Raw genomic sequence first — 60,831 nt, 5'->3', positions numbered from 1 at the left:
GGATTGACCATCATCCTAAGAATCACAAAAATATTTGGTTAAGACCAACTCCTTAAAAATCCCCATGAATTTTGTATGCCACGTATACAAATTCAAAGAGGAAATTTTATCATTTAATTTTATTATCTCGTCAACCTTACTTTATGACGAATAAAATTAATAGTTGGTCTATCTTTAATCAAATATTTGGTCAAGACTCTAAATTTAAAATAATATTGATTCCTCTAACAATACTATTTAAATTTACCAACACCTCAAAACACCGTGAATTTTGCATGCCACGTTAGTGTGGACGTATACAAAATCAACATTTGTAAGAGGAGGGTTTTACCCATTGACTATCTTGTCAACGTAACTTTATGACAAATAAAATTATCTCAAACACCGTTAATTTTGTATGCCACGTTAGTGTGGACGTATACAAAATCAATCATTTGTAAGAGGGGTTTTAACCCTTTAATTTTATTATCTTGTCAACCTAGTTTTATGACAAATTAATAGTTGGTTTCATTTGGTCACACAAATAATAGCAGTGACTCCGATGGGGAGGATACTATTAGATGTGTCTAAGTGTATACCATTACTTGACACTAAGTCCATTAATAAGATTATGCCCCTTCCGTTGGGGAAGATCACACGCTCTTAATCAACTTTCTATAGTCATCCAAAAATGGAAGTCTGTTCTAGTGATCTGCAAACTAGCTCATCCGTTATGGAGGAAGGCACTCAGAGCCGCGCAAGCTTGTTTGCATCACTTACAAACCAGTAATGGAGACCATGGGATTTACTTAAAATCCCTCTCCCACTTAGTTATTTATTAATGAGGAATTTTAACTATGCTAGCCTACTAAACTTGTAAACTAACATGCACAATATAAAAGCAATAAATAGAAAATCTAATTTTCAACTATTATGGCTTTTATCTCTAGTTATCCTCCATGTGTTGTCATCCCAAGCTGCTGCCATATTTGGCCACCGCCACCGGTGTCGCATTCATCTTGCTCCTTGTTCCGCTGCACCTCTGGTCCTTAGAAGGTTCCACGCTTTGCAAGATTCGATCCGTGACATAAATAGAATTTTACAATTTTGATCCTATATTCCATAAAAGGAATGTACATGTATCTAGATCAAAATAAAATCCTAATAAAACTAAATACAGCTCCTGCTGTATTTTATAATACAATCATGCACACACATATAAATGCCCTTGACATGTCCAAGGGTCCAATCACACACATAAAACTATAAGCCATAATAGTTGGATCCTGCATCCACAAAGTTAGCACATCCTACTATTATCCTGCCTAAATTATGTATGACATGTGCATAATTAAACTAATACCAAATACACAGAGGCAAAACCCTAGCTCTGATACCAATTGTTGGTTGCTACTCGGAAAGCCTAGAGGTTCCACTGTACAAAAATTTTGTACAAAGGTCTGAACCTTTTCCTAGCTACCATGTGTTCTTTTAAATTAAATTTTGGATCGCCTGCGGAACTTAACACGTTTGATCCAAAACTTAATCTAGTTGTTCTTTTAGGTTTTGACTTGAATCTCCTGCGGAACTTAACACGTTCGACCCAAGTCACCTTAAGTTATTAATTCCATTAAATATTAATTTCCATAATCGGTTCGACGTGGCGAGGCACATGGCCTTCTTGGATATGGGAGCAACCACCACCGACTAGACAAAACCTTTTATAGAAAGCTAATATTTAATTTCCTAAAATAACTTTAGGTTAACCGAAAAGAACAATCAAATCACAAGGAAAAGAAAAACAAAAGAACACTATATCGAAAACAAATTCGAAACTCTAGAATCGTATGCCTCTTGTATTTAGTATTATTTCCAAAAATAACTAGTATGATGCGGAAAGAAAAATTACTAGTTATACCTTTTAGAAAAAAAAACCTCTTGATCTTCTACCGTATTCCTCTTCTAACCTCGGACGTTGTGTGGGCAACGATCTTCCGAGATGAGAAACCACCAACCACCTTCTACTCCTCCTAGCTAGGTTCGGCCACAAAAAAATAAAGCTTCACCAAGGAAGAAGAAAAACACCAACCAAGCTCCAAGAGATGCAAGCTTTCTCTCCTTCTTCTTCTTCTTCTTCTCCAAGTAGTATCCGGCCTCCACAAGAGCTCCAAGCAATAGAGAATTTCGGCCACCACAAAGAGGAAGAAAGGGAGAAGATGTTGGCCGGCCACACCAAAGAATAGGAGAGGGAGAATAATAGAGGTTGTATCTTGTGAAGGCACCCTCACCCCTTCTTTTATATTCCTTGGCCTAGGCAAATTAGGAAATTTAATTACAATAAAATTTCCTTAATTCCCTTGACATGATTTAATTGAGAAAAATAAAATAATATTTCCCCAATTAATCTCTAATGGCCGGCCACATCAAGAGGAAATAAATTAGACAAGTTTTAATCAACAAATTAAAACTTCCTAATTTGTTTCCGGAAATTTTAAAAAATAAAATTTCTCTTTAAAATCTCTTCATGGTTGATAAAAGGAAATTTCTATAATTTTAATTTTATCAACATGTGGATAATTTAAAGAGAAAATAAAATATCTCACCAATCTACAAATAAGGAAAGAGATTTAATCTCTTTCTTTAATCTTTGTAGATCTTTTACAAGAGAGATATTTTTATTTTAATTCTCTTTAATAAATTATTTCTTCCACATAATAAAAATTAAAATTAAAATCCCTTTTTAATTTAATTTGGCCGGCCCCCACTAGCTTGGGTTCAAGCTAGGGCCGGCCACCCAATTTTATACCTAGGCCGGCCCTAGCTTGGTTCCCAAGCTAGCTTGGTCGGCCCCTTATTGGTGGGTATAGAAGGTGGGTATAGGTGGGTATAGAACTCTATAAATAAGAGGCTACGATAGGGACCGAGAGGAGGAATTGGTTTTGGTCTCCCGATAAAATTAAGCATCCCGTGTTCGCCCTGAACACACAACTTAATTTTATCAATAATAATTCATTCCACTAGAGAACTATTATTGAACTACCGCACCAATCCCAAATTACATTTTTGGGCTCCTTCTTATTATGAGCATGTTAGTCTCCCTGTGTTTAAGATATCGAATGTCCACTAATTAAGTGAGTTACTGACAACTCATTTAATTAATATCTTAGTCCAAGAGTAGTACCACTCAACCTTATTATCATGTCGGACTAAGTCCACCTGCAGGGTTTAACATGACAATATAATCCTTATGAGCTCCTCTTGAGGACATTATCAACCTAGTATCTCTAGGACACAGTTTCCTTCTATAATCAACAACACACACTATAAGTGATACCATTTCCCAACTTATCGGGCTTATTGATTTATCGAACTAAATCTCACCCATTGATAAATTAAAGAAATAAATATCAAATATATGTGCTTGTTATTATATTAGGATTAAGAGCACACACTTCCATAATAACCGAGGTCTTTGTTTCTTTATAAAATCAGTATAAAAGAAACGACCTCAAATGGTCCTACTCAATACACTCTGAGTGTACTAGTGTAATTATACAGTAAAGATAAACTGATACCTAATTACACTACGACCTTCCAATGGTTTGTTCCTTTCCATTATGGTCGTGAGCTACTGTTTATAATTTATAAGATACTGATAACATGATCCTCTGTGTGTGACACCACACACCATGTTATCTACAATATAAATTAATTGAACAACTACATTTATCATAAATGTAGATATTTGACCAATGTGATTTTTATTTCTAGATAAATGTTTATACCAAAAGCTAGGCTTTTAGTATACACTCTAACACTTAGATGTAAGGGAGCCTTGTGATAGGTTCTTAAATATCCTTTTGGAAAAATTCCTAGCTCAATGGGGAGCTTAGGTGTAGGGGAAGCCTTGTGATAGGTTCCAATGCATATTACATATTTTCTTGGTGGTGTAAGTCTAAATGTGTAGCCTTGGAAATGTAAATTCAAGTGTGACTTGGCATAGTTGATTGCTATTATGTTTTTCCTAATTTAAACGTATTATCAAATATAAAAAAGGAGGAGATTGTTGTAACTAATCTTGAGGGTCCGGTGTGACCATGAGTTTTGATGTTTGGACAAAAGGGTTTAAGTTAGGTTTAACCTTGTATTTGATATATATTTGAGTTGTGCAGGTTTGCTAAATACACATATGACTTAACTTGATGACTTCAGGTTTGGTAAAAGATAGAGCATCTGAGGGATCATGGACAATACAACAAAGACAAGCCAAGTGAATCACACTTCGGGGCGTACGCTAAGGATAACATTGGGACAAGATGCAAGCTTGAATGCATCTGAGGGACAAGAGCCAGAGAAAGGAAGCTTGAAGGCAAGAGGTCAAGGCTGTAAAGAAGAGTCAAGTGAGTCGTGAGGATCCAAGTGCGAGAGAAATGTACTTGAGAAGGAAACCCCTAGGTTTAGGGTTTTACCAGTCGACTAACGTCTGGACTAGTCAACTAGGGCAGGGCACAGAATGCTTCTGTGCCCAATGGTTGAAGGGATCAGTTACTAGTAAAGAGCCGTTGGCAGAATCACGGGTTCTGCAGAGGACCGTTGGCCAGTACCAATCGACTAGTGAAAGTATCAGTCAACTGGTAACAGTAAAATCAACTTGCTAATTTTCTTAAGCTCTATATAATGGATCTTGGGGTGGTTTGTCTTGGTTGGCGAAATTAGTAGTGGTTAACCTTAATTAGTAGTCATCAAAGTCTTCAAGTACTCTTTGTAATCCAAGAGATCTCGGTTGGTGTTATGATGAGGTTTCTCCACCTACAAGGAGACTTGAGGTAACCGGAGTTTACAAGGGGCTAATCCACTAACGGATAAGGATCGTCCATCTTACGAACAGTTGTGAAGTAGAAGTAAGTTATCTCTGAACCACATAAATTGACATGTAATGGTTTGCTTTCTTGTCTTTGTAGTTTATCTTTCATATTCGTATATGTATTATTTGTATTTCGCTGTGCAAACGAATACGTAGGAAAGCGATTTGGGGTGGGGTGATCGGCTATTCAACTCTCCTTCTAGCCGGTCCAAAGATTGCCAACAAATACAACAAGAAAATAAGAACACGAATATAAAATACAATCGAGAACGACTTTTAGAATTTACAATCAAGAACCTTGCATTGCTTGCTCTTTTCTTGCTTTGGATTGTCTCTTGGTGGTGGAAAATGTAATATCACTTCTTCTCCAAACACTCAAGAACTAGTTGAAGCAAGTGTTCTTAAAATCATACAAAACCCCTTTTCTAAGATTACTTTGACATCTCCTAATCAATTAGGCTTACCCCTAATAGATTACCATGTCAAACGACCATTCGAAAACTTACAGCACAGTTCTTTTTCGAGCATTTAATCAATTTGTGAGTCATACTAATTGATTAGAAGCCTCTAATCGACTGTCCTAATTGATTCCAAGGCTTTTTGTGCTATCACGAAAAGACCTCAATCGATTGGTTTGGTTTTAATTGATTGTCTAATTGATTCCAACACTTCCATGTTGTCGCAACAAAGCTCCCAATCGATTACCCTAATCGATTGGGTCATGCTGAATTGATTCGCCTAATCGATTCAACACCTTTTCGTGCTTCACAAAAACATCCCCCAATCGATTAGAACAATTTCCAATCGATTAGACAATCTACCTAATCGATTCAACACCTTCTATTCGAATCACATCTCCTGCCAATCGATCACCCTAATCGATTGACACTGCTCAATTGATTCGAGTACTAAAATCCTAAGATTCGAGTTTAGAGTTTGTCAATCGATTCCACTCTTTGACAATCGATTACTGACACTAATTTCAGCCTTTCTGAAGTTGAAATCACATCTTGCTCGGTATCTAGTTGACCTCAATCTACCAAGACTTTCATTGTTCAACATCTAGTCATTCGTGACATATTGGGACTTTCCATTGTCTATCATTCGGTTAATCTTGATCTGCCAGGGCTTATTCACCAAGTGTCTGATCAACCTTTGACCTATTTAAACTTTTCATCTTGTGCCAACTCTTGTTGGACTTCCGATCATCAAGCATCCAGTCAACCTTTGACCCATTTGGACTTTTTCCTTGCTTAGCCTGCTAGGATTTCCATTGCCTTTCTTCACTCATTAAGATTTTTTCATCGTCTAACCTCCAATTAGGACTTCCCGTTATCTAATCTACATGTCTTTTCTTAACCTATTTAATTTCTTTCTTACATATTGTTAAATATTAAAATTCAAATTTGAGTCAATTTAAATTTAGCTAAACTATTGAAATTCAAGTTTGAGTCAATTTAAATTTAGCTAAACTAGTCAACCTGAATCTAAAATGATTGCACAAACATATTCTTCCGTTCATGAATTATGCTTAGAGAAAGTTTCAGTTAACTGGACAACTTAAATGGAGGAATCTGAAACTTACAGGTGCTTTAATCTTGTTTCTGAACAACCAGCAAGTTTCTCAGCGTGGCAAAAAAGACTGCTTGTTTCGATCAGATTTGTCCACCACTTGTTCAGAAACACTGCTTGTTTATATTTCAACCTGCTGCTTACTACTACACATCAACTAGTTACACTGAAACAAGATTTAATACAGGAGGATTCTTTACCATTTTTTTTTATTATTTTTAGTAAATTATTTATTTTTTTGTATTTTAAATATTTTTAATAATTTCTATTTTTTTTTAGATATTTAGAGTTTTTAATCCGTTTAGAATTTTTATCGATAGGATTTTTTTCTCTTTTATTAGGAATTTTCCTTTCAATGATTTTTTATTTCTTTCGTGTTTTAGAGTTTTTATCTATATAAAGTCTGTTTAGTTGACATTTAATAAAAATTAATTAATTTAATAATATTTTTATAATGCTGTTATTTTTGTATTTCTTAATATTTCTCTTTAATTGATTTTAAAAACTTATTTTCAATATTTATACGTGAATCAATAAATTCAATAGTCCATAGTCCATTGGATAATTACTATCTCATCCGATCCGATCTAAATATCAATTCATCTAAGGAAAACTCAGATGAGTTCTCTCATTGAGATTGGCTCAGTGTTCGGCCTGTGGACAGAGTCACATAACTGCAGTCCAACATAAATTGAGCACGAAGGGGAGCTCAGCAGGGTGGATGGGCGTATGGGAGAGATGGTTTGGACAGTTATGAGGACCTGAGCTGACGTGTACAGTTCATACTCTGCCACTTGTTCTCAAGTTCATGTAAAAAATGCTCTCAAGTACTGTTTTAGACTAGCTAGCTACTTCGTTTTCCCAAAGTTCATCTTTGTGAGTAAATCCTCTTAACACCATATTTAGTATAATATTGTTTATACTATTAATAATTATTTGTGTATAAAATTTAATAATTATAATTTCTCTACATCCAATAGCTCAGTTGCCGATTACCTATTCACTGCTAGCGGCTTTCGATCATCTATCCCGACTTAAATTACAATCTAAATGACAATATGTACCCCAAAAAAAATCATAATTAATTACGAACGAATTTCAACTAAAACCCCACTGTAATTGTAGAACATTTTTATAGTTATGGACCATATGAAAAATTTATAAATGAGAAACTGCTAAATATAAAAAAAAAAAATAATTATTAAATTTAATACAGTTAACAAGTAATTTTATATATTATAAAGAATTTGTTGCCTTCTCTGCGCCTGACTTGAGCATCATCCGCATAATACTAGCTTTCGGTTGACAACAGTTACTCTCTAATTCTCGTTGCTTAAGCCAAGGGCGGCCCGATCATTTGTCGACGTGGTAAAGAAGCGTCATGATCAGACTGACTTGCGGCGACTAGCTAAATTAAAGGTCTTTTAATTTATCTGTAAATTTAAAACATAATTTATATACATTCAAAGTTAAAAGCGTTTTAAAATATTTTTCATTTATCCCTTCCCATGGATGAAATTAATTCTCTAGTGCTCCATCTTAGAGATGCAAATGAACAATCATTCGTGAGCCGTTTCCGAATGGCTCCGTCAAAACTCGACTCGAACTCAAATTTAACCGAGCTCGAGCCGGCTCATTTAACATTCGAGTCAAGCTCGAGTTCATTTAACACTAGCTCGAGGGTGTCACGTTAATTTAATATTTTAATAATTAAAATTATTATTATTTTTAAAATAAAAAGTAAATTAAGGAGGAATTTATGGTTAAAACATGTTATTTAATGTATTTAAGGTCTATGGTTTAAATCTCTACTCAAACAGACTTTCTCAAACTTGACTCGTAGTTTTCTCGAGCTCAAACTCCTGTCTTTGTCGACTTTCTCTTGCTTATCATCCTATTCTTCTCCTTCATCATTTTATCATTGTGAAAAATATACATATAAAAACAATACCTTTTATATTTATTATTATTAAAAAATTCATTTAAAAATACCAATAAATACTTTATTATATTTTTACAACGTATAGCAATTATAATATATTATAATAAATTGGTTAACTTTAATTAAAATTAATATATTAAAATATTTTTTATAATCAATTAAAAATTCCTATAATTTAATCAAAATAGTTAATGGCGACAACTATGATGATAGCTGGTAAACTTACTTTATGTTATATAACACATGTTTTTAGCAATTTTTAATATTTTCTATTCTTCTATTGGAATTTGGAAGGTAGATTTATAAATTATTTTTTGATATTTTTTAGTTGGTCCAAATTGAATAGAAAATAATTTCCTTCCTCTCTGTGTAGCCGAATTTTCTGATGTGATCATGAACGACGATCTTGAATAATCACATAGCCATGCAGGGGAGTTGTATTTTTTTTTTCTTTTTCTTGTTTGAGAATTTTTTTTCTTTTCTCTCTTTATTTTTTTTTTCATTTTGAGATATTTTCCAACTCCATTCCATCCTTCAAAGATAAGTTTACAGCGAAAAAGACTAGAATTAGGGTATTTTAAAAATAAATTCGATATTTTTTTCAGAGTAACTTTTAATTTTTGTCCAATTAAATTTATTTTAACTTATATCAGACCACCCTATCTGATACTAAGAATGGCAGTTGGAACAGAGTCGTGCTGTGTTTACTAGCGGTTAATAAAGTCAAAATGGAATTTAATAGTCCATCTATTACCGAAATTAACATTACCGGAATAAAATATTCCTGTGGAGAAGAAACTCGCGATCCTTCTTCAACCGCGACTCCCCTCAAAAACACCACACTCCTCTGCGTCCGTGACCAAAATCCGTCCAACCCTAGCCGATCCTCCCCCTCTTCCGCCATTTTTCCTGCCGCCGAAGGTCTTTTCCCTAAGTTCTTCCGCCGCTCGCCTGCGTCCGCCAGCCGATCTCTTCCGCCAATCTTTCTGACGCCGCGATCTGGTATTTGTCTTGGTTGGATTTCTTCTCCTTCTTCACGGCATACTCCTTTTGCTGATGGTGTGATTTTAGCTGATTCTTTTCTTCGCTGCATATGCGCTTTAAAGTCCAAGTCATTTTTGTTAAGTAGCAAGTTCGTCCATGTACCAAGTTTGGCTTGCAGTAGATTCAAAGATTAGGATGATTTGACTCGGATTGTGAAGTCATGGTCTTCTAAGGTTCAAGAGTGGATCCTGCCCTTTGATGCATTATTCCTGTGAATGGACGAATTTGAGGATCTCAACTTTTAGTACTCCCTTTAGAGGGAAAATAACTATGTGCACGGGGTGGCATGGCTAGTATTTCTAGTGTTTACTCCAGCAAATCTAGTGATGGAAGGGCACCACAACTGACTTTTTGGAAGCTGAAAACATCCAAAACATGTTTGCCCAAGATCAGACAAGTGCAGGGAGAGAGGGGAGGGAGGTGAAATGATGAAGAAACCCCTTCTGAGGCGATCAAGACAAGCTACATCTAAGTGTAGGTTTTTGAGGTCGGGTAGACAAGGTTTGAGTAGACACAACTGGCGAAGATGAGGTATTGAGGTATGACTTGGTAATGGCCGAGGCTCAATAGGAGTGGTGACAATGAGTCTTGGTGGGATTTGGCGATGGGAAAAAATGCCCTGTAGAGGCCTAAGATAGTGGAGGTTCAATAAAGGTCGAAACTCAGCAAGTGTGGATGGAGGCACACACGATCTGCGGAGAGGGTAACACTGATGTGGTTAAAATTGTCTTTTGGTACTCAATCCTTCTTCCACTCCATCAAACAAGTAGACCACAATGGATACTCTACTTTCACTTCTCCACTCGTCCTTTCCATCCATTCCCTGCTATTGGAGTAAACAGAGCTGTAAATGGAAAATCCTTGGTGGATTTGGGTCAATGCAGTACTTATGGCCATTGGTTTTTGAATAACTTCTTCTGTTGATTGACGTCATATAAGGATCTAGGCATTACTCTTTTAAATTTATTGAGAAGTCTATATCATTTTACTTTACTGTCGTATATTTGCAATGAATATCTTTCATGGTTTGAATTAATAAAAAATGCTACAATTGGAATTTGGAAGTTATACAAGAAAATTCATTTGAAATACCACCTTCACCATGCATTCGTGTCTACCAATATGCAAGCCTCTTTGCTTGTCTTGATGATACTTGACATTTATGAAGCAGATTGTTTAAGCGGATAAAAGAAACTGATTACTGCTGGCACAGAATTTTGTGCAATCATGGAGCAAGGTAGCATCTTCCTTCAGTCTTATTTCTGAATATTTTCCTCAAAATTAACTGTCTTGTTGTCTAGTACAAATAAGTGGACACCGCAATATATGTAATGTCACTTTTTTTTTCTTAATAGAATCAAACTTTCATCATCATCATTATGAGCAAACCACGTTTATCCTGATTATTTTGGCTTGGCCTATATGGATCCAAACTTTATGCAAGATTGTCACCAAATATTATTGCTGGTATATGTGACAGCTGATTGGATCATAAGGTGTACTTTACTTGTTTTTAAGGGTCTGTGCGGTTACTATCAGATAAATGTATTGGATGTTTTGGTCAGAGTAGCAAATATTAGCCTAACATATTAAAGTATGCTCTTACCACATGTGATTGTGAGCATACACATGCACATATTTGATACGAGGATGAAATTCACATCTGATGTTGAGTGTATGCTACCAATTGTAAACGTGCTAAGTCTTTTTTTGTTAGAAAGTTATATATAGAAGTCCTTGGGCTTCCATCCCCAAATCTTTCGACGAAGGCAGGTCCCAATCCCAAGACTTTGGCAAGTGGCAACCACATCCCAGCTCTTTTCCAGCTTTCCTAGCTGGCATCTTCTACTATGTTGAATGTCACAACCATACCCACACATATTTGTTGTAAGGTTGAACTTACATCTGATGTTGAGTGTAGACTAATGACAGTTGATGTGCTAAATTAAGCAAAGTGTTCTTATATCTTATACACTTAGCTAGGCTCTTGCTGTTCTAACGACTGCATCATCACTAGATCAGTTTGTTTGGAAACTTATTCTAAATGGTTAGTTGAAGAATGTCTTGCGACTTGAATCCTTTTATTTGTTTCCCAAAATAAAAACCTTAGTGCATGGGAAATAAGCATTCTATAATCTATTATATTAGAACTTGTAAACGGATTGCTATTTTTTTAGTTGTCTGTGAACATTTTAAGATGGAGCTATTTGTGTTATTGTTTTAAGGATTCATAAGCAGTCAATGGTGAAAGATATTTTTAATTGCCAAAATCTAAATCTTTTGGATCAATTTATCATAATTAATATAAAGCTCATGTCTGATTACAGGGAAATCTCATGATTATACGGACCGTGGTGGAGACTACAATTTGTTAGGAGATGAAAATCCTCAACTGACAAAATTTGACAAGCGTCTTCCATGCTTTGGCTGTGGAATAGGGTGGTCATGGTTAATATCCCTCTTCCTATTTCTCTTATTGTCCGTCGTCTTCATATTTTGTGCGCATCTTCTGCAGTTTGCTATTGGGATGTTTGTGCCCATTGATATGGTACTGTGCTGCAATTCTCTACTTGTGCAAATACTACGACAAGGATCCCCGTGAGCGAAGTGGGCTTGCTGCTTGTGCAATAGCGGTCTGTCTCCTCTCCCTTTTTTTTTTCGTTAGTAGAATCCTTTTTGCTTGAAACACAATTTAATCACTTGCTGCAGTCTTTATAAAGAAATCACTTAAACCTGCCTTAAATTGAATTAGAGAACACTCTAGAATCATATTCAATGGACAGATTTCTATACCATAACTCTTGAAGATTCATGTGAAGATGCTGAAATTTTTAGAGTTTCTCATTTTATAAGTTGATAACAGTGGCCTATCCCCATTAATTCGAACTACATCACTTTCAGGACTGATTTCACCCAAATTTTCATGTGATAATTGCCAATGAAAGGTAATGGCAACTTTTTTGTTTTCTGCAGGCATTGGTCTGTACAATTCTAGCCTCCATTGTGGTGGCTATCATTTTTCTCTAGTTGTCATCCAATCATCGATCAGACTTGGGCAACACTTCTGATGGAAGACATGAAGGAGAGTGGAGATTGATAAAACGATATGTATAAATGATGGAACTTTATGTGAGTCTTCCTTACATTTCCCATCAAAGTAGTCGAAGATTATTTTGATTTAGAAAAATGAGAGATTTAATTGTCATTTTGAAACATAGAGGTCTGATTTGGATTTGAAACATAGAGGCCTCATCATATTGCAGCGGGTACATTGGGTATATTAGCGGGTTTATTTCATCTTAGTGTCCGTCCGCCTCAACGTCTATACAAAGGATTGCGTATGGGCAATATTGAAACTGCACTTTCCAGTAGTATCGCTGCTATTTTTTTTGCAGCTTTCGTTGTTGTTGGAACTATGTGGTATGGTTCAGCAACAACTCCAATCGAATTATTTGGTCCCACTCGTTATCAGTGGGATCAAGGATACTTTCAGCAAGAAATATATCGAAGAGTTAGCGCCGGACTAGACGAAAATCTAAGTTTATCGGAAGCTTGGTCTAAAATTCTCGAAAAATTAGTTTTTTATGATTACATTGGTAATAATCCGGCAAAAGGGGGATTATTCAGAGCAGGGTCAATGGATAACGGGAGAGTATCCACATCAGATATCCTATTCAAAAATTTTATCTTAAATTTTGGATAGGATAGTTAGAAAATCTTTACATCAGCTATCCGATTCCCTAAATTATGCAGTATTTCTTTAAATTTAAATAATGGATTTCATTCCCTAAACATTATAAAGGAGAGAGAAGAAATAGGAAAGTTGATATATGATGTATTGAAAAATGGATATCCAAATTTAATAAAGTAATTTTTTTACCCTAAATTATGTATTTTGGATAGGGAAGTTGGTGTGGATGATCTTAGTAGGTTGGCTATGCAAGTTAATAAAATATTCTTCAATATTTTAAATTATTTTTGAAATATTTTATTATTTTAAAATTTTCATTTCATTCACACGGCAAAAAGTTAAAGTGTTCGTCCTAGCATTCTAATTAATTCGTTTCAGAATCAACACGGAAAAGATAAATCGTAGTAATCGAGAAATGGATGAGAAATAAATCGTAGTGATCGAGAAGTGGATAAGGAGGTGAGTTATATGCTACTTAGGGATTTATGCCTGTCCGCTAAATATTTTTCCACTAACCATCTCAGTTAGGTTGATGGTACAATTTTCATTTCATCCATGCCAATAATGCCATCGAGCTAAATTGTCATAATTTAAAAGTTTTTTATATTTCTTCTACCGAAACCCGAATCCGGCCCATTATGGGCTCCTTTTCTTCGGCCCAATGAAATTCTACTCCTGTCAACCCTAAATGCACTTTATAAAAACCCTCCGCTGGCGGTGGGCTTCCTTTTCGTGGGATCAGAGTTGCGGCGACGATTAGCGAGAGTCAATTTGCGGCGGCGCCGGCGGTGAGGCTGAGAAGAAGTCGAATATGGTGAAGTTTCTGAAGCCCAACAAGGCTGTCATCATCCTGCAGGGACGCTTCGCCGGGCGGAAGGCCGTGATCGTTCGGGCCTTCGACGACGGCACTCGGGAGCGAGCCTACGGCCACTGCCTGGTGGCCGGCATCGCCAAGTACCCCAAAAAGGTCATCCGCAAGGACTCCGCGAAGAAGACGGCCAAGAAGTCGCGGGTGAAGCCGTTCCTGAAGCTGGTGAACTACAACCACATCATGCCCACACGCTACACCCTCGACGTGGATCTGAAGGACATTGTCACCCTCGACGCGCTCCAGACCCGGGACAAGAAGGTCGCTGCTTCCAAGGAGGCCAAGGCCCGCTTCGAGGAGCGATTCAAGACCGGAAAGAACAGATGGTTCTTCACCAAGCTCAGGTTTTAATCTAAACAGCGCCTTTTGCTCCTATTTGTGTCTCCGATTTGGACCTTGTCTATTGATATTAGCGTGTTATTATGGCCTGTTAGTTTATCATTTGATCATACGATTGCTGAATCGTTTCTATTCATAAATAGAATCGACATTTAATTTGGTTTGTTGCTTAAATTATCACTGTCCGTCGATCATTTTTGATTTAGTTGCGTTTGCATTCTCGCTCACCTTGCCGATTATTTACAGTACTAAATTCCTTAGCATTTCTAGTTAAATCCATTTATGTTCGATACGTTTGATTTTTGTTTTAAAGATTACGGATACTATGGCCTTCCTATTAATCTTTATCAATCGTTGCATCTGGAGATTGAATGATCCGCCATTTAAATTAGGATTGCTTCTAATCTTAGTCTCTTGCATGTCTCTTCTTCATCATCTAACCATCTTTTATATATATATATATATATATATATATAGTCTTCCATCATTTTTAACTTCATTCACTAGATTTACTTTTTGCCCGAGATTACATGAATTCAACTTCATATCTAAATCAGATTAATTTTATTATATATATAATGGTATAACTTAATAATTAATCAATAAGATAATCATGCTTATCTATTGTATACATAAGTGATCTCTTTGTGGTGAAAAAAAAAATAGTATAAAGTGAATGTTTGGTGGATTAAAAAAAATAAAAATGATAAATCCTGATAGATCCGGTCCTATGGAATTTTTCCACTGGAAGTACTCGTAGTAATGGGTGGTGTTGTTGTCCACTTTATTTGGATTTTTTTTTTATAAATTTATTATAGAGCTAAATGACTATAAACCTCCAAAATCAATCCATTTGCTTTTGATTTAAATAAAACACATTTATTTATTTGTCTTACTATAACAAATTTCATCAAAAGATACAAAGGCAACGACTTACTTAATGTCGCTGCCATCGAGCAGGCCGAAGGTCCATATACTGATAAATTGGATAAAAGGAATTGGTTGTTGGTTGGTGAGTCAATGGATAAAAGAATTTAATTTTTTAAAAAAGATTATTTTCTTTTTCCAAAATGCCCTTTAGGATTTTAAAATACATTTTCTTTTATGCTTCACATATGTAGTGCATTAGTTCCATATAAACTCGAAATACTCGATAAAAAGTGTTGCTGAAATCAATGCAAGCATTCTGTTGCTTTTGAGCTCTTTGATACTAAGGACATTTAATTCTAAATGAATTTTTTTTTTGAGATTTTAATATATCACATCAATAATATAAAAATTCATTAAAATATGGACAATGACATGTCATAGTATGAGTTGTATGATTTCATACATATTGTATCAAATCTAATAAAAAAAATAGATTTATATTTTTACTATTACTTTTAAATTATAAACTTCAAATCTCATCTTTATAGGTTCAAAATTTTTTATTCAATTTTTTTTAATTTTACAAAACTCTCGTAAACTTTACATATTGGAGATGCCCCCTAAGTTACCTATTGTACATGGAGACCAGCCAACAAACACTACCTACACTAAAGTCACTCCAAAGCTTATATTTGCTCAAAGCCCTCTCGCCCTTTCTCTTTCCATTTGCTTCTCGAGCTTTCCCTTCTCTAGATTAATCGATACTACAATCAAAGATTCCATCTTTCACATTTTCTTGTCAGCTAAACGGAAAAGTAACACGCCATTAATTTCCAATATATATATTTCAAACTAATTTGTATTCGTTTGTTTATTTCTATGCGAGTGGCTGACGGGGCACGCAGCTCCTGCGCGTCAAATGCCCACTCTACCTTATCCACGTGTCCACATCAGCTTTTCCACCAACCGCCGATGATAATCCAAGCGCCGTCCGTTTCCCACCCGCTATTTTAATTCCAAATTGAATCGCCCAAAAACATATTTACTCACCACAATAAATTACCAATAAACGCATGGACCCCACCGTCCTCGTCCGGGCCCCGCCCCATCTTTCCTCGCCTGCCTTTATAATGCGCTCCGCTTTCGAGTTACCTACCACGGCCGAAAACCGCCTCCGATCGCTTCCCATGGCTTCCAGCGAACCAATGCGCCTCCGACCCAGCGTCCGCATTCCTCTTCTTTGGTCCTACTCCGACGACGTCGTGTCGCTCCAGAGGTTCCTGCCCTGCAACGGCAGCGGCTGTGCAGATTCGTGCGGCGCCGACCAGTTTCGGATGTACGAGTTCAAGGTGCGGCGGTGCGGCCGAGGGCGGGCGCACGACTGGACGGAGTGTCCGTTCGCGCACCCGGGAGAGAAGGCGCGGCGGCGCGACCCGCGGCGGTACCACTACTCCGGCGCGCCCTGCCCCGACTTCCGCCGCGGCGGCGGGTGCCGCCGCGGCGACGCCTGCGACCTCGCCCACGGGGTGTTCGAGACGTGGCTCCACCCGGCGCGCTACCGGACGCAAGCGTGCAAGGACGGCGCCGCCTGCCGTCGGCGGGTGTGCTTCTTCGCTCATTCCCCTGACCAGCTGCGCATCGTTCTCACGCCGGGAAAGGGGAGCGCGTCCCCGAAGTCGACGCTGGTGTCCCCTCTGTCGGAGCTGGCGTCGGGGATGAGCAAGCTGAAGCTGAGCAAGGCGAAGTCGTTGCCGCCGTCGAGAGGGAGAGGAGACGCCACGTTTGCGGCGGCGCAGCAGTGGGAAGCTCCAGCAGGGCGGTGGCGGCAGAGCTTTAATATTCTCGACGAATGGAAGCAGCAGGAGGATGAAGCGTCGGCGTCGGCCGCGTCGCTGCCGGACTTGGGGTGGGTGTCAGAGTTGGTGAAGGATTAAAAATCCACAACCTTCGACATTTTTTAAAAAATCTTGTCATTAAATAAATCTATTTTTCCCCGTCACTACATTTCGAAGATTTTTTTCCCCCAAGTATTTTTAATTATCCCTTTATTCCCCCATTAATGTATAATCAGTTATGTATCTGAATTTAAGAGTAATCATTCACATTTGAGAAACATTGTTCATATATATATATATATATATAAGATAATAATAAGAATTTAGATAAATTAAATAAATAATTTTATTGATCGTTGATTAAGTTCAATGAAAATTAATTCATAAATATGTCACCTTCCAATTAATTAATTAGGCACGGCAGATAATAATGTTATTGATAAATCTATGGAAAAGCGTCATTAAAAGAATTACGTGCAAGGACTGGAGTCCTACTTTTACGTACGCCCACTTCATTGCATGGGGTCTCACTCTCTTTCGCTTTTGCTTAAATTATTGCCACCTTAAAGGAAACCCAACACTCAGAATCACACAAGCTGCCGTGGCCTTCCAAAACGGATGTAGCAATCTGTCTCTGCGTAAATGCTTGCACCGCACTGCACTCCCAGACCCTCCTTTGTGCTCACCACCACCCATCCAAAACCTAGTCCTTGTCGTCTTCCGCTTCGTCGTTCTCTTCTCCTTCGACTAAATTCACAATAAGAGCTCATTGATTCAACATTGATTAAGAAAAGATGCTCCCAATCAATCTAGAGTTATGATGTAATAGTACAAGTAGGAATGAAATTGGCTAAGATTTGCTGGTAACAGCTTCATGTCAGTTGTCATTTGATGATGCACACGAAATAGCCTACGGCGGCAACTCAGTTTCATTTATATTGCACCGAGTTTTCGGAAAACCACAAGTAATGGGGTATTATTATTACAGCAAGCATGAATCAAGAAGCTTTTTCCATGAGTTGAATTGGTGCCAAGATGTTCGACTTGCTGGTCTCCACGATGCACCCATTCATCACCATCTCTTCCAGCATGAAATGCGCCTTCTCGAGATGGAACATGATGTCGAGCTCACACTGCCGAGAGGTGAAAACGATCAACACGAATCTCAGTGGTTATGTTGGGCAATGCGGAAATTAATGGTAACTTACCACATTACCAAAATGGCGGTCCATTGTCTCAACAAACAGATGTATGAATTCCAAGATTGCTAGTTCGTTCTAAAAAAGACAGTTGATATTAGTTAACCGGAGTTCAAAGAGATCATTGAGTATAATTTAACATTCTCTGCACAAATGAACACAACATATGCAATAACGTCTACAACGGCGCCCATTGCAACATATGCAATAACTGAGCTGAATTGTTTGCTCCTTCCATGTGTGCTCCACCAGAAGCACACACAATAATGCCAGCAGAGATTGACCAGCAACACTTTCAATCAAACGAGTTATTTTCACCAGTTGCTTTTACAGAGGCGAGAACAAGCAGTATCACACCAGAGCCATGAAGACGAAACCAAACAAAGTAGAATAAGCCTTATGTAACATACAGAAATAGTATAAGCAGGTCGGCAGTTTATTTGTTCTCAACCTCTTGTGGTTGCTTTTCTAACAAAGTAGACTAGAAATGCAATGCCATAGGCAGGATAGCCTACAACTCCCATTAGCTAGTCAGGTTTGTCGCAGCTCTAAGTTGACAGTTAATTGCAACTCTCTGACTTATTCAAAACAAAGGGAAGACCCATTTTCTAATCAAAGATACAACCATGCATTCAAGGCGATCCTTCAAGATTCCAATGTACTGCTCCAAATTCAGAATGAGCTTGGTGGCAGACCACTGGCATCCCATTCTCTAGTGAGCTCGAATGCAGTCATCTTATCCATTGAACTAGTATTAAGCTATTGCTTCTGGTTGAAGCACTAACAGCTTCTCTATTTCTGTGGAACGACTTCATATTTGCCAGTGAGGAAATGGGAAGCAGCCTTATTTTGTGCCCCTCATCTATCTAGTTCGGGCACGAAACAGGATTTGGACGAAATTTCCACCAAAAACAGGATGGAAGGGGGCAGAATGAGGGGTTCTTTGGAAATGCCCATGCTATCATCAACACTTGAAAAAACTTATCAAAACTTATCCACTAAACCCATGGTCATTGGGAATTGATTTTGCCACTAATGAATTATTGTGGTCATCACTAGGGGAAACAAATGATTTTGCAACCAAAGGATCACTATGGCTGCCACTGAGAAGGGGGTCATTGTAGTTGTTGCCAAAGGGATCACTATAACCACTGCTGAGAGATCACAGTGGATCCACAGGGTGAGGGGGATCACTGAAGTCACCACAAGAGGGCTCGTGTATGGAGATAGCTTGTTGATTAAAGGTTAGAACAACAACGGGTTCAGTGGTCTAGCACTCTTTTATATTGTCCATTATCATCCTTCACTCTGTGTAAATGAAAGGAGGGGAGTCCTTCCGCTCTTCCTCCCCTTCCCACTTCCTTCTTAGCCTTCCTTCCATTCTCTTCCCTCCCTTTGAAGTAGACATAGCATAAAAGATATAGAGAAGCAGTGGCAAAGGGACCTTGAAACCCTAGGAGAGAGAAGATGTATGGAATACATGATCCTTGTAGTAAGAAGGACCAAAATCCAGCCAAGAGAAAGAAGCCTTTAGAAGCAAGAGGTTGGGAAACCTTGAGAAATCTCATTATACCTCCATGAGCTGGGCCAAGGCATTACAGGGATAAGTACTTTGGACATATCGAACTAGTTTATGCCATTCAGTTTGCTACTATTAGGAATAAGGTAATATCTCTGCCAGACCCGATCAGTTAAACGGTTTTTAAACCAATTTGGTCTTCCAGTCATAATCCATATCTCAAGCTGAGGGTCGATGGTCACCCATCCATCTCATGGAACCAACAGTCCACATAACCTACCCTAATTTTAGTACCTAACCCCTAATCTTCATCTTCCTATTTTAGTTAGATTTAGGAACAAAGTAGCTCAATTGATAAGAGAAGCAATCAAAAATGTTGGATCAAAGGAAGCTAGCTGGGAGGAGAAGAATATTTCGATAGCGAAAACAAGAACATCACCAAAAAGTGTAGAGTTAAAGCCTAAATATACATTTGACGAGATCAATTACCAATTAAGCCACCTTATTAGCTAATGAGAAATTATAGAAAAACCTTCAAAAAATCATTGATCAATAATCTCCAAAATCCTTACAACAACATTCTTTCTTCAGCCTTTCATTTACTTCAATCAATCTTAGTGTATAGAAATTTATGAATGGCATGCATGTTTTTTGAACTAAGAATAAAAATCCCAAATAGGCAAACTTCTACCATGTATTAACACTCTTTCTTTTGTTATTCTTTTACTAGTAGTTGTATTTTGATATTCCCACAATAAGAAACTACTGGCACTAGATTATTTTACTCCTAAAAACAAAATTTCCTGTTTGAATATATGCATTTCTCATACTTATAACAAACTCCCGCAGTAGGTGTATTCCATTTGCTGCCATATATCCCATTAGTGTAAGTTAGATAATTGAGGACATTATCGCACCACCAAAAAAAATGATAGTACTTGAATATTACAAACAGGGTAGTATGGATTACCTCATCATTGTCAACTCCTACTAAGAAGAAAAGTGATGCGTAGCGCCTGTACACGATTTTGTAGTTCCGATGCTCAACAAATGAGCACTGCAATTAGAGAAAGTTTTTTAAAAAAAATAAGTTGGCTATATACAATATGTATGAAATAGTGTAAATCTGAACCATTTTAGTCACTAGACTCTTAAAATCAACAGATCTCATTACACTAAAATGCATCTGAGTCTAATTAAGAGCCTCCATTCGCAGCCAACAACATTATGAAACTGAGGGGGGAAGATAAGCATCAAACTTGGTCAAACAGCAAAAAACACTAAGCCCAAAACTTTCAGAATTCGCTAACTATGAATGCTAGATAGCCCGGCTGTTTATTCTTGTTAGAAACAAAGTCAAATCTTTCAACCCTAATGTCCGTGAGTTTAGAGACATCAAGCTGCAAAAAAATGATAGTTAGGCGTTGCAATCGATCATTACCCACATCAACGTCTTTGGACATGATTGATTAATAAACGGATCTCGATCAGAAAAACCATTCCTTGAGGATAGCAAATCCAAGAGACAAATTTGAGGTAATCATCCCAAAAAACAGATCACCCTAACATGGATCTACAAAGCTCGCAGTGATAAAGGAAAGAGGAAGGTTTGACCTGTTGCTCGGTGCGGGCGAGGCACTTGCGCACGATCTCGCCCTCGAGGGCGCGGCGTTCGTCGAGGGTGAGGTGCTCCGCGTAGTACTGCGCCAGCCGCGTCTGTCCTTGCTTGTTCACCAACAACACAAACCGGATCCCCATGGAGTTCACCCCCTTCTCGTCGCCCTCCTCGACGATCTCCCGCCTCAGCACACTTCTCTACCTCCTCGATCGCGTGCCCGACGCTTTTCAACAAAATTTCCATTGGCCCTGGATTTTCACATACCCCCTCGAAAATACCAAAATAGAGTTTTACTACCTAAAGATTATACAAACATAAGCTGACCACATAAAATTTCAAGTATTAAAATTTCCTCCCCAGAGATTCAAAATATGAAAAACCTTTTAATATTTGAATATATTTTTAACCGTCATTTAAACTGATAAGTCACAATTAATTACGAGAATGTCGACAAATACACTGTGAGTAGTGTGTTACTGCGTTGGCACGTGCTGAACAGTGCCAAGAATGATCTAGACACCACATCTCATCCGCTAATCTTTCGTCCCATCTCATCGGACGGATCACGGCCACCGAATCATCGGCCGCTTTGTATTTCAAATGAAGCAGAAAATAAATCTGTTCAATTGGCCCAATTGTTTACCCACCCCAATACTGGTATTCCCATCAGGGACCACATTGAGCTTTGAATTGGTCTTCGAAACAAGATTTGGGTGCGAAAGGAATGTGCTCTGTTGGACCTCGGTGACTGGACCCCACGCATGTCTGTCTCCTTCAAAACTCGCGCGTACAGCTGTGCAGCCGGGTCATGGAGCCCATGGAGGTGTTCAATTAATAATAAGGTACCAAAAAAAAAAATTGGGAGGAAAAAAAGAATCAAAATTTCCGGACTCCACCCACATGTTTAAACCGCAATTAACAACACTCGAATGAGGTCCGCGCAGCGGTGGCTTTACTCGACGCTCAGCTGACTGCGGCAGACCAGTGAGACCGCCCTCGAAGGCCGTGCCGCGAAGCCAACGGCACACTGGCGATGGAAGCGTGACAGGATGAATCCAGGAGGAAGAGGTCAAAATGTCGGCCTTGGTATGAGATCGCTCGCCAAGACAGTGGTGAAGGTGGACGCATTCCGGGAGGATCCCTCCTTGCAAGGAGTCGCTGATTCGATGGGGAGACGGTTGACGCTGGTTCCTTCGATCGCCTTCTTACTCTTGCTCATGCCCTTCTTTGCCGGTGAGTGCTTTCCAAGATGAACTTTACTGTTTTTGCTTGAGTTTCTCTACTCGCTTTATTCTTAGGACTGACAACAGGTGTTAGTGATGCTATCTTGGATGGTGAAGTTTTAGATGTAGATATTCCTTCAGAAGTCTAGGTTTCGTTTCTGTATCTTCTCGATGATTTTTCGAGGCGTTGCTATTTCATACCCGATAGGGTATTCCTCATTTGTTGTGTTGTGATCATCAGGAGCAAAATATTTAAGTGCTTCCCCGTCAAACTCTTTCTTGCTTGAAGTACTTCATCTAAACCTTATCGTACTTCCCGTTATCACTTTTCAGCCTAATACATCATATTCATTTAGATGCAGAATGCATTACAATGACAAAGAGCTACAGAACAATTAGGGCCCAAAGCAGAAGAGATTCATCTTCTTTTTATATATTCAAATTAAATGAAGGAAGATAATTTTTTTTTGAAGTTTCTTTTTTTTTTTTTTTGTCAATTGCTGAACTTTATACGAATGTGATATGTTTTGCCAACTCTTGTCACAGTTCATTGTAATGGAAGCAAGGTTGGTGTGTGCTACGGCCGCAATGCTGATGACCTTCCAACACCAGACAAAGTTGCACAGCTGATCCAGCTTCACTCTATCAAGTATGTTCGAATCTATGACTCCAACATACAGGTAATCAAGGCATTTGCTAACACAGGCGTGGAGCTCATGGTTGGTGTTCCAAACTCGGACTTGCTCCCTTTCTCACAGTACCAATCCAATGTCGATACTTGGCTCAAGAACAGTATACTCCCCTACTACCCAGCGACAATGATCACCTACATTACGGTGGGAGCTGAGGTCACTGAGATCAAAGACAATGTTTCAGCCTTGGTGGTACCTGCCATGGTTAATGTTCTTACAGCACTTAAGAAGGTTGGCTTGCACAAAAGAATTAAAGTATCTAGCACACATTCTCTTGGAATTTTATCCAGATCATTTCCACCTTCGGCTGGGGCTTTGGACAGTAAATATGCATTCTTTTTGAAGCCTATGTTAGAGTTCCTTGTTGAGAACAATTCTCCATTCATGGTGGATCTCTATCCCTACTATGCTTATAGAGAGTCTCCTAGTAACGTCTCTTTGGACTATGCTCTCTTCTCTTCATCAGCAGTTGATGTAATTGATCCAAATACTGGTCTTGTGTACACAAACATGTTTGATGCACAGTTGGATTCTATCTTTTTCGCTCTAATGGCATTAAATTTTAGAACATTGAAGATTATGGTCACTGAATCAGGATGGCCAAACAAAGGTGCTGCTAAGGAAACTGCTGCAACTCCAGATAATGCACAGACTTACAACACCAATCTGATTCGTCATGTTGTCAATGATGCTGGAACTCCGACAAAGCCAGGGGAGCAAATTGATATCTATGTTTTTTCATTGTTCAATGAGAATAGGAAACCAGGTTTGGAGTCAGAGAGGAATTGGGGTCTGTTCTATCCAGATCAGACTAGTGTGTATAGTCTTGATTGGACTGGTATGGGAAATGTGGACATTGTTACTGGGGCAAATATCACTAGTTCGAATGGTACCTGGTGTGTGGCTTCCAGCAATGCTTCAGACGCAGATTTACAAAATGCACTGAACTGGGCTTGTGGCTCAGGCAATGTTGATTGTTCAGCTATTCAACCTAGTCAGCCATGTTATCAACCAGATACATTGGCTTCTCATGCATCTTATGCTTTCAATAGCTTCTATCAGCTGAATGGTGCTACTGATGTTGCTTGCAACTTTGGAGGTACAGGAGTAAAAACTATCAAAGATCCAAGTAAGTATGCCTTTATTCTATGTTGAATTATCCTGTGTTTGAAGGCAGTTTTTTGAATTTTGCTGAACTTGGGAAAAAATCTTGCAAACACCTAAATCGATGAGGCAAACCTTTATTAATACCTAGTTATGGGAAATTACTCAAGTTTGATAGTGATCATGTCTAAAGGTGATGGAGACGGTGCGCTGGGTAGGTGGCTTTGTTGTTGACAAGGAGATGACTCTGCTAGGGAGAAACAATGACGTCTGACACTCCTTTCAGCTCCTTTTTGCACACACTCGCAAGAGCAGAACGTTAGGACGAGAATTAGGGAAGGGGTCTCTGGCGTAGGCCCTCCAACGCTCAAGTTAGTACGGTGGGCAAGCGAAAAGTGGAGAAGATGAACAGTAGAAGTGAGTGTGTGATTAAGTGTAGTAAAGCGTAATGTAGCGTACTAAAGCGTACCTTGCCAACAGAGAGAACCCCTTTTTATATCGCCTCTTAGAACTTCCACAATCATCAGGCAGCATATCATATTTGCGAGCAAAAGATGTCGAGTAATGGAAGGCGTATAGTCTAGAAGATGTACAACCATCGTTTGAGGAATCTTCCATTACACGTATATGAACAGTCGTTTGTAACCTCCGCCATAATGATGAAAGTTGTATAGTTACCCTTATAAGAAGGTTTTGTTACAGGTATGTGTCAGAATATTCGAATATTCCCGACCAATAGCTGCTATTCTCTAACATGGTTGTTTCCGGGAAGAAATCCAATCGGCCTTATATCCAACCGAGTATATGAATGCCCGACCGACATTATGAATGTCCGATTGGCGATATGTTGAGTGTTACCTTATCATGCTGAGTATTCTGGTAGCTAGTAATAAAGAGCTGAGAAATGAGGGACTATGAGCCATAAGACTGAACGACTTTTGTATCTGTTGGCTATATGCTGGGAGATATTGTAATGCTAAATGACTGTATGCTGAGCGCCTTGGCTCCTATAAGTCTGACCAAATCTTAGTGCATCTGGCTATATGTTGGGAGGCTGCCGACCGATCGAGTTTATTCTGTATATCTTAGCAACAAGTGGAGCGACAAGTCCTTTAAGTTCGACCAACTTTAGGGTTAACTGACCATATGCTAAGAGACTTATGCTTAACAAATGGGAAGCTGGGTCCCCTAAATCCAACCGGCTTTGTGACCTACTGGTTTTATGTTAGTACCTTGATACGTAGTGCAGTCTCTTAAGTCCGACCAGTTTTTGGATCGACCGACTCTTTAGTCCGACCTACTCTTAAGTCTGAACGACTTACTGGAGGCCTTAGCGCTGAGGGGCTAAACCCGGACGAGGGTGACTCGTTCAACTGCATGTGCTCTAACTCTGATTGCCACATCACCCTAACTTTGACTACTACCTCACCTTAAATCTAGCCCCACTTACAACATACCATATCAGATGGGATAATGATGAAATCAATAGGTGTTTTACAGGGCTTACCTACAAGAATGCATGGTTTTTTTATTTTTTATTTTTGTATTGTATTGAAACTTGCCACGCTTTAAAGTAGTTGAGATCCTCTGTCCCAAAAATGGCGTGTCCTCGTGTCCCCTTGTCGATCGGACGGTCATGACATCCTCGTGATGTGCACTGCATCCTTGAGATGTGATCTAGTCCGTCCGATCAGCGAGGGGACATAGGGATACATCATTTTTGGGACAGAAGATCTCAACTCGCTTTAAAGGGCCAAGAAAATTGATATTCAGATAATTAGTTGTTATATATTGACATTACTAGGTTACTATTAATCTTTATAACTAATATAAATTGATAACTTTAGGAGAATATAACTGTCAAACTAATATAACTACAGATTCTAATTATATAACTGATACATATTATATATAACATAAATATTAATTTTAATTCTAATTAATATCAATATAACTTGTCTAAGAGTATTAGAGATAATAGGGATATCAGTGCAGTGGATTTAGTCTCAGATTGGTGTTGATTTAGATGTTCATCGTTAGTCGTATATATACCCATGTATAGGTATTTAAACAAGACAATACAATATTTTATTCCTACACCTTCTACATGGAACCAAACACTCCTTTTATAGTTAGGATTCCCAAAAAATATTCTTGGAAGGTCGCTGATTCGTATAGTGGATGACCCCAGGGATAGTGTGGGGTCAATAGTCAAGGTGATGTGGTGGTAAAAGGTCAAGAAGAGGTGGCAGTCAAGGTCGGAGAGTACGTGTCCGAATGGACCATTTCCCTGGAACTTGGCTCCCCTGTCTTAGGATTATTGCTCTTAGTTCACAGCCGATCGGTCCCCATAGCCGGTTGGATCTTCTGGGACTCAACTCCCCGTGCCTCGTGGTTACTGCTCTGGGTTCACTCCGGTCGGACCCCCACGGCTCAATCCTTCACTTCTCATGGACATGACTCCGAGCCTACTCCCGGTCGACCCCTACGCCGATCGGAATCCCAGGGCTCAGCCCTTTACTTCTCATAGGCACGACTCCCAATCTACTCCCGATCGGCCCCCGCGCCAGTCGGATCTCAGGACTCAGCCCCTCACTTCTCATAGGCATCGTTCCCAGTTTACTCCTGATCAGAGTCGGATCTCCAGGACTCAGCTTCTCGCTTCTGAGGGGCGTGGTTCCCAACATACACACGATCGGCCCAGTGTCGGTTTGACTATCGCCAGGAGACAACACTGTCAGCGAATCGCAACCACCTGTCAAGGAATAACGGTTATTCGTCAAGAAATATTCCAATATTCTGCCACATGTATGTCACGGAACCTACCTCTACCTAATGGAAATTCATTGTACATCCTCCATCATCCGACATACTATGACACCTCATTATTGCGGAGGTTATGAGAAGCAGTATAAAAAGGGGGCATCTCCATTGGCCAGGTACGTGCGTATATACGTATCTACTACAGTTCTATTGTCCATCTTCTTCCTGCACTTTTCGCTGTACCCTCGTTTTGATATGAACGTCGGAGTGTCTGGGACAGAAACCCTTCCTCGGTTCTCACCCTAACGTTCCCGTGTGATCTCCCTATGGTGTGCATAGGCTCGCGAGTATCACTTTTGACTGTCTTTCCCTGTCTCGCGCCAAGATCCGAAGTCTGCACTGCGTCTTCCAGTTCTAGCTTCAAGTCCTCTCTCTATTAGCATCCCTATCTTCGTCAACAGCTCCTCCGTCTGACTTAGCTTCTGGACGGGATCAGTCGCCTTTTCCTTGTTCTTTTTGTCAATATGTACATCTCACACATGCTTATAGCAATGGGCCTCTTCTCCTTCCCTCTTCTCAAAATAATTGTTCTTCCTCTCATCCGTGTGCCTAGTGCTCTTTTAGAGGTACATCTAGGGCATCCACCTGCCCTATAAAAGCACTGTTGTCTTTGCCTCCAACCTACTAGCTCATTGTGATGCTCTTCACGTGTGACATGCTATCACCCTCCACACTAACTTCCATTATTTTTGCCTTCTGTACGCTATGAAGAAGCAAGTCATAGGCAACCCTCATGAACTTTCACAATTCATCTCCATCACTGCCAATCAAACTGGCATCTCCAGCTCACATCCTAGCCTGAAGCACCAATTCAGCTTGTCGAGGGTAAGGGAGAATTTGTGGAGCCAAATATCTCACCAGTCCTTTATTGATACTGGTTTTTATTACCCGTGCTCAATCTCTACCTCACACACATTGATAACCTTCACTGTCTCTTTTATGTGGTTCAAACTTTGGAGACTTAAGATCTATGTGTAAGATGTTTATTCAAGTTCTGTACATGATTGTCTTGGAAACTAACATATGAAAATATACAGACGTTCTAATGAAATTATGGAAATCATAGTGTATGGTAATCAAAGCTGTGGAGAATATTTCAGGACCGGTTTTAACAGTGAGCAGCAAGCTTCATCCAACGTCATTGGTGGATCCTTTTCCTCATAATCCCGTTGCATCTGAGCTTCTCTTTCTGGGAGATCCACTCCTACCTCTGGTAAAAGCCATCCGTCCCTTTTATTCATTTCCAAGCCCAGGACTTCTGCCTGCCTGCAGTCTCCTTTATCTGCTGCCTTGTTTGTTGCACAACTGATTTCTTCTTTAATCTGTTGCACTGTCCCCTATCTATGCGTAGAAGGCTCTTGATGCTAGCGAACTTGATCTCTTTGTTTTCAGCAAGCTGACCTTCTCCTTACTTGCTTTATTCAAATCACATTGTACCCAAGTCACTCATCTTCCTTAAGATGCTCTTCATGTTTTTGTATTTTAGCCTTGTCTGCTTCAATTTCCACACTCTATGTATGTCTGTCATCTTTCTCTTTATATTCTCTCTCAGTGAGTACAGTGATCTGAGGTTGAATGGATCATTGTCCATCTTCTCTGTTCAAGGGTTACATGAAAGTATTATTTTTGGGGATTCATTATTGCCGCGTTTAGCATGTGGTTTGCTTATGAGAGTTCTAATTTGTGTAACAAGCTCCCCTTGGAAATTATCTATGCTATACTTTTAGGATGAATGGTAAGAATATTAGACTGGAATGGATATATTGCATGTTAACAAGTAAAAGAACAGGATTATATAGCATGGGTGATTACAGAGCATTCAGGCTGGAATGGTAGTCATCTAAATGTTCGAAAGGGCTGCAAGCTCATTTAATTTACTTCGAGGATTTTTATGGTATTCGGACAATTTGAAAACTAGGTGCAATATTTCAGAAATGTGTGGATTTAGAAATATTTGCCGAAGAAAATCCATCACTCATTTCCTGATCTATTGAAGTACTTCCCAGAACAAAACATGGACGATCCATCTATTCTGCTGAGCTTTCTGAACAAACTGAACCAACAATTTCTGAACTAACTAAATTTTTATGGTCTTAATATTTTTTTGGTTCACTAAGATTGTAATTCTGTTGCAGGTTATGATGCATGTGTTTATTCCACCTCGAGGTACCATAATTTCTCAGTCAAATTCACGAGATTTTTACCGACTTTTTCGGGTAATACTCTTTCTGTGTGTTGTGTTTCACAGTAAGATGGGCACTGGGAATTCTACTACATCAGCGGCTCTAACATCTAGTTCAGAGGGCAGCAATCCTTCATGGCTAAAAGAAAGCCTGCCTTACATGTTCACTCTATTGTTTGTCTACATTGCGGGCATTGCCTCTCATTAAGATAAATTAGGCTCAGCACTTATGTTGTCAGAGATCGCGATAAGTGGATTATCGTGGAGTTTGATGGTTGTGAAATCTTCGTTGGTGGGCAATCCATTGTCGAATACTACTGTCGCTGTAAGAACACTTTAGGATGAGTAATTCGCTGCTTATCGGTATGCATATCAAATATTAGTGATAAATTGTCCTAAAGAATTCTCAAGGTTAATGATAGTTGCTTGGTGTAATGCTAGAAGTGTCTGTCAATATACCATAATCTAAGTGTTTAAACTAGTATAATGACTTTGTCAAAGTCATGGGTATTTATAATTATTTCTCTTATTTGACAAATGTATTGATCGAAAATGTGGACTGGGGGCATGTTAATTAAGAAAAAAGTTAATATAACTATATTTCATAAAAGCTATACTAAATTAAATAAATATTTAAAATTATTTTTTAAAATGCATCCTCCTCATGCGCGTAATATATGTGGTCTCGCTCTCCCCGTAAAACTCTGCCGACGGAGCACTGCCTTTCCCGCCCCCGCACGTGCCACCAGACGTGGCCTCCACTCCGTCTCCACGTTACCATGTGCCCACCTAACCCTTCAAAAAATCACACAGTCCTCTCTTTATGCGCTGTGGCCCCCAACGCAGTATTTAGAATCAGCCGCAGCAGCAGGTGCCTGGGATCGCGAGGACGCCTACATCAATGCCATATTCGTATTCTACGCTACAGCCAAGTTTATTTTATTAATTTTTACTGATGCACTAAATTGAAATATATAAAAATATAAGAAAGAGAAATTATTGATTGTTATTTAAGAAGTGAATTATTTCTTTTTTTTCCTTTTTATGTTAAGGATCAAACTCGCCTAGAGTTAATTTTGAAGAACAGAAGGAAAAATTAGGACAGAGAGATGAGATGCTTGAAAAAAAGGAGCATGTCGTGGAGTCCAAATTTCTTCAAATTAATGCCTACGGGAGGGAGGTAAGTCGCCGGAGACGAGAGGGGTTCTTTAGAAGAGGTGTCGGATGTCCGGGCCGTGGATCAAGAAGGAGGCGGGAGGAATGGGCGGGAGGGTGTCGAAGAGAGCGGCGGGCGGGGCGGCGAGTTCGTCGAGTTCCTTCTGGCGGCGGAGCTCGAGGACCTTGCGGTGGGAGTTGGAGTGCTGGGAGACGACGAAGGTGGGGCTTGCGGCTGGGCGGTACTCCGGGACTAGGCGGCCGGACTTGAAGCGGACGCCGCAGGCGTTGCAGAGCGTTTTGGGGCCCACCGGCCCCGTCCGCCACTGCGGCGTCTTGTCGGTCTGGCAGTGGACGCAGCGGCGCCCGTCCGCGGAGGCGAGACCGGCCGGCTCCTTCCTCTTCGCGGCCTTCTTGGGCGGGGCGCGGGCGACGGGGGGCGCTGCGATGAGCTCCGAGTCAGGGGAAGGCGAGACGAACGCCGACTGGGATACGGCCAGTAGCCGGGAGGACCAGTTACATGGGGCGACGCGGGAGCGCTTGCTCCGCGCCTTGCCAGGGACGGGCGCCTCCGGACGGAAGGTGGTAATCTGCTTCTCACCGCCGCCGACGGAGTCCTCTGCAAGCCTGCCGGCGGATGTGACGGTGGCCGAGGAGGAGGACGAGGAAGAGGCAGAGTTGACGCCATTTATGAGGTGAAGCTTGTGCAGGTCTTCGCTGGAGAAGGAATCCTCAAAATTGGACACCGCCATTTCCAGCTCCGCCAACTCATCGTACTGCTGCAACCAAAAAAGGAAATCAAATGAAATGAAGGTGAAAAGGCCTCCAGTAACCGGAAAAAGCATCTTCCTTCCAACTTTCCATTTCTAGAACACAATTATCGTCCCAAGCATCAAGGTCGATATCAGTGGGGACGTTTCTTCATAATTGTTTCAGTTTTACTTGGAACAAAAGGAATAACAAAAACTGAACTGAAATTAATTGGAAAATTAAAACAGAAATTTCCAGCCCCAGTGACGAATTTCATTCGCCTGCTGTCTGCACATTTTGAAACAATTCCATCCCAAGAAGCTGAAAACAGATCTCTCTTCTCAAATCGGTGGTTTAATTGATTTCAAATCGTAGAAAGACAGATTTCAAATTATGAACGTTAGACGATCAGCACACACTAAGACGATGTTAAAACAGAAATGGAATTACCGGTTCACAGAGGTCGTCGGAGAGGCTGGCGTCGGGGAAGCTCCTGAAGGAGAGGCCCTCGGGGTAATGCTGCTCGAATCCGGACAGGGAGTTGCTACAGCTGTCCACCGCCGTGACGGTGGAGGAATCGGCAGAGTTACCCACCGCGTCATCGGATCCGCCTTCGTCGCTTCCTGCGACGACCCACCCCTCCCCCTCCTCCTCCCCCTCCCCCTCCCCCTCCTCCTCCTTGGAAAAATCTAGCAGGTCCTCGACGGCGAACTGGTCCACCCCCCCTCCGGCGTCCTTTTCCGGTACGCAATGCGGGTTCCCGGCTCGCCAGAAACCGGCGGGTAAGTACTCCGGCGCCTCCATTCCGGCCTCGAAGTTAGGGTTTACAGAGAGAGAGAGAGAGAGAGAGAGAGAGAGAGAGAGGGGGGATTGATTTGCAGGTGGTCGTCGCAAACGCAAAGGCGAAGACTGGCGTTGGAAATAAAGCGAAAGGGTAAGTTAAAGTTAATTATTTATGCGCGCGAGGAAAGAGCCCCCTTCATCACCTTCATCGAAGAGTCCCCTATGAAGTAACCCCCACGATGCCCAAACTACCCCCACCTTCGTCATCAATTACTGTCCTAGCCTAGCCACCGGCCCGTTGCGCGATCCGTCTCCGTCAAGCACGTTAATTTACGGCTCTCTCTTCGTGCCTACTCACAAATAACGGACCAAACGCCGCGTCAGTTTCCTCCCCCCGAGGAAAGTTAAGGAATTTACAGGTCTCACAGCATTTTAGTAGGAATTATAGAAAAAAGTATTTTAAATTAGTATTTAAATTTGTCAAATAAAAATATTTTTTTAATGAGGGGCATTTTCGGTAATCGGTCTTCGAAAGTTCCTTCGCCCACGCTTAAGCACGACGGTTACAGCTCGGCCGCGGACCATACAACCGCCACGTGGACAGTTACCAGAGGTCGCTGTCGTTTACCCGTTATCTTTTCAATTTTTTTTCGCGTCCATATCCGACGTGGCGCGAGTCTGCTTTTCCGGCCCGATTCTCGCTCCTGTACACGCGTCATCCATCCAGTGGCAGGCTGCGATAACTCGACGGTAATGATTAGTTCGGGTTTAAGAAAGCGGAGGGGATGCGATGAGCACGTGATTGGGGTTCCGCGTTCACGTGCGGAGGGGCCGATTCGGGTAAAGCGCCAGACGGTGCGGCGGTCGATCCACGCGTCGGCCGGCAATTGAGTCGGTCTGCTTCCACGCGATTTTTGCGCACGTGCTTAGCCGGGTTCACCTGCAGGGCGCGTGGTCGACTCTAGCCAGGAGCACGTGTGAGGAGAGACATGAAAGGATGGGAACTCATAATTAGGCATGGGCATATTTGTCTTTTCAGTTCGATCAATTTCATGTTTTTTATGTATGTCATTATTTTGCGTGGGAACGTGATCCCATCGAGAGATGATGTCAGCAGGCTAATTTTATGGGTAATTTTACCTACCGTCCCTATTGATAAATAAATCTTTGTATATATTCTTCACCTATGAAAATTTTTGTTTTCACTCCCCACTTAAATATCTTTACCTAATTGCCCATAATATTTTTACGTACAAAAAATCTAAAAATCAGTATAAATTCTCTTAAATTGAGTATATTAACTTATAATCTAGTATATTTTTTATCAAGTAATATTTTACATGCAGGGAGTGGAAACAAAGTTTTTTGGACATGGGGATTGCATGTAAAGTTAACATTATGATTGGAGATTTTTCTCTAATTTACCGTTTAAATTTTACACGTAGTCCCCATTAAAAAAAATGTAATTAAATATAATGATATAATTTATATAATTTCTTCATATTGTTTAGATATTAAAAGTCTAAAAGATAAGTATATTTTTTTTTTCAATTTAACACATTAAACCATAATCAAGTATGTTTTCTATCAAATTGAGTACGATACTTTTTTCATTTCAATTGGATTAAAAATATACTAGATTTTTTTATAAATAGTGTTATAGAAAATATACTAGATTTTCTTTAAATAATGTTAAATTTAAGAGGAATTATATTAAAGGAGAAAAATTAGTACTCAAACGTGGATAATGAGTAACGCGTACTTCGGGCGGTGCATGGACTCCCCCTATATAGTGCTACAATGGACGACGTGGACACTCCTCAAGCTGTGGCACGTTCTCCAAACTGTCCTATGAAAGGATATATCAACAAGTGTCTCTGACGCTATACCTTAACAGGATATGCAAATCTCTGACAAGACAGTAGAAACTTCCGTTGTACGATCCACATGTTAACCATGCCCTATTATCAACGGCATTATCTCCCAAAGGGATATCAAGAGATACGGGGAATGGTCTCACTGTTTGGCCGAACAGGATAGCTGCTCGGGCGGGACTCCTCTCAGTCGACCTTTGCTACTTTTCCCCACAATGACTTGGTTCAGTAGATTATTTCCGCCCGACCGGACAAGCGCTCAGGGCCACCTTAATGTTCCTCTGATCTGTAATGAGCATCTGATGTTCTTGCCGTAATGCTCCTGGCCGGATGGGTGTCCTGCTTAGACAAGCCACCTGGCCGATTGGGCACTTTACGCTCGATCGATAGTTGGCGTCGCCTTTCCCTTGGTCATCTTTGGTGGGGATGTTGACCACTACTGACCATCATTGACAATCTTAACTTTGACTTCCACGTTTGTTACTATCTCCTCCTTTGACTCACACTTGATGGACCCCTTTTATCGCCAGATCACAAGTCTTCCCCTCAAGTCTAGTCAAAGGAGGCTATAAGTCCGACTGACTGGACAAGTTGTGCCTTCAGTGACCTTTCCTTTATCGGGCATTCTCTATTTCCGAGCTTCTAATCGGCTCATATCATCTTCATAGTCGTTGTTTTGCTATATTTTACTGACCGGAGCTCAGAGCCGCAGCTCGGATATGGTGAACATCAAAGTTGATTCCTCCCATGGGTTTAGAGGTGTCGTTCGGTGACTAATTAAGCACATGGGTTTAGAACCACTACTCGACTATCATTTTACATACATGGGTTTAGAACCATCGCTCGGCTATATCTTAGTCAGAGCTCTATGATGATTAAGATGGCTGGCGACAACACTTAGCAATTTTTCACATCTCGTCGCTTTCTCGGGCAAGCTCCCTTTATTGGCTACTGATGCCTTCCCAATTTCTGGAAGACTGTGCAAATCTTTGGCCATTGTGGTTGAGCATGCCACTCCATTAATGCTTCCCTGTCACCAGCCGCCACGTGTCCCATCCTTTCTACCTCTGTACACATGATGTGAGAGGCGGATATCCGTGATTGATGTAACAAGTGCCTTTTCGAATTCCACGGTCAGATTTTACCCTTATTTTCTACAACCCTCAATCAAACGGCTTAGAGCGATCACCCGCAAGATTTACAAGCCCTTATTTACTCAGTGTCATCTTCATACTTCCTCGTGTTTTCTTTCTCGAGCATGTTCTTTGACGCTTCTCCTTCTCCTTGTCTTCGTCAGCGACTTTTCTCGGTAAGCCTTTCCTTTCTTTCTTTCGTTGAGTCCACAATTCACTTCTTTCTCAGTTTTCTATGGTTGTCTCCCCTTAACCTCCCGCGTCCATCCCCGGGCTCTGGTACACTTCTACCGGGTCCAAGTTCAACGAGGATGAGATTAATCAGATGAAATTCATCTACCGTTTTCCCTCCGACTATCAAATCGCCATCCCCTCTGCCTACTATCGGCCCCATCTATCTCTCGCCGGCTTCTTGCCCTTCTTTAAGGATCAATTTTACGCCGGTCTTCATTTTCCCATTTACCCTTTCTTCTCAGCCGTATATAAATACTTGTGTATCTTCCTGCACCAATTAATATCTAACTCCATTAGGTTGTTGCGAGGGGTAGTTGTCCTATTTTGTTTGCACGGTATCCCTTTAGTGTCTCAAGTATTCTATTATTTTTATTATCCCAAGTTGTCCGAGCCGGGGACCTTTCTGTTCCAAGCTCGAGTGGAGTCTATCATTTTTGATAAAATGTTGTCCTTCAATAAATACTAGAGAGAGCATTATTTTTTCATTTGTTTTCCGGATCGACCCAACCTCCCGACTAGCTAGCAGATGGAAGTGATGAAGCCACCCTCTCTCAGCAGATATCGAAGCTTGTTGAACTATCTCTAAGCAGCTTCCAGCTTGCTCGGTCAGAAGTATCATATTCATCGGCTGCTCGAGTGGGACTCCTCTCAGTCGACCTTTGCTACTTTTCCCCACAATGACTTGGTTCAATAGATTATTTCCATCCGACCGGACAAGCGCTCCGGCCACCTTAATGTTCCTCTGATCTGTAATGAGCATCTGATGTTCTTGCCGTAATGCTCCTGGCCGGATGGGTGTCCTGCTTAAGCAAGCCACCTGGCCGATTGGACACTTTATGCTCGATCGACAATTGGTGTCGCCTTTCCCTTGGTCATCTTTGGTGGGGATGTTGACCACTATTGACCATCATTGACAATCTTAACTTTGACTTCCACGTTTGTTACTATCTCCTCCTTTGACTCACACTTGATGGACCCCTTTTATCGCCAGATCACAAGTCTTCCCCTCAAGTCTAGTCAAAGGAGACTATAAATCCAATTGACTGGACAAGTTGTGCCTTAAGTGACCTTTCCTTGATCGGGCATTCTCTATTTCCGAGCTTCTGATCGGCTCATATCATCTTCATAGTCGTCGTTCTGCTATATTTTACTGACCAGAGCTCAGAGCCGCAGCTCGAATATGGTGAACATCAAAGTTGATTCCTCCCATGGGTTTAGAGGTGTCGTTCGGTGACTAATTAAGCACATGGGTTTAGAACCACTACTCGAATATCATTTTACATACATGGGTTTAGAGCCCCCGCTCGACTATATCTTAGTCAGAGCTCTATGACGATTAAGATGGCTGGCGACAACACTTAGCAAATTTTCACATCTCGTCGCTTTCTTGGAAGAGCTCCCTTTATTGGCTACTAATGTCCTCCTAATTTCTGGAAGACTGTGCAAATCTGTGGCCATTGTGGCTGAGCACGCTGCTCTATTAATGCTTCCCTGTCACCAGCCGCCACGTGTCCAATCCTTTCTACCTCTATACACATGATGTGAGAGGCAGATATCCGCGGTTGATGTGACAAGTGCCTTTTCGAATTCCACAGTCAAATTTTGCCCTTATTTTCTAAACCCTCGATCAGACGGCTTAGAGCGATCACCTGCAAGATTTACAAGCCCTTATTTACTCGGCGTTATCTTCATACTTCCTCGCGTTTTCGTTCTCGAGCATGTTCTTTGACGCTTCTCCTTCTCATTGTCTTCGTCAACGACCTTTCTCAGTAAGTCTTTCCTTTCTTTCTTTCGTTGAGTCCACGATTCACTTCTTTCTCGGTTTTCCATGGTTGTCTCCCCTCAACCTCCCGCGTCCATCCCTGGGCTCTAGTACATTTCTACCAGGTCCAAGTTCAACGAGGATGAGATTGATTAGATGAAATTCACCTACAGTTTTTCCTCCGACTATCAAATCGTCATCCCCTCTGCCTACTATCGACCCCATCTACCTCTCGCATGGCTTCTTGCCCTTCTTTAAGGACCAATTTTGCGTCGGTCTTCATTTTCCCATTCACCCTTTCTTCTCAGCCGTATATAAATGCTTTTGTATCTTCCTGCACCAATTAATGTCTAACTCCTTTAGGTTGTTGTGAGGGGTAGTTGTGCTTTTTGTTTGCACGGTATCCCTTTATTGCCTCGAGTATTCTATTATTTTTATTATCCTAAGTTGTCCGAGCTGGGAACCTTTCTGTTAGAGTGTATACTAAAAGCCTAGCTTTTGTAAACATTTATTTTTGAAATAAAAGAATCACATTGGTCAATATCTATATTTATTTGTTAAATGTAATTGTTCAATTAATTTATATAGTAGACAACATGGTGTGTGGTGTCACACACAGAAGATCGTGTTGTCAGTTATTTATAAATTATAACAGTTGCTCACGACTAAGATGGAAAGGAACAAACCATCGAAATAGTCGTAGTGTAATTAAGTATTAGTTTATCTTGATTAATAAATTACACTGGTACACTCTAAGTGTATTGAGTAGGACCATTTTAGGTAAGTTCTTTTTGTACTGACTTAATAAAAGAACTAGACTTTAGTTATTATGGAAGTGTGTGCTCTTAATCCTAATATAATAATAAGCGCATATATTTAATATTTATATCTTTGGTTTATCAAAGGTTGAGGTTTAGTTCGATAAATCAATATGCCCGATAAGTTAGGAAATGATATTATTTATAGTGTGTATTGTTGATTATAGAAGGAAACTGTGTCCTAATTATCTAAGTTGAGAATGCCCCCAAGAGGAGCTCATAAGGATTGTCATGTTGAACCCTGCAGGTGGACTTAGTCCGATATGACAATGAAGTTGAGTGGTACTACTCTTGAAGCTAGATATTAATTAAGTGAGTTGTCAGTAACTTACTTAATTAGTGGACATTCGTTATCTTAAATACAGGGAGACTAACACACTCATGATAAGAAGGAGCCCATAATGTAATTTGGGATTGGTGCGGTAGTGCAATAATAACTCTCTAGTGGAATGAGTTATTATCGATGAACTTGAGTTGTATGTTCGGGGCGAACACGGGATACTTAAGCTCATCGGAAGACCAAAACCAATTTCTCCTCTAGGTCCCTGTCGTAGCCTCATTAAAGCCTTAAGTTCATCCAAAGAAAGGTCCATCTTGGTGTCCAAGAAGGGGGTCGACCCATCTTATTAAATTCGTTGACTCATGGGTTTATAGTCACTGCTCGATTGTTGATCCGACGTTTATAGTCATCGCTCGACTATTAAATTCATCAACTCAAGGATTTATAGTCACCACTCGACTGTTGAATTCGTCGACTCAAGAATTTATAGTCGTCGCTTGACTGTTGAATTCGTCAACTCAAAGGATTTATAGTCACCACAGCAACAAACTCCCGATCGGCGTCGTTCTCCAAGGCAGGAGAATCACCGAGCATCCAGAGAACGGTCCCGACCGTCCGCTCGGGAGGAGGAAAATAGAAGCAATACTTCCCGAGGCGAGATCAACGTTATAGCTGGCGGGCCGACCGGAGGAGACTCCAATCGAGCCAGAAAGGCGAGCGTCCGGCAGCTCCAGATTCATGCGGTCGGCTGTAGCCGAGAACGAGCAGAAGGACCCGAAATTAGTTTCGGGCCCAGGGACTTGGAAGGAGTTGAAGTACCCCACGACGATGCTCTGCTCATCAAAGCGGTAATAGCCAATTACACTATTCACCGCGTATTTGTTGGCACAGGGAGTTCAGTCAACATCATATTCAAGAAGGCGTTCGATCAGCTGCAAATTGATCGGGCCGAGCTGTTGCCCATGACAACTCCGCTCTACGGGTTTACGGGTAACGAAGTTCAGCCGACCGGACTGATCCGGCTGGCTACTTCGCTGGGAGAAGAGCCGCTCAGCAGGACAAGGACAACAAATTTCGTGGTGGTCGACTCTCCCTCGTCCTACAACGTCATTTTGGGACGACCGGCTCTCAGCGAATTCCGAGCTGTCGTCTCAACCTTCCATCAGAAGATCAAGTTCCCCGTGGAGGACAAAGTGGGAGAAGTACGGGGAGATCAACTAGCAGCTCGGCGATGCTACATCGAGATGGTCCGAGCAGAGGCCAATTCCGTTAGGAAGGCGCCCCGGATCGAGGTAAACGCCATCACCGAAAGGCCACCCTCTTTAATTTATGAAGAAAAGGAGGAAGTGCAGATTCACCCAACCCGATCGGAGGCCACAACCTTTATAGCGTCGGATCTGGAGGAGAAGCATAAAGAAGAACTGATCCAATGCCTCCGAAGAAATCATGATGTCTTCATCTGGTCGACACATGAGCTGCCCGGAATTTTGCCGAGCATAGCGCAGCACGAGCTACATGTCCGACCGGACGCACGACCAGTAAAGCAAAGAAAAAGGGACTTCAGCGCCGAGCAGAATTCCATCATCCGAGCGGAGGTGGAAAAACTTCTGGAGGCCGGCCTTATACGCGAGGTACAGTTCCCGAGCTGGTTGACTAACGTAGTGTTAGTCTCCAAACCAGGCAACAAGTGGAGAGTGTGCATAGATTTTCGGGATCTCAACAAAGCTTGCCCGAAAGATTTTTATCCTCTACCTCGGATAGATCAGCTGGTGGACTCTACCGCCGGCTGCGAATTAATCTGTATGCTCGACGCCTACCAGGGCTATCACCAAGTGCCGCTCGCCCGTGAGGATCAAGAAAAAGTCAGTTTCGTGACGGCCGACGGCACTTATTGCTATAATGTGATGCCGTTCGGATTGAAGAATGCGGGGGCCACATATCAGCACTTGATGAATAAAGTATTCAGAGAGCAGATCGGACGGAATCTAGAAGTTTATGTGGACGACATTCTCATTAAGTCCGTCCGAGCGGCCGATCTCTTCAAAGACATGGAGGAAACCTTCCGAACGCTGCGCAAATATGGAGTTAAGCTAAATCCCCAGAAGTGTCTGTTCGGAGCAAAAGGAGGGCGCTTTCTGGGGTACATAGTGACCGAGCGGGGAATTGAGGCAAATCCCAACAAGGTGAAAGCTCTACAAGATATGCCGCCTCCAAGAAATACAAGGGAAGTGCAGCGTTTGACCGGTCGGATAACCGCTCTGTCCAGATTCATTTCCAAAACCGCCGACCGGAGCCTTCCGTTTTTCAAGATCTTGCGCAAGGCTACAAAATTTCACTGGGACGAAGAATGCGACCGGGAGTTCGAAGATTTAAAGGCATATCTGAATTCGCTCCCGGTATTAGCCAAGCCGACTATTGGTGAGCCGCTCTGTATTTATCTATCCTTGACCGAGCAGGCAATCGACTCAGCTTTAGTGAGGTCGAGTGGAGAAGAGCCTGTGTATTTCCTTAGTCACATTTTAAAAGATGCTGAATCTCGCTACACTGGGCTCGAAAAGCTAGCCTTCGCTCTGGTTCTCGCCGCTCGGCGCCTTCGTCCATACTTCCTGGCGCATACGATCGTTGTCAAAACCAATAGTCCGCTCAGACGTGTGCTACTAAATCCAGAGGCATCCGGACGGCTCATCAAATGGACGACGGAGTTAAGTGAATTTGATATCCAATACCAACCCCGCTCGGTGATCAAAGCGCAATCCTTGGCCGATTTTGTGACTGAGGTGCAAAGGCCAGAGACGGAAGCTATGTGGAGAATATATGTGGATGGGTCGTCCACTCGGCTCGGGAGCGGGATTGGAATATTGCTACTCTCCCCTCAAGAAGAGAAGATGCACTTATCCGTCCGGCTGGATTATAAAGCTACCAACAATGAAGCAGAGTATGAGACCCTCATAGCCGGCTTGCAGGCAGCTCGGCATGTGGGAGCCGGTCGGGTAACTCTTCACTCGGATTCGCAGTTAGCCGCTCAGCAACTCTCTGGTACCTTCGAAATCAATAGTGCTCGGCTCAAGTTCTACGCTGAAGCCTTCGAGAAGCTCAAAGCTGATTTTAGAGAAGTTATTGTCCAGAAGATACCCAGAGCAGAAAATCAAGCAGCCGATGAGTTAGCCAAACTCGCGAGCGCAATAACGCCGGTCGCCATTCAGCAATCAATTGAAAAAGTACTGTTGGTGGCGCACGTCGACCGGATGGAAGGCCTCACATTTCCAAGCGACTGGCGGACACCCATCATAGAGTTCCTCCGCTCGGGAGCCACACCGTCCGACCGGAACGAAACCCAGCTGTTAAGAAGGAGGGCCGGTCGGTTCACACTCATCGGCGATAAGCTTTATAAGAAGGCTTTCTCTCGTCCGCTGTTGAAATGCGTGAGCTCGGAAGACTCGGCTTACATCCTCCAAGAGGTACATCAAGGATCGTACGGAGGACATCCGGGCGGACGATCACTAGCTAAGAAGATCCTGCTAGCCGGATACTTTTGGCCGACCTTACAAGCAGACACCGCTCGGACAGTATCTACGTGCCTTTCGTGCCAGAAGTACCATAACTTCTCCCACCGACCGGCCGAGGAAATGAAGGCATCAACTGTTTCATGTCCGTTCGATCAATGGGGAATGGATATTGTCGGTCCATTTCCGATGGCAACCGGGCAGAGGAAATTTTTGCTAGTGGCGGTCGATTATTTTTCCAAGTGGGTGGAGGCCGAGCCGCTGGCAAAGATCACCGAACAAATGGTCAAAAAGTTCATATGGCAACACATCATTTGTCGGTTCGGCATCCCTCGCCGACTGATTTCCGACAACGGACGGCAATTCACAGGGAAGGTGCTAGAGGATTGGTGCAAGAGCTACGGCATCGAGCAATACTTCACGTCCGTGGCTTATCCCCAAAGCAACGGTCAAGCCGAAGTAGCCAATCGGGAAATTCTTCGTATTCTGTCCGCTCGGCTCGACCATTTGGGAGGAAGTTGGCCGGATGAAGTTCCGGCCGTCTTGTGGGTCATCCGGACGACTCCGAAGGAAGGGACGGACGTCACACCATTCCATTTGGTGTATGGTGGCGAGACAGTTATTCCGGTTGAAGTCGACATCGAGTCCGTCCGGATTCAGAGTTATAATGATGGCAACGCCGAACGGAGGAACATGGAGCTGGATTTGGTTGACGAGGAGTGAGCCAAGGCGTCCGTTCGGCTGATGGCATACCGGCAGCGGATGAAGCAAAACTACAACCGCCGTGTAATCCCCAGATCATTCCAAGTCGGCGATCTTGTCTGGAAGAAAGTCAAGCCGGTCGGCGACGTCGGCAAACTTGAAGCTCCTTGGGCAGGCCCCTTCAAGGTTATTGAAAAGCTCCGCTCGGGAGCTTATTATTTGGAGGATGAAGACGGGCGGCAGCTAGATCGACCGTGGAGTGCGAATCATCTCCAACCTTATCGAGCGGGGTGAAAGGTGCATGAATGTAAATCATTTTTGTATATGTTAGTCCCCGTGTCCTTGTAATGCAGGAATCAAAATTAATTCAAAGGATGACCAATGGATCCGCCGATCGGCAGCGTTAAAATTAGCCTTGAAGGCTGTCGAGCTCCGACGTTAAATATCGAGAGACGAGCCGGCGTCTATAAACGTCCGAGCGGAAGACCGTCGAGCTCCGACGTTAAATATCGAGAGACGAGCCGGCGTCTATAAACGTCCGAGCGGAAGACCGTCGAGCTCCGACGTTAAATATCGAGAGACGAGCCGGCGTCTATAAACGTCCGGGCGGAAGACCGTCGAGCTCCGACGTTAAATATCGAGAGACGAGCCGGCGTCTATAAACGTCCGAGCGGAAGACCGTCGAGCTCCGACGTTAAATATCGAGAGACGAGCCGGCATCTATAAATGTCCGAGCGGAAGACCGTCGAGCTCCGACATTAAATATCGAGAGACGAGCCGGCGTCTATAAATATTCCGAGCGGAAAAAAAAAAAGGCTGCAAGTGTCCGAGGAGTTCGCCGCCAATATCGTTCGACCGACTCTACGTTCCGCTCGGCTCAGGGCCCAAAGGTTCTCGTCGGCTTATAGCGAGCGATCCTTGCTAGCAAAGCGGAATGTTACGCGTCCGGAATATTTGCCCGAGCGGAAGGGCATCGCCAAGTACTTCGGAAAAATGCCTTTCGAATGCCAGAGGTGTGATAATAGGCGAGTGGGCAACACACATGTTAATTGGCAAAAGGACAAAGTGCAAAAAGATAGAGTGCGCGAAAGGAAAGCATTGCATTAAAAATAAAATCTCAGGCCGAGCGGCCTAAGTACAAAAGGGATCATATTTAGCCGAGCGGCCAAATTACAAAAATTACTCGATATAATCGTAGAGGGTCTTGGGGATGGTATCTAGGAGCGCCACCTGATCGCCGGCCGGAATATTGGTGGACTCCGGAAGAAGGCCCTTCGACTTCAGATAGGTCATAGTGGCAGTCATGGCCAAGTCGAAGGCTGTGTACATTCGCTCGCAGATTTTCTCCGAGAATTTGGGCGATCGGATGTAGCTCTGTCGTAGAGCGACGACTCGGCTCGGCTCGGCATCCTGATATTCTTTGAAAGCCGCCTGCGAGCCGGTGAGGGTCTCGTTCAGATTCTTAAGCTTTTCTGCGTCGGCCGAGCGGCCCGTCTTCTCCCTGTCGAGCTGCTCTGTCAACTCCTTTATCTTCAGCTCCAGGCCCCGAGCCTCAATATTCTTCTTCTCCAGATCGGAGATAGCTGTATTCTTCCGAGTGGTGGCTAGGGCTATTTTCGTGTCAAGCGACTTGACTTGTCGCTCGGACTCGGACTCGACCAAGGCATGGGCCTGGTCGGCTGTCTTCTTCTGTTCGGCCGCCAGCATAGTTTGAGCTTTCTTCAGCTCCTTTTGCAGCTCGGAATAAGAAGGGCCCTGAAGGCCGGACGGACCAACTGCGACCTTTAGTTGCCGTAGCTCTTCATCCACCAAGGCCAAGCGGTTGGAAACCGCAATTTCCTCCACCCATCTCTGGCAAAAGAAAATTATAGTTATGAGCGGCCGATCGGAAAGAATGAATACCAAAGTTGGTAGATTACAAACTTACCCCCGTGGCCTGCTGCATATGGCTGTTAGCCAAATTTCCGAGGGGTATCATCGCAGTGCAGGCCCGAGCATCGGCCCACATCTCAGCTAAGGGCCCTTTCAAGGTGATGGTGTGCTCGGGCGCAGATGGACGGTCGGCTTCTGGAATCAGCTCTTCAGTCGGGAGATGAAGAGTGACCCGAATTGTGCGGCCATGACCGGGGGTCGTCTGACCGGCGGTCGGAAGGGGATCAGAAGCCGACGTAGAAAACTGGGAATGAATGGTCGAGCGCTGGACTGAATGGCGAGCGGGCAGAAGGGTGCTGATTGGAATAGCCTCCATTGGCGCGGCCGGCTCATCCCATTTTGAGGGTGTCCGGTCAGACGAAATGGTTTCAGTCACTGGCGCCTTGCCTCGAGCGGTCGCAGTGACCCGCTCGGATGGTTGGACCGCGGAGGTCGCCGACCGCAGGGGAGTCTCCACTCGGCGCCTCTTTTGTAGAGGCTGCTCCTCCTCCCGAGCGGAACCTTCCTCGGGGGCAGTTGGTTCTCCAGGAGGAGTGGCCCCGCTGGCCACGTTTTGCTGAGAAGCGGGGGCGGTCGACTTAGCCTGAGTCCCGCTCTCTCCTTCGTGGGATCCGACCAGTTGGATACCCAAAGCTTCCATTTCTCTGGCCGCCGCGGCTTCCAGAGCGGCCGCCTTCCTCTTCAAAACACCGGCCATGACCGAATCCATGACGATGTCCGCTGCAAAGAAAGGAAAAGAAATCAGTTAGCAATCAAAGCAAATGCCCAACCAAAGTTCTTACCGAAGCCGGCCGGAAGAGGAGTCCGTATAGGACTCAGCCCGAAGATGTACATCACTCCCTCGTGGAGAAGTTTGTTGATGTCGAGCCGCAGACCGGCCAGTATATTTGCAGCGTGGAGGTAGTCCGGTCGGGTCTTGAATTTCTTCAACTCGGGAGTGGGAGGCAGACTGACCTGCCACTGGGTCGGGAAGTTTGCCTGATTGGGCATACGGATGTAGAAAAAATAATCCTTCCAATGTTTATTGGAAGTAGGAAGTTTGTTGAAAAAGACCAAGCCGGGCCGAGCTTAGAACATGAAGGTGCCCGGCTCGGCTTGCTTGGGGTAATAGAAATAGAAGAAGACCTCCGGTCGGAGGGGGATGTTGTGAATCTTGAACAAAATGACAACACCACAGAGGAGACGGAAGGTATTGGGTACTAAACTGCCGAGCGGCACACCGAAAAAATTATAGACATCTATGATGAAAGGGTGTACAGGAAAACGAAGACCGGCGGTAAACTGGTCTCGGAAGACACAGAAAGCTCCGCGCAGCGGCCTGTGAGGCCGAGCGGAAGGACCAGCTAAGCGAATTTCGAAATCCTTTGGGATTTCAAAATTGTCTGCCAAAATATCGAAGTCCCGCTGTTCGAATCGGGACTGCATGGTGGTGTACCATGGACCGAGCGACTGATCTTCGGGATTGGAAGAGCTAGCCATGGGCCGATCGGAAGGAGTCAAAAGGCAAAAAGGAAGGAGAAAAACAACAGCAAACGAAAGGAAGTTTCAAGGATCGAAACTGAGAAAGAAATGCGGAGGAAACACCGGAAAAGAGGAAGGAAAGATATAAAACCTTGCTGCGGGGAGAGGGATCAAGGAAAAGGCGCCGGAGAGCGTCGGAGAGCAGAAACAGGATCGTCGGAGTTCCAAAGCGCAGGGGCAGTAGTCGAAATCACGGAGGCAAGTGAGGGAGAGAAGGAAACGAAGAATTTATAGGGTGAAGGCCGGGCGGCCTCCACCGTTGGATCCAGGTCACGGGAATCAAAGCATGCATCAAGCCGTCCATTTCGAATCGCTTCGATCACATCAAAACACCATGCCACCGCCGCCGTACGCCGATGGCAGTGCTCCACGTGGCATTCAATCATTCGGAGCATTTAATGAAAGCATGCTCAACCTTAATGTCGAAGATTGGCGCAAAGCACGAGGAGATCCAGTCAATGCCATTGTTGATTCACTTAAGGCTACCTCTATGGTTGGCCGAGCGGAGGATACCAACATGAAGGAGCCGCTCGTCCAGATTCTTAGTCCAGTCAGTCGGACTATTCGCCTCCTTCGACTAGACTTGAAGGAGAGGCAAGTGATCCGGTAGTAAGAACAGGGGACCCCGCCCTGTGGAGTCAACGCCACGTGGAAGTCACAGTGGCAGTTATCCGGCCGGAGAGGGTCGGGTCCGACCGGACGGCCAGCCGACCGATGGAGTCGAACGCCCGGAGAGGTATGGGTCCGATCGGGCGGAATGACCGGACGATATTCGGCTGATGGTTAAAGGCGCCCTGTAGAAATCAGGGTTCCGGCGCTCAGTGAAAAAGGTCGTGGGTCCGAGCGGACATCACGCTCGGCCAAAGCCATAAGGTAACACTGCTAATAGTCCCCATAAAGCACGTGTTGGAGGATCTCCCCAAGTAAACCACCGCATATGTCCGGCCGGATGTTGAGGTAGTTGTCCGCCCGGAAGCCAGATTTGGAGCAAATGGGAAAAGGACAAGGAACGTCTTTTTCTGACAGCAGGTATGTTTCACGTGGGGGCCATGCTCCAAATCTTGTGACAGGGGATTCCGCTGTCCCATCGAGGACATGCTAAGACTGTAGCAGTATGGGTTAGGGAAGCTCACTGACAAGTCTTTACTGGAGTATGGGCCACGGACACGTGTACACCTCGGGGGGGTGTACACTCACTTATTCGCTGCCCTATATAAAGGCTCTCATTGTTCGCCGGAGGTACGCAGTCTACGAGTTTTAAAGCCACTGTTTCTTTCTTGAGCTTCGCCTGACTTGAGCGTCGGAGGGTCGTCACCGGGAATCCCTTCCCGGCTTGATTTCTGTGCAGGTTCGCCGGAGCTTTGTGCCGCCAGTCGAAGATCCACGCCAGCAGCCGGAAGCGCCACGTGCCCAGCGTCCGTTGATTCGGCATTCGGACAGGATCATATACATAGTCGCTAACCTAGAACGACCTCAGGATTATCCTCCAACTGTAGCTCTGCTTTATGCGCTGCCTATACGCCATGAGCCGGATAGCGGCCTTATCTCGTACTTTATCTACTAGGTTAAATTCAATGAGTCTCCGATTGGGGTTTCCATAGTCATAGAGTTGCTCATGATCGGACTCTACTCCGACTTCCACTGAAACCACTACTTCACCCTCTGTTCACCTGATGGAATGGAATTATGCCGATCGCCTCTCTTGGTATGGTGCGATGAGCCCACAATATGCTAGGCAGTTCATCGGCCTAGCTGCCTCCGGCGTGGTCGAGCAGAGCCCGTAACCCTCCGAGAATTTCTCTGTTGGTGACTTCCTCTTGGCCTTTACTTTAGGGGTAGACCATTGACATGAAAGCTTGTGCAATGTCATAGCCCTCACACTACTCCTTGAGCCTCAGTCCTGCGAACTATTTTCTGTTGTCTAAGACGAGCCGACGAGGGATGCCGAACCGACACAAAATGTTTTGCCATATAAATTTGATAACCATATACTCGGTTATCTTGGCTAGAATCTCAGCCTCCACCTATTTTGAGAAATAATCTACTGTCACTAGTAGAAATCTTCACTGACCGGTCGCCATGGGAAACAATATAATGATATCCATGCCCCACTAGTCGAACGGACAGGATACCGTGGATGTTTTCATCTCCTCGGTGAGTCGATGCGGGATGTTATGATACTTCTGAAATGACAAATAAGTGATCACCGTCTAAGCGGCGGCGTCTTGCAATGTAGGCTAAAAGTACCCCACCAACAGGATCTTTCGGGATAGTGATCTGCCGCCTGGATGACTACCATAGAAGCCTTTATGAACCTCTTGAAAGATGTACTCAATGTCCTCCGACCCGACGCATTTGAGCAGTGACCTTGAGAAATCTCTTGTATATAGCTGGTTTCCAATTAGAATGAACCGCCCGGACCTCTTTTCCAACAAACGAGCTTCCTCCTGATTGGCTTGTGTGACTCCTGATCAGAGGAATTTTATCAGTGGCGTCCTCCAGTCGCTCGGGAAGGTTATTTCATCCATCCTATCGATGTGCGCCACTAGTGAGACTTGTTCAATCAGCTTATCAATGACAATCGATGATAACGAATTGACTAACTTAGCTAGCTCCTCAACGCCCTGGTTGTCCAACCACGGGATCTTCTATATAACCACTTCTTAGAAACTTACCTTCAACTTCTCAAAAGCTTCGGTGTATAGCTTAAGCCGAATGTTACTTATCTCGAACGTGCCCAATAGCTATTGAGCTTGCAGTTGAGAACCCAAGTGGATGAGAACTCTTGTGGCTCTTACATGCCGAGCTGCTTGCAAGCCAGCTATTAGGGTCTCATATTCGGCTTCGTTATTTGTAGCCCGATAATTCAACCGTATGGACAATTGCATTCTATCTTCCTGCGGCGATATCAAGAGAATGCCAATCCAGCTACCTTGCCGAGTGGATGAACCATCTACATATATCTTCCAAGTCACGTCCAGCTCGACATTCTAGACCTCGATGACAAAATTAGCTAAGGTCCGGGTCTTGATTCTGGTCCACAATTGATATTGTATGTCAAATTTGTTCAGCTCGGTGGCCCATTTGATCAGTCATCCGGACACTTCTGGGTTAAGGAGAACTCTTCCTATTGTGCTGTCGGTCATCAACATGATCAAATGTGAGAGAAAATATGAACGAAGTTTTTTGCTAAAAGTAGACACCACAGCTCGAAATTCATTCGACACTGGTTGATCTAATATGACATTGTAGGTGGACGGCGCGCCACCACAATGAAATTTGTGAGTGATACGACCAACCAATCCTGGCCGATCCATAATATTTCATTTTCCTATAAACCCATAAAGCGGGGTCATCATGGGTTGCAGTTCGCTTCGATCGATTTGCAGCTAGTCGAACGCCTTCTTAAAGATTATATTCATTAAGCTACCTGTATCAACAAAAGTTCGGTGAATAGTATAGTTAGATATTACTGTCCGGATGATCAAGGCGTCGTTGCGAGGTATTTTCACTCCCTCTAGGTCCCGAGGGTCAAAATTGATCTCTGATCCTTCGGTCTTCTCATTGCTGCATTCCACAACATGTATCTCTAATTGACAAGCGTGCAACTTCCTTTCTCGATTCGAATCACTGCCAATCTGCTCCCCGACGATCATTCTGATTTTGCCCCGAGCGGTGTTGCTTCGGTTTTCTTCCTCCTGAGTTGAGGATGTAGTCCGTTTAGCCAAACCTCGGGCGGGACTTGCATTTCCCCTTCACTGAGGCCTGCGATGGAGCTACTCGTCCGCCACTGTCTCTTCTTCTCTATGCCCGTCTGACCGATGTTGATGTCGTCGATCGGGAGTTGGTGAGTGACGTCGATATCCTGGAGGAGTCGATCAGTTAGAAATCATTCTCAAATCGTAGCAATCTCGAGTGTTGTGTAGGATTGGAAAGACGCTAGAGGGGGGATGAATAGAGATAGTCGAAATTAGAGAGCGAGTTAAATCGAAGTACGTAGGGAAGAAAAGAAAACAATACTAACAAACCAATTTTTACTTGGTTCGGAGCCTTCGATGCATTCTACTCCAATGCCCGCACTTTTCAAATGTTTTCATTGGGCAATCCACTAATAGCTCGAACAATTACACAAGTTAAGTACAAGAACTAAAAGTAGTATTATCGACAATAAAGAAAATAAGAATGTCTTGAATGTCGGCTGTCGGAGGAGCTTCATAACGTCATTGGAGTTTTTTCGGAGCACCGGACAAGAGTGAAAGTCATAGTAGTTGGTGTACTGAAGATCTTGGTCGAAGGCCTTTATATAGGCTCATTCTGGGTGCGTAGACAACGTGGTTCGATCAATCGACGCGCTGCACATCAGCTTTTGGATGAGATTTTTGGTCCGGGTGCTTAGACCGACTCTGGGCTCCCGGACCACCCGAATGCCCACGAAATAAAGTTAACACAACATAATAAAACAACAATAGTAATTAGATCCTGTCCTCTCAAGATGAGGATCTAATCAAGGTCTCAACTTAGATTTTACAAATGAACCTAAGTTAGACCGACATCTACAATTCCCTCAAAGGGGAATGCGTACTCATTGGATCTTTCATCCAGTTGCTTACTTCCACTTACCAACTGTAGTCACTTGACTTTCCTTTGACCCACTAAGTCTTTCCGCCAATTGTCAGGTCTGCAAACCCAACTGGACTTCGACTGATTGTCAGGTCTTGCAAACCCAACTGCACTTCCCACCAGATATCGGGCCTCGCAGACCTATATGAACTTCCCACCAGCTATCAGGTCCCTCAGACCTAGCTGGATTTTAGCCTAGTGTTAAGTCCTTTAGACTAGTCAACTCCTGCACACATGATAGAAAAGTTAGACAAACATCACATCTAACTTTAACTTATTTGTCATAAATTAAAACTAGATTATTAGTTCAATCTGCACTAATATGTTGTGTGTCGCCGATTGATGGAACGAGCAAAACAACGACGTTGAAGTCTTGCCTTTTGCAGCTTTGGGTCGACCTGCTGCTACATGTTGCACGACATATGTTCTTTGCTCATCGTGCAGTTGTGCTACTCTCGATCGGGGACCTTTTGGTAGTTGATAATTGATGGTCGGTCGCCGTTTAGGGGAAGTAGTATACTCAGCAGTCACTTCCTTCCTTCACGTCGTTTGGGCTTCGTCCACGTTTATGTATTCGATGGCACGCTTGAGCAAGTGGTCGGAGTCTTTTGGCGACCTCTATATGAGTGAGCGGAAGAATTCCCCTTCGGTAAGCCCTTGAGAGAAGGCATTTACCGATATCTCCAAGAATATCAATGGAATATCTATGGTCACCTGGTTGAACCACTTGATGTACGCTCTTAATGTCTCCTTGGGCCCCTTTTTCACAGCGAACAGATTAACACTTGTCTTCTAGTAGCGACAACTGCTAGCGAAGTGGTGCAAGAATGTCGCTCGGAAGTCTTTTAAGTTGTAAATTGATTCTATCGACAATCGTCTAAACCATCATTGCGCTGATCCGGAGAGGATGGTGAGAAAGACTCGACATTTCACTTCATCGGTGTACTGATGGAGTGCGGCTGTGTTGTCGAATCTAGTCAGATGATCCTTGGATCAATCATCCCATTGTATTCCTCGATTGTCAATGGGGTATAGTGTCGCTGCAACGTATCGTCAAAATCCCTTGAGAGAATTGCTCGTTGATCCGTTCGGGCGAATCATCGACCCAGGGTACCTTTTCCTTTTGTCCATCACGGATAGGGGCGCGACCCGAGGATGATCTTGGTTCTCTATCCGCTCGGCCCTGTTCCTTTGAAGGAGTGTGGAATAACGCACAATGAAAGGAGGATCAACGCATTGAGCAGGTCCTCGTATGTGCCGGTCAACTTCTTATTCTGCCCCCGAACGGATATATATTTCGCTCGGTCTCTATATACGACCTACTGCCCTGCTGCTGATGCCGTGGGCTCATGTATCTGACGCTCGGCCAATGCCTGTTGTTATTGTTGCTCTATCATTTTTGCCGCTCGGACTTATATCAATATATCTAATTCCTCCTTTGTAGTGTCACCGTCATGAGTTGTCTAGTGTCTTCTATCTTCATGTCTTAGATACAGGCTGCGTTCCCACAGATGACCAAATATAAAAGATCCAAAAATGAGTATATTTCCTCTTAAATTCACCACATTAAACTAAAATCTATTATATTTTGTATCAAATTGATCATGACTCTTTTTCCACCTTAATTGGATAAAAAATATAATAGATTTTTTTTTAAATAATGCTCAGATGAAAAATATACTAGATTTTTTCTTTTAATGGTGCTGAATTTAAGAAAATTATATTAAGCGGAAAAAAATTATGCTCAATTTGATAGAAAATATACTTGATTCTATTTTAAAGTGTTAAATTTAAGAGTAATTATATTTATTTTTTGAAATTTTTATAAGAATATGAGAGATAATTATGTAATGATATTTGTATAAGAGAGTTGAAGTAAATAAATTTTTATAGGTATGAAATGGAAATAAAGTTTTTTTTTTTTTTTTTTTTTTTTTTTTAAAAGGGGGGGGGGATATGACTGTATGGAAAATTGAAAGTGTATTTAGAAACTTTTCTCCCATTTTCTCTATTTTTAAATCTATTTTTTAATTTATTCATAAATAATTATGATAGACATGTAAAATTTCCCATAAAAAACCTTCAAAGACTAATTCTGAGTTTGAGCCCATTTAAAGCCCATTAGCGAGATCGATGAGCTAGGGTTTGAACAATATATTGAGATTGGGAGGCGAGCTCCTTCGGCTCCCAAGCGGAGCGGCGATGGCGTTCCTCATCCTTTCCCTTTTCTGGTCCTTTCTGTGATTTTGGTTGTAATGTTTTGCTCACAGATCAGTTTTCCCAGTGTAGGAGGAGGCCATGATGAAGAAATTCACACTCGTTAAGACGCTCTCTGCGCATGATTTGTGCAATACTAATCACTACGTTCTTGCTGAGCCTTCTCTCTGGTTTCCCTGTTTGTTTTATGATTAGTTTTTTTGAATCTGGTTTTCGTATCCGATTTGTAATGTGCCATCGTTTTATTTGGTTTTCCGTGGATTTTATATGCCTTATTGAGAACATTGTGATTACATCGCATTCATTTGGATATATTTGGAATTCTACGATTTGCATATGTTTTCTGAATCGCAGATGAGGGAGAACCGTATTACAAGGGAAGAAGACCTACACTAATTGCAGATGAGGGTTGTTGAAGGTGCTTAACGGATTCAGAGGAGATCGACATCAGTCCATGACAGGTTCGCTGCTAGCGTCTTCTTCTTCTTCTTCTTCTTTTTTTTTCCATGAAGGTGTTTCACCAGTAGCTCGCCGCACAAACAAATCGTCCCTCTTGTCTTCACACATCTTCCTTAGTCAAAAAGGTTTGATCTTTCTCCATCTCTCAATCTTTGCATGCTTTATTTCAATTCAATTCCGGTTTTCAATCTTCGTTGTAATCTGATTCCTGAAAAATTTGTGAATCTTACAATTTCTCGGATTCCTTCCGCCTATCTTTATTTCAAAACGCCACCTTTCTTAGCAGAAGCACAAATCGAAGGCTTGAAGGCTCATTGTCAAAGCTTTAAAATGCCTACCGAGTTCAAAAACTGTGCGAAATTTGCACGTCTCCTCGCTCAGCGATGGCGGTCTCCATTTCTCTCATTGGAGTCCCGATAAGGAAGACGGAAATGTTTTTCGTATATTTAAGACGATTTATGAGACTGCAATGATAACTAGAATCTTCATGAAATTTATTGCAAAAAAAAAAAAAACGATTTAGTAAATTGAATTATGATTTCATAAACTAAGTCTTCTTAAAATGAAATTTTTTAAATTTATTAAACCAATTAAACTTTATAAATTAAAGTTTTCATATCTAAAAACTTCGTTTTATTAATAATTCGTCTTATTTAGTTTCTAAATCTTAATTATAATTTTATTTTATAGATTAGTTGTGTATTAAGAAACAAAATTAGTGCTTACAGTGGTATTGACTATAATGATAAAATGTCAAACTGATAAATTTTTTCAGAATAATCATTTAATGCAATTTTTTTTCTTTATTCTAAGCATAAGATAATACGGAAAATATAAAGCTAAAATTTCTACTAAACAATGCTCATCTGGCCAAGAAAATATGTTTGGACTATTAAAGATAAATGTGCTATTTAACCAAAAAAACATAATAATATATGAATATAAAGCATGTACATTGAACATGATATTTAAATATTGAATTCTTTAATTTTTCAAAAAGTGTACTACTTTGTTGAAAATCAAAGAATAAAGAAATCAACGAATGCATAGATGTTTTTTTAGAAATCAAACTTGTTCATTCTATTCTAAGAATGAAGGCTTAATTTGAACGTTTGTAAATTAAAATTGTGTAAAAAAATAAAATTCAGTTCTGGCTTTTAAGTTGTATGAATAAAATAAATATTAATTTGAATACATATATATTTAATTCGTTAATGTTAATAAAAAATAATTATTATTAATAATATTTGAAATCATGTTTATTAATAAAATTTTTATTAATATATTAAATAAATAAATATTTTTTTAAAAAAATAAATTTAAATTATCAAGTTTAATAATTAATAAATAATTAAATAAAATTTAATTGAAAGTTCTATAACATCTACATAATATCTTATCAAATAAATTTAAATACACATAAATTTAACTAAGTGCCCTAGTTCCATTTGAATTTGATAATTTAAAATAGGAATGAAATATTTTTGAGTCAGCTCAAAAGCTTGTGATTAGCCTCAATTATTGCTCTGTTTTAAAGTCTTCGCCCCTTAATTACTCGCCACACCACGCATTGTTCTTCGTAACCTGATCAATCATCGGCTTTATTTCCAACCTTATCGATTTAATCACTTAATTATCTCCAATCTTAAATAGATCTCTACCTGTCCTACCCAGTTTCCGACACATGGATCATCGTTCGCGATCACTCAGCCGACCAGTTCATCCATTTCAACACAATTGAAAAATGAAGAACTTGGTTGGTGACCTAATGGAGATCGCAATCCCAAACCAATTTAAAGCGGGATCACTCTGTGCTCTCGCTGCATGGTCAATGGCGTCTCTGTTCTCTTCCCTTGCATTGCTCTTCTTCTTGTTTCTTTCTGGAGTTTGCTGTTTGGAATATCGCATACCGGTTGGCTCCGAGCTTTCCGCCGGCGGCAATGAATCGTGGGTTTCTGAGAATGAGATCTTCGCGTTTGGGTTCGCGCAGGATTCAGCAAGCGTTCGCGATCAATTTCTGTTGGCGATTTGGTATTATGGCCTTCCGGATCATCCGACCATTGTTTGGTCGCCGAATAGGTGGATTTCTTGTTTCGATCTTGTGCCACCGATTCTTAGTTTTTCATCTTTCTTGTCGTTCCGATTGATGCAGAGGTTTTCCGGCGCGAAGAGACGCGGTGGTGCGACTGGAAAACTCCGGCGAACTCGTGCTCAGAGACGGTAACGCCGTTCTGTGGACTTCCAACACTTCCCAGTTGAATCCCAGCTTCGGCGTAATGTCGGACTCCGGCGACTTCCTACTATGCGCCGGCGGCAACGTCACGGGCCGGACGGCCGCCGCCGTGTGGCATAGCTTCTCCTACCCCTCTGATACTCTCCTCCCAGGGCAAAAACTGACGGTGGACCTCGCGCTCACCTCCGCCACGTCCTCCTCCGGGCACTATGCCCTCCAAATGCTTCAGCAGAGAACCTCCCTCAGCCTTGCCCTTGCCTACGTCTCGCCGACGTCCAACTCCAACTATTCCTACTGGTCTAGCCCACAGATATCAAACGCCACCGGCGAGGTTGTCGCCGTCTTGGACTCCTCCGGGAACTTCGGCGTTAGCTACGGCGCTTCCTCCGCTGGCACGATGTATATCCACAAGAACGACACGCAGTCCACGTTTCTGCGCAGGATCACGCTGGGAAACGACGGGAATCTGCGGCTCTACCGCTTGGAAGCGAACAAGAACTGGGCGGTGGAGTGGACCGCCGTGTCGAACCCATGCACCGCCGCCGGAATTTGTGGCAGTGGCATCTGCAACCTTGACTCCAGCAACAACACCTTCAGCTGCACGCCGCTGAAGCCGGTGAACTGCAGCGGAAGAAACGGCGGGCAAATCAAGATGCAAACCATGCCGCAAACCAATTACTACTTCCCCGGCAAGTCCACGATCTCGAATTACAGCGGCGACGTCAACGGCACGGAGTGCTCCCGGCATTGCTCCGACAACTGCGAGTGCGTGGCGGCGGTGTACGGGCCCTCGCCGGAGAACGCGAAGTCGTGGTGCTGGACGCTGCGCTGGGTGGACTTCGGCGGGATGCAGGACCCGAGCTCGACACTGTACGTGAAGGTCCTCGCCGGAAACGAGTCGGCGACGGGCGAATCGAGTTCAGGCTCACCGAGCGCCAGCGTGCTGCTGCCGTTGCTGATCTGCTTCGGCGCTCTAGTTGCGCTCCTGAGCGCGCTGCTTTTCTACTGCGCGCGAAGGAAGAGGAAGCAGAAGGCGATGCGGCGATGCGTGTCGCTGCCGGGAGCTCCGGCGTGCTTTAGCTACCATGAACTGCAGATTGCTACCTCAAACTTCTCCCAATTGATCGGAACAGGTATCTTACCTTCTTAATCATCAATCCCGATCAAGCCAAAAACACAATTCTTCTCTCAATCGATCGTGCTTGTTCGATGCGAGACCAGGAGGATTTGGCAGCGTGTACAAGGGAACGCTGAGAGACGGGACGATGGTGGCAGTCAAGAAACTAGACAGGCTGCTGCCTCAAGGAGAAAGGGAGTTCATAGCAGAGGTCACCACCATCGGCTCCATGCACCACATGAACTTGGTCAGCCTCTGTGGATTCTGCTCAGAGCAATCGCACAGGTGACCGATCCTTCACCGCACTGATCACTCCTCTTAAGAACTAAAACTAGAAGTGTTGTTTGTTCATTCATGCTTTTTGTTCACATTGATTAGGCTGTTAGTGTATGAATACATGAGTAGAGGATCACTGGACAAGTGGATCTTTCGTTCAGGGGAAGACAGGGTTTTGGACTGGCGAACTCGCTTTAACATAGCGACGGCGATCGCTCAAGGGATCGCCTACTTCCACGAGCAGTGCAGGAACCGGATCATTCACTGCGACATCAAGCCGGAGAACATTCTGCTGGACGAGGACTTCTGCCCCAAAGTCTCGGACTTTGGCCTGGCGAAGCTGATGAGCAGGCAGCACTCGCAGGTGGTGACCATGGTGAGGGGCACGAGGGGTTACTTGGCGCCGGAGTGGGTCAGCAACCGCCCGGTCACCGTCAAGGTCGACGTCTACAGCTACGGGATGCTGCTGCTGGAGATTGTCGGAGGACGAAGGAACCTCGATTCTTCCTTGGACGAGAAGGAGTTCTTCTACCCTGCATGGGCTTTCAAGGTGCGATCACTAAAAGCTCGCTTCAGACTCTGTTCGAAGTGAAACATGGATCGAGCTGAATTTTACAGGAGATGGTGAATGGAACGGCGAGCAATGCCGTCGACAGGAGGCTGAAGAGGAACGTGGAGGAAGAGGAGGCGGTGAGGGCTCTCCATGTGGCGTTTTGGTGCATCCAAGAAGAGGCAGTGGTGAGGCCTTCCATGGGGGAGGTGGTGCGGATGTTGGAAGGCTCAGTGTCCATCAACGAGCCGCCGATGCCTCAGGCAGTGCAGGAGTTTCAAGAGGAAGGTCTGCACAGTGTTTACAGAACGATGAAGGGGAGATACTTCTTCGATTTGCCTTCGTCTTCCTCGGCCATGGCGAGCTATAGATCATCGAAGGCTACTTGTAGCCACTCTACTATGTCGCCTAGATAGCAAAATATGATCGATTACAGTTCTTGTAGATGAATGATCATTGAAAATCAGAAAGAAATGCCTCTCGTTCAGGAGCTCATAGATGTCACTGACTCATCGCAGTTACTTGAGAGGATTTGCACAGTGAATGCCGATCGGAATCTTAGGGGAGGTTTGGTATGCACGTTTTCTATTTTTATTTTCTGAAAAATGTACGTTTTCTGAAAAATAATGTTTGGTTTATATTTTCCGTGTGTATTTTTTAAAAAATTGATTATCAGTTTCTAGAAAAAATAAAGAATGATAAAAAATTATTTTCTGTTTTTAAAAAATACATATTTTTCAAAAAATAAAAATAAAAACAGTACAAATCAAAAGCACCCTTAACTTTTTAAATTTGTCTACCAGTTAAAACTACCCGCGGTCAGTGAGGGCTTTTACAGGGCAGAGCTGCCCATCACCGTGCCCAAGGATTTGACCGCATTCTTTATTTCGGCGCCCCAACCGCGGCGCGGTGGCGCAGCAGCTTCTTCCTGCCGTCGACCCCACCGTCACGTGAATCCACGCTGCCACGGCCACGTGGATCCGCGAACCCCGAGAACCGGACGAAGTGTCGCCCTGCCGCCGGTAAATTTCACCCTATCTATACAGGTACTGTCCCAACCTCTCACAATGAGATGGTGGGATCCACTACTTAAGTGTGGGCTCCATCATCTCATTGTGAGAGATTGGGACAGTACCTGTACAGGTAGGATCGAATTAACCCCTGCCGCCGGGCTTCTTGCCCGCCACGCGTCCGGCGAGGAAGATCAGGCTTTCCTGTTCCAAACAGCATACAACGGAGCTTCCAGTGTTGGCCGGACACGTCGGAACACACTGTGCTTATCTCCTGTAGATCTCGGAGCCGAACATGGAACAGGCTCTTCCGGCCGCTGTCGCACGACACGAAAGGGGAAGAGGTGGCTTCGTGCAATTTGTTCCCTCGTCTTGCTCTCTGCTTTTGTGGACATAAATTTTTGGGCCTCGTATGGAAATGGACAGCCATTAGTAGCAGAGCACAAGGATGTTGCGCTACGGCTCTGCTCTCACCGCACCTCCCTACGCCATTAGCGGTGCTCAGTGCGCATCCGTAGCATCTTCTATCTCTCTCTAGCTCGTGCTACGGTGCTAGTGTCTGTGTTCTCGCCTATCTCTGTCGCTCTGGTCTGGAAAGGACTTGGTCTCGCTGCCGGGTTGGTGCTCCTGTTTCGTGGGCTGTCCAATCTCGTCAAGGTTCCTCCTTTACGGGAGCAAAGGATTAGATAGCCCCTGAGGTTGACAGGCCATGGCGAAAGCTCGCTCCTTGCGCATCTTTTGGAACGACCCAGATGTCACCGACTGCTCCTCAGACGATGAAGAGCGCTGCTTCCTTCCTGGGCGCAGCGGGGTGTGTCGACTGCTGAACCGGACAAAGCCCGCCGTCAAGCCACGGGAGAAGGCGGCGTCGCCGGCAGGGAGCACTAAGTTCAGGGGCGTGCGGCGGCGGCCGTGGGGGAAGTATGCAGCGGAGATCCGCGACGCGTCAAGGGGCGTGCGCGTGTGGCTAGGTACCTTCGACACCGCCGAGGAAGCCGCCCTGGTCTACGACGACGCCGCTATCCAGCTACGCGGTCCCGGCGCCGCCACCAACTTCTCTTCGTCGTCCTCTTCCCCATCCTCCTCCCGGCGCTCCGCCGCCCCTACCGCCACATCTCGGGAAATCAACCCCACGCACCTGTCCGCCGGCTCCGAGTCGCACGCGCTCTCATCTCCAACCTCCGTCCTCCGGGTTATCTCCTCCTGCCCATCGTTTGGAGGCGTGCCACCGTACACCGAAATCTGGGATTTCGGGATGCCGGATCCGAGTTTCCCCGTGGGATCTTCGGCGTCGTGGGATTTGGCGTTGGGATCGTCGACGTCTCAGGGAGACGATTGCTTCGGGGAGATCGGCGATCTATTCCCCATCGAACCGCCCCCTACCGTACTTTAATAATACCCCGTTAATTATCTACCATAACGGATTAGATTATGTCGATGCAAAAACCGGTTTAAAACTTCCAAAAAACACGATCTCAAATTGTATCGGAGAAGGCTTGGGCCTATGTTTTGTTGTAGGGAAACTGTTGTGTAATTTAATAATTTAAAATGCACGGTGTGATTTGGGTACATACCAAATTTCCCTTAAAGCAACTATAACATAAAGTAAATACAGTTCTAATTGGGCCTAGAAGGCTGGCCCATTTAAGTTTGGGTCGGATAGTATTCTGTTTTAACCGTGACGGATGGAAGTAAAAGGTGTCAGATGTTAATATTTAAAATACCAAATTTATATTTTAAAAAAGGAAATTATAATAAAAAAATAAAAATATGCGTTGTAGTACTCGGGTCGGATTGAATTTAAATGGCAAATTGCGAGGGCTAAATTGCAATTTCCCGGAATTATGATCCCTGGTCCCCGTAAGTAGATACCTAATGGTCCGATGACTCCGATCCATCGAGCATGTAATTCGGCCACCGCCGACGAGCCTGAAGGAATTCAAAAAGCGAGGAGAGCCGACTCGCTCGACTTTCTCGGGTAAATCCTTCATTTCTACTCTTCCTCCGCCATCTTCTCTTTCGCTGTTCGATTCAATCTTTCAACCCTCGCGATCCGCGAGATTTGTTTAAACCATGCGCTGGTCTTCTTCGTACCTCGAATCAAGAGTTCGATCCTGGCTGCGGGACTACGATCGCCTGCAATCCGTCGCCGTCGCTCTCATCTACATCCAGGTAAGCCGTCTACCTGTTCTTTATCGCTCCCTTCTTTAGTTAGGACTGGCTTAGTGTTTCTGTAGCATTCTTAGAGTCGATGTGCGAGGGAGTGTTTTCGGAATGGGGTTGGAAGGGATGATGTAAGACATTTTTATGCACATTTTGTTATACTAGATCGGCTGTGCTATGTTGGGATCGCTTGGCGCGTTATTCAATGGAGTTTTGCTGATCAATCTGGCGGTGGCGCTCTTTGCGCTCGTTGCAATTGAGAGCAGTAGCCAGAGCCTGGGAAGGACTTATGCAGTGCTTCTCTTCTTCTCTATCGTGCTTGACATTGCTTGGTTCGTATTTTTCTCGCACACTACCTGGTGAGAGCCTAATGAA

General features: G+C 43.1%; 9 protein-coding genes across 17 annotated transcripts in view; 7 read left to right on the top strand and 2 right to left on the bottom strand.

Annotated features, from left to right (window-relative positions):
* The first annotated feature begins 9,132 nt into the window (after positions 1 to 9,132).
* Positions 9,133 to 12,656, top strand: LOC122008908 (60S ribosomal protein L18a-like protein). 3 transcript variants are annotated; one of them, XM_042564820.1, is made up of 5 exons: positions 9,133 to 9,359; positions 10,570 to 10,638; positions 11,729 to 11,849; positions 11,917 to 12,034; positions 12,375 to 12,656. In XM_042564820.1, the coding sequence occupies exons 2-5, from the start codon at positions 10,629 to 10,631 to the stop codon at positions 12,426 to 12,428; spliced, it is 303 nt and encodes a 100-aa protein (XP_042420754.1). In that variant the 5' UTR covers positions 9,133 to 9,359; positions 10,570 to 10,628; the 3' UTR covers positions 12,429 to 12,656. The 3 variants fall into 3 exon arrangements, with proteins under 3 accessions (XP_042420754.1, XP_042420753.1, XP_042420752.1); XM_042564819.1 differs by having other exon boundaries at positions 9,133 to 9,371; positions 10,573 to 10,638; XM_042564818.1 differs by having other exon boundaries at positions 9,134 to 9,359; positions 10,573 to 10,638.
* A 1,135-nt stretch (positions 12,657 to 13,791) lies between these two features.
* On the top strand, positions 13,792 to 14,473 carry LOC122008907 (60S ribosomal protein L27-3-like). Its single transcript, XM_042564817.1, has one exon. It carries the CDS (start codon positions 13,904 to 13,906, stop codon positions 14,309 to 14,311), a length of 408 nt encoding a protein of 135 aa, XP_042420751.1. The 5' UTR covers positions 13,792 to 13,903; the 3' UTR covers positions 14,312 to 14,473.
* Positions 14,474 to 16,303: 1,830 nt separating this feature from the next.
* LOC122011874 (zinc finger CCCH domain-containing protein 2-like) lies at positions 16,304 to 17,278 on the top strand. The gene has a single exon (XM_042568288.1). The coding sequence runs from the start codon at positions 16,357 to 16,359 to the stop codon at positions 17,101 to 17,103; it is 747 nt and encodes a 248-aa protein (XP_042424222.1). The 5' UTR covers positions 16,304 to 16,356; the 3' UTR covers positions 17,104 to 17,278.
* Positions 17,279 to 17,784: 506 nt separating this feature from the next.
* LOC122008906 (AP-4 complex subunit sigma) lies at positions 17,785 to 21,572 on the bottom strand. The gene is made up of 4 exons (XM_042564816.1): positions 21,337 to 21,572; positions 20,693 to 20,779; positions 18,213 to 18,281; positions 17,785 to 18,137 (listed from the first exon to the last, which is right to left on the bottom strand). The coding sequence occupies exons 1-4, from the start codon at positions 21,478 to 21,480 to the stop codon at positions 18,003 to 18,005; spliced, it is 435 nt and encodes a 144-aa protein (XP_042420750.1). The 5' UTR covers positions 21,481 to 21,572; the 3' UTR covers positions 17,785 to 18,002.
* A 626-nt stretch (positions 21,573 to 22,198) lies between these two features.
* LOC122008904 (glucan endo-1,3-beta-glucosidase 13-like) lies at positions 22,199 to 29,902 on the top strand. Its single transcript, XM_042564812.1, has 4 exons — positions 22,199 to 22,573; positions 23,110 to 24,384; positions 29,318 to 29,348; positions 29,431 to 29,902. Exons 1-4 carry the CDS (start codon positions 22,390 to 22,392, stop codon positions 29,570 to 29,572), a joined length of 1,632 nt encoding a protein of 543 aa, XP_042420746.1. The 5' UTR covers positions 22,199 to 22,389; the 3' UTR covers positions 29,573 to 29,902.
* A 580-nt stretch (positions 29,903 to 30,482) lies between these two features.
* On the bottom strand, positions 30,483 to 32,189 carry LOC122008905 (GATA transcription factor 4-like). 2 transcript variants are annotated; one of them, XM_042564813.1, is made up of 2 exons: positions 31,720 to 32,189; positions 30,483 to 31,298 (listed from the first exon to the last, which is right to left on the bottom strand). In XM_042564813.1, the coding sequence occupies exons 1-2, from the start codon at positions 32,071 to 32,073 to the stop codon at positions 30,573 to 30,575; spliced, it is 1,080 nt and encodes a 359-aa protein (XP_042420747.1). In that variant the 5' UTR covers positions 32,074 to 32,189; the 3' UTR covers positions 30,483 to 30,572. The 2 variants fall into 2 exon arrangements, with proteins under 2 accessions (XP_042420747.1, XP_042420749.1); XM_042564815.1 differs by having other exon boundaries at positions 30,483 to 31,295.
* Positions 32,190 to 52,568: 20,379 nt separating this feature from the next.
* Positions 52,569 to 57,782, top strand: LOC122008902 (G-type lectin S-receptor-like serine/threonine-protein kinase At5g24080). 5 transcript variants are annotated; one of them, XM_042564811.1, is made up of 7 exons: positions 52,569 to 52,750; positions 53,003 to 53,109; positions 55,098 to 55,186; positions 55,260 to 56,473; positions 56,562 to 56,742; positions 56,836 to 57,283; positions 57,352 to 57,782. In XM_042564811.1, the coding sequence occupies exons 4-7, from the start codon at positions 55,384 to 55,386 to the stop codon at positions 57,697 to 57,699; spliced, it is 2,067 nt and encodes a 688-aa protein (XP_042420745.1). In that variant the 5' UTR covers positions 52,569 to 52,750; positions 53,003 to 53,109; positions 55,098 to 55,186; positions 55,260 to 55,383; the 3' UTR covers positions 57,700 to 57,782. The 5 variants fall into 5 exon arrangements, with proteins under 5 accessions (XP_042420745.1, XP_042420742.1, XP_042420741.1 ...); XM_042564808.1 differs by having other exon boundaries at positions 53,003 to 53,232; positions 54,782 to 55,186; XM_042564807.1 differs by having other exon boundaries at positions 52,569 to 53,109; positions 54,782 to 55,186.
* A 1,220-nt stretch (positions 57,783 to 59,002) lies between these two features.
* On the top strand, positions 59,003 to 59,864 carry LOC122008898 (ethylene-responsive transcription factor CRF2-like). Its single transcript, XM_042564803.1, has one exon. The coding sequence runs from the start codon at positions 59,003 to 59,005 to the stop codon at positions 59,684 to 59,686; it is 684 nt and encodes a 227-aa protein (XP_042420737.1). The 3' UTR covers positions 59,687 to 59,864.
* Positions 59,865 to 60,012: 148 nt separating this feature from the next.
* The window catches only part of LOC122008899, a 5,028-nt gene continuing 4,209 nt past the window's right edge, over positions 60,013 to 60,831 (top strand). The window contains exons 1-2 of one of the 2 annotated variants that reach the window (XM_042564805.1): positions 60,013 to 60,465; positions 60,622 to 60,788. In XM_042564805.1, the coding sequence (XP_042420739.1) occupies positions 60,367 to 60,465; positions 60,622 to 60,788 (266 nt within the window). In that variant the 5' untranslated portion in view covers positions 60,013 to 60,366. Of the gene's footprint in view, positions 60,466 to 60,621; positions 60,816 to 60,831 lie in introns of both variants that reach the window. The other variant, XM_042564804.1, reaches the window with a different exon arrangement.

This window comes from Zingiber officinale, chromosome 8A, assembly GCF_018446385.1.
Source record: "Zingiber officinale cultivar Zhangliang chromosome 8A, Zo_v1.1, whole genome shotgun sequence".
In the NCBI taxonomy this organism is placed as follows: domain Eukaryota; kingdom Viridiplantae; phylum Streptophyta; class Magnoliopsida; order Zingiberales; family Zingiberaceae; genus Zingiber; species Zingiber officinale.
This window is presented reverse-complemented; position numbering and strand designations above follow the sequence as displayed.

Bases quoted from the DNA above. Each gene is read 5' to 3' on its own strand.
- LOC122008908 (XM_042564820.1), top strand. The intron at 11,850-11,916 runs GTTAATATCCCT...CATCTTCTGCAG, and splicing joins TGTGGAATAGGGTGGTCATG to TTTGCTATTGGGATGTTTGT. The intron at 12,035-12,374 runs GTCTGTCTCCTC...TGTTTTCTGCAG, and splicing joins TTGCTGCTTGTGCAATAGCG to GCATTGGTCTGTACAATTCT.
- LOC122008907 (XM_042564817.1), top strand. From the start codon at position 13,904: ATGGTGAAGTTTCTGAAGCCCAACAAGGCTGTCATCATCCTGCAGGGA.
- LOC122011874 (XM_042568288.1), top strand. From the start codon at position 16,357: ATGGCTTCCAGCGAACCAATGCGCCTCCGACCCAGCGTCCGCATTCCT.
- LOC122008906 (XM_042564816.1), bottom strand. From the start codon at position 21,480: ATGGGGATCCGGTTTGTGTTGTTGGTGAACAAGCAAGGACAGACGCGG. The intron at 20,780-21,336 runs GTCAAACCTTCC...CTCTAATTGCAG, and splicing joins TCGCCCGCACCGAGCAACAG to TGCTCATTTGTTGAGCATCG. The intron at 18,282-20,692 runs GTAATCCATACT...TGTCTTTTTTAG, and splicing joins TAGGAGTTGACAATGATGAG to AACGAACTAGCAATCTTGGA.
- LOC122008904 (XM_042564812.1), top strand. From the start codon at position 22,390: ATGAATCCAGGAGGAAGAGGTCAAAATGTCGGCCTTGGTATGAGATCG. The intron at 22,574-23,109 runs GTGAGTGCTTTC...CTCTTGTCACAG, and splicing joins GCTCATGCCCTTCTTTGCCG to TTCATTGTAATGGAAGCAAG. The intron at 24,385-29,317 runs GTAAGTATGCCT...ATTCTGTTGCAG, and splicing joins AAAAACTATCAAAGATCCAA to GTTATGATGCATGTGTTTAT.
- LOC122008905 (XM_042564813.1), bottom strand. From the start codon at position 32,073: ATGGAGGCGCCGGAGTACTTACCCGCCGGTTTCTGGCGAGCCGGGAAC. The intron at 31,299-31,719 runs GTAATTCCATTT...TTTTGGTTGCAG, and splicing joins CCGACGACCTCTGTGAACCG to CAGTACGATGAGTTGGCGGA.
- LOC122008902 (XM_042564808.1), top strand. From the start codon at position 54,852: ATGAAGAACTTGGTTGGTGACCTAATGGAGATCGCAATCCCAAACCAA. The intron at 55,187-55,259 runs GTGGATTTCTTG...CGATTGATGCAG, and splicing joins ATTGTTTGGTCGCCGAATAG to AGGTTTTCCGGCGCGAAGAG. The intron at 56,743-56,835 runs GTGACCGATCCT...CACATTGATTAG, and splicing joins TGCTCAGAGCAATCGCACAG to GCTGTTAGTGTATGAATACA.
- LOC122008898 (XM_042564803.1), top strand. From the start codon at position 59,003: ATGGCGAAAGCTCGCTCCTTGCGCATCTTTTGGAACGACCCAGATGTC.